This window comes from Dendropsophus ebraccatus, chromosome 9 (assembly GCF_027789765.1).
Source record: "Dendropsophus ebraccatus isolate aDenEbr1 chromosome 9, aDenEbr1.pat, whole genome shotgun sequence".
NCBI lineage: Eukaryota > Metazoa > Chordata > Amphibia > Anura > Hylidae > Dendropsophus > Dendropsophus ebraccatus.
Genome location: NC_091462.1, coordinates 55,165,591 through 55,237,679, shown reverse-complemented (window position 1 = coordinate 55,237,679; position 72,089 = coordinate 55,165,591). Strand labels below are relative to the sequence as shown.

The 72,089-nt window shown below is 44.3% G+C and overlaps 1 protein-coding gene across 1 annotated transcript; it reads right to left on the bottom strand.

The window, feature by feature from the left end:
• Positions 1 to 29,715: 29,715 nt before the first annotated feature.
• LOC138802106 (cytotoxic T-lymphocyte protein 4-like) lies at positions 29,716 to 48,241 on the bottom strand. Its single transcript, XM_069985253.1, has 5 exons — positions 48,158 to 48,241; positions 43,357 to 43,713; positions 39,273 to 39,397; positions 38,020 to 38,122; positions 29,716 to 30,093 (listed from the first exon to the last, which is right to left on the bottom strand). Exons 1-4 carry the CDS (start codon positions 48,207 to 48,209, stop codon positions 38,021 to 38,023), a joined length of 636 nt encoding a protein of 211 aa, XP_069841354.1. The 5' UTR covers positions 48,210 to 48,241; the 3' UTR covers positions 29,716 to 30,093; position 38,020.
• Positions 48,242 to 72,089: the final 23,848 nt, after the last annotated feature.

The window sequence follows — 72,089 nt, the reverse complement described above, 5'->3', positions numbered from 1 at the left end:
CCACATCGCTCTACCCCTAGCTCCACTTAGCCCCGCCCCCATCCATGACGTCATTGAAAGAGCCAGCCTAAAGCTCTAGGCCCCACTCCCCTAGATTGTCTCACACCAATGGCCGCTGAGGGGGTGGGGCCTATGCGGCGATGGCGTCACGGATGGCGTGGGGCTAAGTGGCGCTAGGGGCGGAGCTATGTGGCGCAAAGGCCGCGAGGCCTGATCATCGATAATCACGTAAGTGCGCCGCTGATCAGCAACTCCTCCTTTTTGGCGTAGGGTGTTTTTTTCCTATATCCTACAGCCACCGTCTGCTGATAAGTGCCGCACATAAGCGGCGATAGGGTGCGGAAAAAAAAAAAAAACTTTCTTCAACCCTATAGCTACTGATATGTGTATTATATACACTTATCAGCCGCTAGGGGGCAGTAGAACGCAAATTCCGGAAAAAGCCGAAGCTTAACGACGCTGGAGCCGATGATTACCGAAGGGGACCGCCAGAAAAAGCCGAAGACATGGACGAAGACGAGGACGCAATGGGAACCCGGAAGACGCGATCGGGACGCTGGATCAGGTGAGTATGGGTCAATACCTGCTCTGGACACCTCAGCTACCTAGCTGAGGTGTCCAAAGCAGGTATTTAACCCCTTCATGGGGTACTTATACCGCCGTGATCGGCTGGCCGGTCACGGCCGCCCGGTCACGGTGATCGGGACGTGGCACCGTGGCCACCATTACTTTTAACAGTAATGGCGGTCGGTGCCGTTCTCGGACAGCACAGACCGCCATTGCTTTCCGGGCCATTGGGTCACCGATGACCCGGAAAGCTGCAGATCGCCACCATTGGCTGATCTGAATTGATCAGCCAATAGCGGCGATCGTCAGCACGGGAGGGGTTAATCCCCCCCCCCCCCCCGTGCCAACAAGCAGGGATGGCCTGCTATATATTATAGCAGGCCATCTTCCCCGATCGCTGCGTGTGTACACGCAGCGATCGGGGAAACCGCGGGCGTAAATGTACGCCCGTTTGCGTTAAGGCACAGGTTTTCGGGGCGTACACTTACGCCCGTGGTCGTTAAGGGGTTAAATACAGATTTTAGTAAATGTAAACAAACAGTGCATAGAAGGCTTTGTGTCACCTTTTTACACTTTCTAGAATGCCAATCTTTTTGCTACTCAGCAAAATGAAATAATATTTTTTTGGCTTGTGAAAAGTTATTGCGTCTTTACGTTCGAGGTGCAAATCCTGTTGCTACTCTCAAAAAGATATAATTTTTGTACTGCTTGGAAATGGCCATTGCTTCTTCCAATCAACCATATGCAAATAATTTGCAAATTCATCTAATGCATTGTGTATTTACCCCTTCATGACCAAGGTCATTAGTGCTCGGATGTCCGGGTCAAATTAATGCAATGTACCTTCTGACCTTCTAAGAGCATCACATTGGTGTAAAAGAAAAATTTTGATCGCTTTTTGTTAATTTTTTTTAAATATATAATTCATTAAATTTTTTTCATCATGCGGGAACAATAATTGTCACATCTGCAGCCGCGGCAAATACAGTACCTCTCGCCGCGCCGCTGCTGCCCCATCTCCTGCTCTGTGCTGGGGTTCCTCCTCCTCCAGCTCTCTGTCAGCTCGACAGGGGCTCTGCTGTAACTTAAAGGGTCACTATGCCTTTAATTGACTGCTGCTCTACTTTGAGACTCTCCTATAAATTGCAGCCCTGCCCCACCACAGGTGTTGGAGCCTCTGCATGCTTTCCTTAGTGTGTAGTCCCAGCGCTCCTGTATCCAGCCTGTGTATCCTAGCTGTATACTCCTGCCTGTGTATCCTGCTCTTGTATCCTGTCAAGTGGTTCCAGCCTATCTGCCTACTTGTCTCCTGCTGCACCTTGCCACCACCACTAGCAAGCCAAGCCAGGGGTAGCGACCTGGGGGTCGCCTGCCACAGCAAATCCATCCTGCCTTGTGGCGGGCTCTGGTGAAGACCAGCGGCCCCTTAGACTCCACTCCCTGGTGCGGCTTAGGTCATCGCTAGTGGTGGCACAGGGGAACCACAACTCCCAGCGTTACAATAATGTAATATTTTAATAGATCGGACAATTCCGCAGACTTCAATATGTAATATGTTTATTTATTGTTTTTACATATTTTTATTTATTAATTTTAATTCTCTGACTTATTAAAGGACATGTTGTTTTCACAAACAGCTCAAGGCCTTAGTACCACAAAACCGTATCTGATTCAACTTTATAGGTGTGCCATGTTCTTTTTCTCTGTGTGGTACAGACAAGGTCTTATCTTTGCAATAGAGGACCTGAAACAAATCATTTTGGTTAGCCCTTTTTTTAAAGGAAGGAAACAGATGTAGCATAGTTAACCAACTTTAACGTTATTTTTATTTTGCACATAAATTCACATTCTGTGTGATGCATTCAGTGGCTATGTTCCCACACAGTATTTTGGCTCAGTATTGTGGTCAGTATTTTGTATCCAAACCAGGAGTGGATTGAAAACACAAAAAAAGGCTATGTTCACACATTGTTGAAGTTTATTGGATGCCTGTCCACTGCAGATAATTGCAGTTATTTCAAAACAACTGCTGTTATTATAAAATAATGTCCATCTTTTGCCATTAAATGGCGGCCATCCACTTAATTTCAACAGTGTGTGAACAGAGCCTTTCTGTGTTTTCAATCCACTTCTGGCTTTGGTTGCAAAATACTGACCAAAATATTGAGCAAAATACTGTGTGGGAACATAGCCTGTGGCTCTATAAGGATAGATGTGAAGTAAAAGTAAATGGAATTTTAAAACACTCCACTGAAGAAGAGATAAAGTATTGCTTTGCTCTATTAGTATTTCCACATTTTGGCCAATAGTGGTTTAACATAAGGCTTAGTAACTTATCAGATATTTATTGTATTTTATAGCACTGTTGTTTTTCCTGGTGATCATTGTTTTGTTATACGTAGTGGCGCCATCCTTGCAGTGCAAGTCACACAGTGGCAATAGAAGACTGGTATACAAGCAACAAATAACACCATAACTATAATATACTAAGACTTTTATCCTCCTCCTACAGTAAATATAGTCAGTCACTTATATTTCTTTTCCATCCAGCCCAAGCCACTACTCATTTCTGCAGAATTTATCAGAAAATTTTTTTTTAGGCTTCTTATTTCAACACATATAGTAGTTAGGCTGCCTCTATCTCCCTATTTAGAGTATTAAGGCCCCTCTGTGCCACCATATAGTTGTTAAACTCCAAAAATACTCCACCTGCAGCAGCCAACTACTCTGAACCCCCATATAGTAGTTAGGTCCCACCTGTGTCACCATATAGTAGTGAGACCCCTCTGTGCCCCATATAGCGCTTAGAGCCTTTTGTTCACCCATTAGTATTAGGCCTCTTGGCACCTCAACATTGTATTAGGATGCTCTGTGCTTCCATATAGTAGTTAGGTTCCCTCTGTGCCCTAATATAGCAGTTTGGTCCCTCTATGCGGAATAAAAATACGTAAACTCAACTCCCACACAGTACATGATATATCCCGTTCTTCCTCACTCTGAAAGTGACATCAGATAAGGGCCATAGTGCAGAAGAAAAGGGCAGACTCTTGTGACCACAGACCTAATGCTGCCTGTGGCCACAAGATTGATTGGCAGGATGAGGGAAAGGAGCCAATGATGTTTTGCTCTTTCAATGCGACTAAGAGGGCCACCCCAGGTTTTGTTGGAGGCTGAAGCTAGCCATGTCTATGTCTCCTCCCCTTCTGACACGGGACTGCATTCTACTCTGTTACCATTTTGGTTACTGATTTGGTTTACCCATAATCTCCTGGTTCTGGCCTTGGTTGATTTTTTCCTTGACCAATCTGAATCCTCTGGCTTTGTTTAACATCCAGGGCTTGCAGTTAATCCTTCTAACCAGACTGGTGTAGACTTTTGGTAGCTTTTTTGTGTCCTTAAGTCATCTATCATTCAAAGACCCTAGTTTTCATATATATTCCTGCAAGGTGTGACTAGACCAAAAAATCATGCATGTTCGATAGATTGTAAGCAATGATCTATAAAATGTATACAAGGACTTCCGGTTCCGGCGCACGCGCGAATGGCGGCTGAATAACGGAGCTCCGCCTGTAACCTGCGTCATACTAACTGCCCGGCCGTCATCCGTCATTTTCGGTACATACTGACAACTGCATAGTGCTCCGGAACCCCCCAGGGTCATGGAGAAATCATCCACAAAGGCCGGGAAGTCCGTTTTCATGTCGTCCTCCTCACTCTCTCAGCCCCCCAGGGAGAAAAGTAAATCCAAGATGGCGCCCGCGCCTCAGTACGCAGTTAAAAATAAAACAAATGCTGCAGCTGTGTCCAGCCCTCCTCCTCCTACATCACCAGGTCCGCCTCTTCTTACATCACCAGGCCTGCCTCCTCCAGCATCATCAGGCCCGCCTCCTCCAGCATCATCAGGTCCGCCTCCTCCAGCATCATCAGGCCCGCCTCCTCCAGCATCATCAGGCCTGCCTCCAGTCCCTCCTCCTCCTACATCATCAGTAATATCACAGTCTCCTCCTACTGACTCCATCCTCCCAGGCTTTAATGTCTCATGTAAAACACTGGCAGCCGAAGTGGCTAAGTTCATTCTCCCAGACATAAAAGCCTCCCTAGAGACAACCATCCTCTCCACCCTGTCATCCATACAGGCTGATGTCTCTACCCATGACACTCTTATTAAGGAGATGGAGGAGAGACTGAGCTTAGTGGAAGATGAATTACATGTCACTAAAACACAGCTGCATAAGACGTTAAAGATCACAGCTGCCCTGAGTGATAAAACTGATGATCTGGAAAACAGATCAAGGAGAAACAACCTGCGTATTATAGGACTGCCAGAGTCCATCCAGCCATCTCACCTGCATGCTATCTGCAGCTCAGACCTCCCTATTGCTTTAGGTCTCCAGGGGTCTCCCTGTGTGGAGAGAGCCCACTGTATTGGCCCCCCTCCTAATGTTTCAGCTTCTGCTAAGCCTAACATTACCCCTAAGCCCTGACAGGTTATTGTCAGATACCTGAACTATGCTGATAAAGCGGCTATACTACAAGCATACCGTAAGCAGAAAACAGATATCCTCATCAGAGGGTACTGCTATTCAATGACTACTCAGCCGTGGTAGTACAGAAAAGGAAAGCCTTCGCCCCCATCTGCACGGCCCTAGTACGGCGCCAGATCCGATTTTCTCTGATCTTCCCGGCCGTCCTTAAAGTCTTCAACAATGATGGATCCTCTACTATCTACAATACCCCAGTAGAAGCTTCATCACTAATGGGAGATCCTCCAGATACTGATCAGCATAAGAGACGCCGCCGTGACAGCCCTGTCCTGCCCTGTCCTGCCTTCCATAGATATAGACTGAAAATTTACATTATTATATATGAATATAGCTATAATTCATTTATAGGTGTATCTATTTCCTCTTATAACTCCCCCCCCCCCCTTCTTTTTCTCTCTCTTCCTTCCCTACCTTTTCTGTTATCTCCTATAGGATGACCTCTATATATTACATCTCTCTATTGTGAGGTTTAGACGTACTGATTCCTTTCACAGCAGGTTACACTTTCTTGGTGTATGAATCTTCTCTATGGTTTATACGCTATCTACTTATTCATTCTTTTATCTCATTTTCCTTCAGTCGCTCGGAGTTGGCGAAAACTCCGTCATATGTTGCGCGAAAAAAGTCCTGTTGACGCCTTCTTTAGCCAATTTCTTTCTCTCTCTTTTAATTCTCTCAGATGAGATTCCTGATTGTTATTGTTCTGTTATATTTTTGTTAAGTATTGTTACACTTACTCCACTATTGTATTTCTACAGACTATGTGCTTACTGCTTACAAACGGTTCTATATATATTCTCTAGGTGCCCCAGCCTCTTCTAGTTCTCTCCACCCTTGATTTTTATGAAGATAGTCTCATGGAATGTGAAGGGCCTGCGTTCTCCATCTAAGAGAGCGATGGTCCTTAGACACTTGAAGAAATTAAGAGTGGATGTAGCCCTTTTGCAGGAGACCCATCTGTCTGAAGCAGATTTTTTTAGGATGAAACGTTTCTGGGTAGGTTCGGTATATGGCTCTCCTGCAGATGGTAGAAAAGGCGGTGTCATTACTCTTATCCATAAAAACTTTAATCATACTGTTATTTCTCAACACTCTGATTCGGAGGGCAGACTCCACCATATGGTTCTTTCTACTATATCTGGTACCTTCAATGTGTATAATGTATATGGCCCTAACGATAGACGTGCACCCTTTTTCCGCAAATTAGAAACTGATATTTTACAGACTTCTGAACGCAATATCTTATAAGGTGGAGATTTTAATACGGTTACAAATACGATAGAAGATAGAAAAAGAACTACACCCCTCCTACATGACTCCTCACCCTCTGATACTATTTTACCTACCCTACTATCTAATGCTAATCTTATAGATTCCTGGAGACACCTTCACCCCGAGGATAGGGAATATACTTTTTTCTCCCATTCTCAGACAGCATGGTCTAGATTGGATTACTTTATCGTCTCGTCTGAGATCATGGCCCTGGTCGAAGATGCCACGATACACGACCTATTAATATCTGAACACGCTCCAATCTCTCTACTCCTTAGGGACTCTTACCCTAAGGGTACTGACATTATATGGAGATTCCCCACGGCCTTGACCTCAGACGACACGTTCAGAGACCTTCTCAGACAATGGTGGCAAGAATTCCTCGCAGATAATGCCCAACACGTAGATTCACCTATATTATTATGGGAAACTGTGAAAGCGGTACTTAGAGGTAATATTATTTCTTTTGTGTCTGCCCGGAAAAAGGCGGCTAAGATCTCCTTTGATTTCCTCACCAATACTCTACGTTCTGCTTACACAACCTTTTTATCCTACCCTACTCCTGAAAACAAACACAAATGGTGTGTTGCTAAAAAAGAATTTGAAATTTCCCAAGAACAACTAAACCTTCTATACAAAAATCAATATTTTTCTAAACTATATAGATTTGGTAATAAATCTGGTAAATTACTAGCAAATCTGGCTAAAGGTAGACGCCCAACTTGTCATATAACTTCACTGATAGACAAAAACGGCCTCTTACAGAGTGACCCTAAATCCATTTCCTCTGTATTACATCACTACTATAAGTCATTATACTCCCCTGATCCCATGGACCACCAAAAAGCCAAAGATTTCTTAGTGTCCTTAAATCTTCCTAAAATAGACCAAGACTATCTAGATCTCCTCAATGCCCCTGTCACCTCTGATGACATCTCACGTACTATCTCTTCCTTACACAATCACAAGACCCCCTGGCCCTGACGGCTTTAGCGCTGAATTCTATAAATGTCTGACTACTGAAGTTACACCAACACTCCAATCTGGATTCCACCACATGATCAATGGTAGCCATATGCTTTCCTCCGGTGATGTAGCCTATGTAAAAGTCATACACAAACTGGGCGAAGATCCCCATAACCCTGCCTCATACCGCCCGATCTCCTTGATCAATCCTGACGAAAATAATGGCTGATCGCCTTGCTACCTTTCTACCCAAAATCATAGGTATCCATCAGGCAGGATTCATCAAGGGCAGATCGGCTATAATAAATATACGCACCGTATTGGCCATCCAAGAAGCCGTCCATAAGAGACTTCACCCCACTCATTCACCTGGGCTGCTCACTATTGACGCCGAGAAGGCTTTCGACCACCTTAATTGGGAATGGTTGGACATGGCCTTAACCAGCTTCGGTATTGTGGGACCTTTCCGCACTCTACTTTCTAATATTTACAGACACCCTAAAGCCCGTATACACACTCCTGGCTTTCTATCCGATTTCTTCCCCATTAATAAAGGTACACGGCAGGGCTGCCCCATGTCCCCCCTCTTATTTAATCTAGCACTAGAACGCCTTATCCAATATCTTCTAACTTTTCCAGAATTCAATGGTATTAGAGTGGGAGATGTGGAACCAAAGGTATTATGTTTTGCTGATGACACTCTAATATTCTTAGAACATCCACATATAGACATTCCCAACATTTTTAATATTTTTCGATTCTTCAAATCATTCACTGGCTTTAGAATCAATGCTTCAAAATGTGAACTTTTGCCTCTGCTTCCACATCTAGCGCAAGACAACTCCCCTGAAGGAGTCACTGTAGCCAAACATTACCTCACCTATCTAGGCATTAAGATTGGCCATTCTTCCTCTTCTATCTATTCTCTTAACTACTTACCTCTCTTTAAAAAAATAGAAATAAAATAAAATATCCTAGGACGCATACAATTAATTAAGATGATGTCTTTTGCTAAACTGCTCTACCCAATGCAAATGATCCCACTCCTCATTGCACATAAAGACGTCACAAAACTCAGATCCCTCTTTACTAACTTCATCTGGAAATCTAAGAGGCCCCGTATAGCCTATGATACCTTATGTATGTCATCAATCAAGGGTGGCGCCCAATTACCTAATATACGTCTGTATAACCTAGCTGCCATGTGCAGACATATCAGAGACTGGCTCCATCAGACCTCCTATTTCTGTAACTACACCTTAGAATCCTCCCTGGTCCATCCCTGGTCCCTACCTGCTCTCTTACACTCTACAATCTCTGAGCTACCTCCTCTCCTGAAACAAAACATCCTCCTCCGAGACACTATAGCATCCTGGAAACATACGTAAATGATACAATCTGCCTTTCCGCTTATCTAAGTTCTTCCCCTTGTGGTCTTCCCCTTCTTTTCCACAAGGATCCATCACCTCTGACTTCTCCATATGGAAACATAAACAGATCCACCATCTCGGCCATTTATTAGACCTAGAAAACGGAACATTTCTGTCTTGGCCTGAGACCCAGGTAAAATACGACCTGCCCTCAAACCAACTTAGAAATTACACCCGAATACGAAAATTCATTTTGAATCGCGTTTCAATGTTAGCCCTTCAATGTTTATTAAACCATTGGCTACAGCCTAGCCTACCGACTATTTTGGAATTGACCTCTATTCTAAAGGAAACCTTGCACTGGGAGATGCTGGACACTGTACGCAATAAGGAGGCCTTTACAGCTTCCTTCTTTAAGAAATGGAAACTATTCCTTATCCATGGCTTCTCGCAGACAGAAAGACGTCCTATCATGTCTCACTTTACCTCAACCACCTGGTATTATAAGATGTCGGCTGCCGGCACCCTAGATCCATTCTTGTAAACTTTTCTTTGTATTTGTACACTATATTCTTGTGATAAATAGCACCATATATCTACTATCTATATTCTATGTATAAGTGGAGTAAGGTTTAGTTATTGTTGTCGGCCTTGTTTTATTAGTTATGTATATTTGTGAATTTATACTGCTACTGATACTTTTCTTCAGTACCAATGTTATATTATGTGAAACTCAATAAAATATTTGAACTATAAAATGTATACAAGAAAAATTAATGTCTATCTGTCCTCGCCTGAACCATTTGACCCCAGATTTTGGCACACAGATACATTGGGTACCCGGGAAGGTTAGAGCAAAGGTTCCATCCTTGCCAGATGTACAGGAGAGGTGGATGGGGAAGACTCTTTCATAGAAATGAATGGGAGAATCTCCACACTGCACACACAGGTGAGGAAAAAAGATTGCAAAGATTGGCCTCCTAGGCACCCTAATCTAATTACCACACTGAAACTTTATACACTGGCAGCAATGGGTACATTTTCTAGTCATACATATCAATTTTACTTGGGCACTGTAATACATGAATCAGGTTGTGTTTCACAAAATACAAGCCATGTAGCTATATTAGTGTCTATTATTATTCATAAGACAGTGTACAAGTAAAATATTCAATAATCTTTCCATTTGGAAAACAAAGGCAAGCAGTTTCTACATAACAAAAAACTGTACCGTTTAGCACCAACATACTGGCATATAGTCAGTTGCTAAATATTTCTAAGGGTGCATTCACACGTACAGGATCTGCAGCAGATTTGATGGTGCAGATTTGTTGCTGTGTTCAGTTATTTAGATGAAATAAGATCAAATAAGAAAATTCGCTGCGATGCGGTGTGTGTGAAGCTACCCTCACAATCAGTTACCTGCATTTGCTTATTTGCTAAGAAATCCAAAATTATTCTCTTTGCACCTATTCAGCTCAGAAGAAACAGTACACAAAACCTATAATCAGGACCTCTGACCAAAAGTAGAACCATACAAGGGCTTTACTCATCAAATTGAAAACCAACAATAACCCTAGTTAGTCAAATAAAGAAAGATATAACCACAACATTTTCGACCCAAACTGTTATCGCTTTATTAATCCATAAATCCCTAAAAACAACACTAAGGACACTTAAAAACAGGGTGCAGGGGACCATACCACAATACAAACCAGATCACATATCATTACTCACATGGAAACAATAAATACACAATAAGGGTGCGTTCACACCTACAGGATCCGCAGCAGATCTGCAGCAGATCCGCAGCAGATTTGATGTTGCAGATCTGATGCTGTGTTCAGTTATTTAAATAAAATCAGCTGCGGATCCAGTAAGTGTGAACGTACCCTAAATGGGATTCTAATATATATACAATAAAGTGCAATGTGCATCAAAAATGTGAAAACCGGAGGTACTGAGTGAATTGTAGTAAAATTAAGGGGCTAAATTGCCCTTCACTCAGACCAAGCTGTGCAAAAGAATCCTTTTCCCCCATACAACACATCCCACGCACCTCACCCTCCAACGCATTTCTTAGACCTTTATCAAGAAGTGGTGAGGTGTGCAGGACTGGGCATGCTTATAAATCTTGGTTCAGGGAAGAAAAAGAGTGCTGCACCTCACACCTATGGCTTATACTAATACCTCTCAGCTGCATAAAAAACATCAGAATTCTGTATGTGAATTGATCAAGCCACACTGCCCCATGTACCTCGTGCAGGTATCTGATACACATGGGTCCCTACACTAAGTCCACACTGTGCCGGTCAGCGAACACCCCGCCTCCCCCCCCCCCCCCCCCCCCGCAGGCGTGCACAGTCAGGGAAGGGAGGCCATGGAACGGCCCTGCAACCCCCATGCCACAGGACCAGAGCCAAAAATGCCACATCAAAACCCAGCCAGCACCACCGGCGGAGGAGGCTGCCCCCAAACAGCACAAGTCTGCATAAGGTATTGCACTCACCATAGCTATCAAAGATAGAATGGGACAGACAGGAGGGATTAAAACCATGAGCACTCAGGTGTCTCCTGCTAATTGCGGTCATGTGGGTCTCACCAGGAGGAGTGCAAAACATGGAGAAAAGAGAGAAACAAAATACGGTTCAGGGAAGAAAAAGAGTGCTGTACCTCACACCTATGGCTGATACTAGTACCTCTCGGCTGCATAAAAAACATCAGAATTCTGTATGTGAATTGATCAAGCCACACTGCCCCATGTACCTCGTGCAGGTATCTGATACACATGGGTCCCTACACTAAGTCCACACTGTGCCAGTCAGCAACCACCACCCCCGCAGGCGTGCACAGTCAGGGAAGGGAGGCCATGGAACGGCCATGCAACCCCCATGCCACAGGACCAGACCCAAAAATGCCACACCAAAACCCAGCCAGCACCACCGGCGGAGGAAGCTGCCCCCAAACAGCACAAGTCTGGATAAGGTGTTGCACTCACCATACCTATTAAAGATAGAATGGGACAGACAGGAGGGATTAAAACCATGAGCACTCAGGTGTCTCCTGCTAATTTCGGTCATGTGGGTCTCACCAGGAGGAGTGCAAAACACGGAGAAAAGAGAGAAACAAAATACGGTTCAGGGCTCAATCGTGGCGGCCATCTTGGAAAGGGGCAAGCTCTAGATTTAGCCCAAATATGCATAAAAATGAAAAATAATTAGCAGAGGAACAATGATTGTTAAGATATATTAAAATAATACTATATCGCCCTGTGAGTGATAATTCATGATGCAGAAAACATTATAAAAAAAAACAATTGATTGTATAATCCATATATGTGCACATAGTGTATAATTAAATCATGATCCTAGATTAACCACTGTATACTGTAATGATTATGTACTTTATAAGAATATCAATTTAATGAATTAGAAGAAACCAAATATATCAGTGTGAATTGTATGCATAATAAATAATTCTGATGCAAAAGTGAAGTGCATGCCATGTGATGATAAAAAGAATTGCATGTGTGCAACATAATATTAAAATGATGAGTGTAAATGCACTGAATGTATGGAATAACTGAATGAATAAACTGAATGAGTGAATGAATTGTAACCATTATAATATTATGAAAAAGATTAAAATAATGTGTTCACACGTACAGGATCCGCAGCAGATTTGATTGTGCAGATTTGATGCTGTGTTCAGTTACTCAGATGAAATCTGCAGCGGATCTGGTATGCGGAAACGTACCCTAAGGGTAGCTTCACACACACTGTATCACAGCGGATTTTCTGCTGCGGATCTGCAGATTTAATCTAAATAACTGAACACAGCATCAAATCTGCACCATCAAATCTGCTGCAGATTCGGTGTGTGTGTGTGAAGGCACCCTGAGGGGCAGCAAATTTGATGGTGCAGATTTGATACTGTGTTCAGTTAATTCGCTGCGATGCGGTGTGTGTGAAGCTACCCTCACAATCAGTTACCTGCATTTGCTTATTTGCTAAGAAATCCAAAATTATTCTCTTAGCACCCATTCAGCTCAGAAGATACAGTAGTCAGTTGACATTAATATGTTCACAGGAAACATAGTATTTACCACTGCAGCACAAAACTACAGCTATAGAGGAAAGCTGTTTCATGGCCCTTAACAATCATACACATGCAATAATGTGAACATTTATTATATTCATATTTTGTCATATTGTTAGTCATCACTTTTTTATACCATAAAGTTGTTAATGTTTATTATTGTTTATGTTTTACTCGTTGCAAAAATCTCAAAAGAGAAATGGTGGTTTAAAATGCAAAGAGTCTACTAAGCATTAAGGCCTCACCAAGGGAGACCACTGAGTGTATGAACCCAACATTAGAAAATTTTCATTTTGTCAAATGAACCATAGGTCATGGTAAGGCTGGGTTCACACTACGTATATTTCAGTCAGTATTGTGGTCCTCATATTGCAACCAAAACCAGGAGTGGATTAAAAACACAGAAAGGCTCTGTCTACACAATGGTGAAATTGAGTGAATGGCCGCCATATAACAGTAAATAATGGCCATTATTTCAATATAACAGCCGTTGTTTTAAAATAACAGAAAATATTTGCCATTAAATGGGGGCCATCCACTCAATTTCAACATTGTGTGAACAGAGCCTTTCTGTGTTTTCAATCCACTCCTGGTTTTGGTCGCAATATGAGGACCACAATACTGACTGAAATATACGTAGTGTGAACCCAGCCTAAATATGATGTACAATAATCTTTTCTGGATATTTTCTATATATAGAGGCAATATCCTTGTACAAACTTTAAAACACACACAGGACCAGTAAAGTAATTAGAGATGAGCGAAGCGAATCCAGCACAACAACATTTGTTGTGAATCGGGCTGTTAAATTTTTTTAGTTAAGGAAATTGCAGAAAAAGTCCCTCTGTGATGTCAGCACCTCACCCTCTATATAAGGCAGTTTGTTTACCTAGGTGGTTAGTCGGCTGGGTGTGGAGGAGAGAGAAGGATGGCAGCAGGCATTTAGAGCAGAGCAAGGTGGCTATAGGAATTCATTGGGTCAGTGAAGACACAGTCTATATTATTCACGCACTGGGCACTGTAAACTCTTATTGAGTTATACCAATTTACTGAGATCAGTAAATTGAGCATGCATCTTACATAATCAGTGGTCGCACTCCACTCCTACTGTGTTAAACAAATTTGGTTTCATTACTGAACTGTGTGCGCTGTACTTAATCAGTGCTTGCACTTTACTCCCGCTGTGTTATACAAATTGGGTTTCATTACTGAACTGAATGTGCATCTTACAGAATCAGTGCCAGAGCCGGGACAAGGAGTTTTTGTGCCCTAGACAGAAAAGGCAAATGGCGCCCCCCCCCCCCCCCAATCCAGCGTATAATTCCCCCCTGTGCGCTGCCCCCAGTAGTATATAGACCCCCTGTATGCTGCCACCACTAGTATATAGACCCCCTGTGTGCTGCCCCCTGTAGTATATAGACCCCCTGTGTGCTGCCCCCAGTAGTATATAGGCCCCTTGTGTGTTGCCCCCAATAGTATATAGACCTTCGTGTGTGGCCCCAGTTGTATAAAGACCCTCTGTGTGCTCCCCCAGTTGTATATAGACCCCCTGTTTGCTGCCCCCAGTAGTATATAGACCCCTGTGTGCTGCCCCCAGTACTATATAGACCCCCTGTGTGCTGCCCCAGTAGTATTTAGACCCCTGCGTGCTGCCCCCAGTTGTGTAAAGACCCCCTGTGTGCTCCCTAGTCGTATATAAACCCCTGTGTGCTGCCCCCCAGTAGTATATAAAACACTTGTGTGCTGCCCCCAGTAGCATATAGACACCCAGTGTGCTCCCCCAGTAGTATATAAATCCCCTGTGTGCTTCCCATTTGCACAAAGACCCCGTGTGCTGCCCCCAGTGGTATATACACCCCCTCCTGCACTGCTGACCTTCTCACAGAGCAGAAAGGGTTAACAGCAGAAGCATCTGGAGGTCTGTGCAGAAGCAGATAAGACATGAAAGATCCCTGCTGTTAACTCCTAAAGGTCTGCGGTGGGAGCAGGCACAGGTCAGAGGACTGGTCCACAGACTGAAGTAGCTGGAAAAGAAACAGCGTCAGGAGAGCTTGGTGTTAGGACACTGAAGAGGAAGCGGAGCATCCAGCATAACGGAGAGCGAATTGTTGCAGCGCTAAGCTTTCTGATGCAGGGCTATGTCATCCTCTCTTCCCTGGCCCCAACACCGGAGCCCCCCTGGTGGTTGTACAGCTTGTCACTTCTGGATCACTTCAGGGGTAGTGCTCGGTGGGCACCAGGCAGAGTAGGTAAAAAAGGTGAAAATAGCACCCCCTTGCCATGCACCAAAAGATGGCGCACATGGCCATCGTCTACCACTGCCTACCCTTTGTCCTGGCCCTGGTCAGTGCTTGCACTCCACTCCTACTGTGTTTTACGAATTGGAATTCACTACTGAACTCAGTGTGCACCTTACATAATCAGTGGTCGCACTCTACTCCTGTCCTGGGAAAAAATAGATGCTACACTGATAATCCACCAAGATCCACTACAGTCCCTGGCGGAAATTGGATGATTGACTGGCTGATTGACATTTTCAGATTTTTTACACTTTTACAACAACATGCTTTAAGAAATTTGCCTTCTATAATAGTGTCAGTATTGTAGCTTGTATAGTTTGGGCTGTTTTAATGAAGTTTGTTGAGATTTGCTTCCCGAATTTTGACCCAAAATTTGCAAAGCTTGCGTAACAAATTTCCAGCTACTGTACTCATTTCTAGAAGTAATATTACTGCCCTTAGGTATTTGTCATTCAGAGAATTTCTACCATTTTTGTGGGGATGTGTCACTTGATGAATTGGAAGGAAGCTGCGGAATTGAAGCCTCTGTTGAGATATTACAAGACAATTTACTGTTATGATTCAAGATGTAGGTCAATAAACAGATGTCTGGCATGATGGCCAAAGAAGTAATGAACTGAGACTTATTTCCAATGTAGGGTGAAAGACCCATTTTACCAAAGTGCATATTTTATTATTCTATGCATATAAAGCACCACATTAAGGTCAATAAGTGAGTGTCAATTGCATCCATGTATGTTCATAGAAATAGACATCCTGCTGATCTATTCTATTTCACCAAGGCAGTAAAACAGACATTTCAACCAGAATATAGTCACTAAAAACGACATTTCTGACTTAAAAATGTATCTCTCTATTTTTTAATGTTTTGTTTCTGAGCGGCCTGCAAAGGAGCTGCATACACTATAAGACTATCAATATCATCAGATATTCATTACACAAAAGTAAGTTCAATCATTGAATGTAAAATCTGTTGGCGCTATACAAAGAAATATTATTATTATTACCCTATTTTCTGGCGTATAAGACAACCCCCAACTTTTTCCCTTAAAATATAGAGTTTGGGATATACTCGCCGTATAGACTACCCCTCTTCCAATGCACACCAAATAAAAATTAATAAAAAATTAAAAAAAATCAGGCAGCAGCAAGATCTGAGAGGCAGAGAAGGAGGTAAAAAGCGTCCGCAGCTGCATCCCCTCTGTATGCGGTGACTGTATAAAGGGCAGAGCAAACTGCAGGCATCCGGGTTATGGAAAAAGGAGATATGATAGAGCGGCGCTGTGCCCAGAAAAACACACCTTTTTCACTCAACTGGCCCGCCCTTGTATCGTAACGGTATTCCTGTACCTTCTTCTCTACCTCTCAGATCTCGCACATGTGCTCCTGCGCTGCTTCACTGCAGTCCTCAGCAGCGAGATCTTAGAGGCAGAGAAGGAGGTACTGTACAGTGACACCGGTAGAATACAAGGGTCGGCCAGATGGGTGGAAGAGGTGTGTTTTTCTGGGCACAGCGCCACTCCTCTGCCCTCCATACAGTCACCACATATAGCGGAGATGCAGCAGTTTTTTAGCTCCCCCCACCGTATGCAGAAGCCGCAGATTCTACAGTCTGGTTCTGAAGTTTTTCACCACTAACTTTTTGCATCTTATACGCAGGAAAATACAGTATTATTATTATACCATGCTTCACATATCAAGTTTTACATCTTATTCATCCGGGAAGAAAAATTATTAAATGCAGTTATCAACAGAAATGTACAATTGCACGATAGGAATTACAGTTTAGGATAATGGCGGAAATGGCTGTGTCAGACTCACAAAAAAGTCAATATTTTTGTGCAACTAAGCTGCCCAGTCTGTACCTGGCTAGCCAGAAGTCACTGCATGGCATGAAGGGGTGTGACGCCCCCTGTGCCTGAATTTCCTACAATATACACCTCCATGCAGGCTGAAATTGTAGCTGAAATCAACACCAGCTCAGAGCTGCCATAGATTTCCGTAGGGGCGCATCGGCAGCTAAGATGCATACACATTTACATAGAGGTATGTGCACCTCTACATAAATCACGCATGCCTGTATGTTGGCTGGGGATTAATTAAGGTTGGTGAATGAGATGCTGATCCTAATTCCCCCTCCCATAATGTATAAAAGTTACAATCCAAATGTACCTCTTATTTCATTTATAAATTATGCTTTCAAATACTACAACATTTTCAATCTGGCTTGCTGTCATCTTCTAGGTGTATAGTAAAAAAAATAAAAAAAAAAAAAAATATATATATATATATATATATATATATATATATATATATATATATACAGTATATGTCAATTGAATTACGTAATGCCCCGAAAACAGAGGCAAGCATATTGGCTGTGTAGCCTGTTTAGCTGCATAGAGTGATGCTGAGATTGTACAATAAAAACTTTTTAAGACAACCACTACAAATGTCATAAAAATTGGCTAAATGGTTCTCAAAGGAAAAATGATACAGAATGCTTGTGAGAGTGTTTTAAGGGCTTGTGATTAATTTGGCTTACTTAGATGCTGGCCTGACCACTGGGTGGCAACAAGTGTTATATTATGCATGGCTACCTGGGTGCACTAGTGCTCTGGATGGTTCCCATTGCAGGGAGGCATTGCTAGCCGAATAAATCAAGGTAATCCACTCTCTTTGCCAATAAGCTGTTTCAATAATACAAAAGTCTGAAACTAGGATTTACTAAACTGAACTTTACTGAAAAGTATTTTTACGGAACAATAAAAATACAGATATTACAATTGCAAGTAAGAATATTTGGTCACCGCCCTTTCAGGAACAATACTAATAGCTTGGTTGCTATAGGTTACAAATCTACATAAAGGGAACAAAGCCCAGTTAGACTACACTGACAACTTTGCTGGGCTAAGTATAAATATTCTCTGACATAGAACCTAAAGTGTCTATCTTTACAGATCTTTTATTTGGGGACACAATTTTGCATTGTAGGAGACTGGGTCCAGTACACCGAGGTCCACAGAGACTCAATCTTAGAATGCCACATGGCTTCCATGGATTTTTACTACCGATAGGGAATCTGGACTTTCAACATGGTCGCCCTGATTGTATATTCACCCCCTGGCATGAAGAGGGCCTCCGACTTTTAACACACTTTGCTAATATGGACACCAAACAACGTTCATCCTGCAAACCTTAAAAGAGACCTACTCCAGGTCGGGGACAAAGGGTAGGCGATGGCCTAGGGCGCCATCTAGTGGTAAGTTGCAGGGGGCGCATTTTCAATCTCTTAAAAAAAAAAAAAAAAATATATATATATATATATATATATATATATATATATATTACAGGCTCCTGTACTCCTGGTGGCCTAGGAGCACTGCCCCTCCCTGCTCACATACCACCAGCACCCTCATGTCATCCCACTCTCTCCCCCTGCCTGCTCACATACCACCAGCACCCTCATGTCCTCCCACTCTCTCCCCCTCCCTGCTCACATACCACCAGCACCCTCATGTCCTCCCACTCTCTCCCCCTCCCGGACAGTGTAAATATCCCCTCACCCACAGGGGTAGGACCTACCTCTGGCAACTACATTCTAGCCTGCTGACACTGAATGGGCTAGATTCCGGACTCCAGAGGACAGATCTTGTATTAAAAGCAGCTATCCAAGCGTACAAGCAGTTTGTGGGGGGCAGACTACTGTGGGTACAGAGTCGCTTTAACCCCCTTAAGGACAGAGCCAATTTCGATTTTTGCGTTTTCGTTTTTTCCTCCTTGTGCATAAAAGGCCATAGCAGTTGCATTTTTCCACCTAGAAACCCACATGAGCCCTTATTTTTTGCGTCACTAATTGTACTTTGCAATGACAGGCTGAATTTTTGCATAAAGTACACTGCGAAACCAGAAAAAAATTCAAAGTGTGGTGAAATTGAAAAAAAAAAACGCATTTTGTCTATTAGGGGGAAATGTGTTTTTACGCCATTCGCCCTGGGGTAAAACTGACTTGTTATGCACGTTCCTCAAGTCGTTACGATTAAAACAATATGTAACATGTATAACTTATATTGTATCGGATGGCCTGTAAAGAATTCAAACCATTGTCAACAAATATACGTCACTTAAAACCGCTCCATTCCCAGGCTTATAGCGCTTTTATCCTTTGGTCTATGGGGCTGTGTCAGGTGTCATTCTTTGCGCCATGATGTGTTCTTTCTATCGGTACCTTGATTGCGCATATACAACTTTTTGATCGCTTTTTATTACAATTTTTCTGGATTTGATGCGACCAAAAATGCGCAATTTTGCAATTTGGGATTTTTTTACGCTTACGCCGTTTACCTATGAGATCAGGAACGTGATTCATTAATAGTTCGGGCAATTACGCACGCGGCGATAGCAAACATGTTTGTTTATTTATTTATTTATTTACTTTTATTTATAACCTGGGAAAAGGGGGGTGATTCAGACTTTTATTAGGGGAGGGGGCTTTTTATTCACAACAACACTTTTCTTATTTTTTTGACACATATACTAGAAGCCCCCCTGGGGGACTTCTAGTATATACACTTTGATCTCTCATTGAGATCTCTGCAGCATAGATATGCTGCAGAGATCGGCACTCGTTTGCTTTCGGCTGCTGCAGCCGGAAACAAACGAGTGCCGAGCCGGGGACGGCGCCATCTTGGAGCGGTCCCCGGCCGGCTTCAGAAACGGAGATCACTTCTCCGGGATAACATCCCGGAGGAGCGATCTCCGCCACTAGACACCAGGGAGATGCTGGATCCGGTAATCGGATGCAGCTGTCATGTTTGACAGCCGCATCTGATTACTGTATTAGCGGGCACGGCGATCGGGCACGCTAATACCTACGGTCCCAGGCTACACGCGGCACCCGGGACCGCCGCGGTTCAGAGCGGGGTCACCGCGCGGCCCCGCTCTGAACGCCCTTACCGGCAATAGGGCGTACCTATACGCCCTTTGTCGTTAAGGGGTTAACCGATCCTGGTGTGTTATCACCTGTGCACCCTAAAGCCCTCACAGAAATATCCAATTTACCTTGACATAGGTAAGGCTAGGGCCTTAAAGGGGGAAAAAAATTATACCGTTGTTTGTCATTCTGCTGTATGCCCTCAGTTTTCTACTGACTAGGAAATGGTTCTGTTTGTATTTTTATTTAACCCCTTCCCACATCAGAGCGTGACTGTACGTACTGATGCGGGAGGGGTGGTTCAGAGGGGGGCCGCACGGCAACTTTTCTCTGAACCGCCACGATCTTGGGTGCTATCTGTAGCCAAGGACTGCTGCTTTTAGCGGGGGCGGTCTGATCACTGCGCCTGCTAATTATACATTTATATGCAGCTGCAGCTGTCAAAACTGACAGCTGCATTTAAATGTACTATGTGCCCCTTTCCCTTGAGTCTAGTGGGGGGAATCTCCCTCTGCGATGCGATCCTTCTCCTTACCGGGGCTCAGCATTGCACTGATGCTGATCCCGACTCAGCAATCGATGTATCTTGTCTGCTGCAGACCAGAGTAATGGTGCGTTTACACAGGCAGATTTATCTGACAGATTTTTGAAACCAAACCCGTTAATGGATTTGAAAAAGGGAGAAATCTCAGTCTTTCCTTTATGACCCGTTCCCTGTTTATTGTCTGTTCCTGGCTTTGTGTAAATGGACCCTTATACAGCAATAATCTAATCAATGATTGTTGTATTAAGTATACTACAGTGATCTCTGTGGGAGATCACTGCAGTAATAACAAAAGTCCCCCAGGGGAACTAAAAGTTACAGTATACAGTGTAAAAAAAAAAAAAGTGTTTTTATTAATAAAAAATCCCCTCCCCTAATAAAAGTTTGAATCACCCCCCTTTTCCATTTTATAAATAAAAATAAATAAATAAACAAACACATTTAGTATCACCGCATGCATTATCGCCCAAACTATAACATTTTTCACATTCCTGATCTTGCACGGTAAACAGCGTAAGCGCTAAACCTTAATGTGCCAAATTGTGCATTTTTTGTCCCATTAAATCCAGACAAATTGTAATAAAAAAAGTGATCAAAAAGTTGCATATATGCAATCAAGGTACCATAGAAAGAACAAATCATGGCGCAGAAAATGACACCTCACACAGCCCCATAGACCAAAGTATAAAAGCGTTGTAAGAATGGGAATAGAACAATTTTAAACACATTTAGTTTTTAAAAGGTTTTCATTTTTTAAAAGCAGTCAGATGAAATAAAAGTTATATAAATTACATATCATTGTAATCGTACTGACTAGATAAACATAAATAACATGTCAGTTTTGCCATAGAACAAATGGCATAAACACGAAACCTCCCAAAAAAAAACAAATTTCTTTTTTTTTTCAATTTCACTGCACAAATATTTTTTTTCTGGTTTCACAGCATACTATATGGAAAAATTAAGTCGGCCATTGCAACGTACAATTAGTGGCGCAAAAATAAGGGATCAGGTGAGTCTGTAGGTGAAAACATGCAAGCGCTATGGCCTTTTAAATACAAGGAGGAAAAAACTAAAATTAGCCCGGTCCTGAAGGGGCAAAACAAGGACATGGTTGATCAGGTTTTTTTGTACTTTAAACATACTTAAAAGGATACAGTAAATGGTATGCAAAGATATAGTGTGGCTCTAGCCTCGCAGTGTGGATACGACTCCCCTACTACTCTATGGCTTGTCATTTCACCTAAGGCTATGTTAAGACAATGTCAAAAATAGAGAAAAGCCGTCCAATTTAGATTTTTTAAAAACAGTCAGTTTTTGCCATGATTTATCTAACTGCAATGGCAATGCATTGAATACTGTATATATTTTTTTTTATATTTAAGGTTTTTATTTTCAAAGACAAAAAGAGAAGGTTTACAATACAAATGGGAACTCGGGACGGCAAGTCCCTCTGGGGGGAAGGGGTAAACACAAAGAATAATGTAAATGCACAGAATGCTATCGTAATCGTGAACTGTAACAAAAAACAGTAGAAATATCAACATCCGTAACCGGACCAGAAAAACAGGAGCAGCATTCCGGTCGATCTCAGTGTAAGTCAATGCAAAGAACAGTATACTATTGTATGTGAATTGCACTGCAGAAGTAAGAGAGACAGAAGTAAGAAAACAACAAACAAGACAAACCAGACAAAATAGAACAAGACAACAGAGGGATCACAAAAGAGCGGTTGTCCCTGGTGGCGAGAGAGGGGGGGAGGGGGCACCCTCCAGGAGTCTAGATACAAGAGGGGGGTTCAAGCCGTGGCGGTTCTATAAGAATCAGAATCTATAAACGCAAGCCATTGACCCCAAGTGGCCGTATACCTCTTCACCGCCGCCGGGGTAATAGCAATGAGGTCCTCCATATGATGCGTCTGGGCTATTTCCGCAAACCATTCGCCAATGGTCGGGGGGGTCAACGGATTTCCATTTCGAGGGAGGACTGACTTGGCAGCTTGGAGCAGATGGCGTGCCAGAGATTTTTTAAAGCGCGACTGAGCTGTGGGGAACATGAAAAGCAGTGTCGCTTCAGGGGTATTAGGGATAGTGATACCGGTAATTTCCTTAATGAGGCGCAAGACCGTGTGCCAAAATGTCCGCAATTTGGGGCAACCCCACCAGATGTGTGTCATGGTGCCTCCCATGCCCCCACAACGCCAGCAAGTATCAGGGACCCGGGGATACCAGTTATGAAGGGCAGCCGGAACCCGGTACCAACGGGACAAAATTTTATAACTGGTCTCCTGTGTCTTACATGCCATAGTGGCTTTGTGAGAAAGATAAAAAGCCTTTGACCATTGTTGTGGCGTAAAAGTTTTCCCCAACTATGTCTCCCATGCTGAGCAAAAGGAGGGCAGATGATTCAATCTAGAGGAGAGCAACAATTGATAAGAGAGAGAAACAGCATGTGGGGGGCAGGAAGGCAACACACACAGCTTCTCAAAATCTGACAACGAAGCGTGGAGAGCGTGGGTACGCGAGGTAGTTGTTTAGAAGTGCCGTAATTGGACATACTCAAACAGGTGTCTGGACGAGGGGGGTGTGGAGGAGAGGATGTCGGAAAGGGGTAACAGTGCTCCCCGCTTGACTATGTGATAAAAGCGGAGAGGGGTGTCCCTAGGCAAGCCCAAGAAAGTCCGGGACATACCTGGTTGAAAATCAGGGTTATCTGTGACGGGGGTCATAGGACCACGACTAGCCAACAGAGCACAAGGAGACCCGGCGGCTGGCAAAGAGGCAAGGGTATGGCGAGTGGTGTAGGACAGGGGTGTACGGTCTGCCAAGGTAGGGGACCATGTCCATGGGAGCGTAGACAAAGGCCGAGGGCATTGGGCTTGTGCCAGCTGTACCCAAAGCTTGGAGGTAGAATGATGGCACATGTCCAAAACCCTCACGTGGACACAAGCTAAATAACAAAGGCGACAGTCTGGCAGACCAACCCCCCCCCCCTGCATCCTTGGGACGAGAAAGAACCTCACGTCTGACTCTGGGACGGCCAGGGGACCAGACGAAGGAAAAGCAATGCTGCACTTGTTTCCAAAAGGAAACAGGGATGCGGACTGGGATGGTCTGCAAGAGATAGAGCAATCGAGGAAGAAGGGTCATTTTCAGGATATTAATCCTCCCGAACCAAGAAAAATCTTTCTTGGTCCAGGCTGTCAGGTCCGTTCGGAAACGTCCTAAGAGAGGGAGAAAATTAACATCAAAGAGTTGGGACAATTTAGGAGGGATGCGTATGCCCAAGTATGTTATGCCTGCTGGGGGCCATGCAAATGGGAAATTCTCCTGAAGAGAGCGCACCGTGGCGCTGTCCAAGGAGACATTAAGGGCTTCAGATTTAGTAAGGTTAATTTTAAAATTAGACCACCCACCAAACTGGTCCAACCGAGACATAAGGGAAAGGAGGGAAAGACGTGGATTTGTGACATAGAGCAAGAGGTCATCCGCAAAAGCGGAGCATTTATACTCATGGGATCCAATGGTGACCCCCCTTATGTCTGGGTCAGAGCGGATGGTGGACATTAAAGTTTCCATGATAAGGACATAAAGGAGGGGGGACAGAGGGCACCCCTGTCTCGTTCCATTGGAAATAGAAAAGGGTGCCGACAAGGTGCCATTGATTTTTAACTGAGCAGAAGGGGCGTTGTAAAGGGCTAAAATTTTTGAAAGGAAAAACGGGCCAATACCCACACGTTGTAGGGTTTGTACCAGGGAGGACCACGAGACTCGATCAAAAGCCTTCTCGGCATCTAAAGAGAGGACCATCAGGGGTATGTTGTTAGATTGAGCGTAATGAATGATGTCTAATGTTTTGAGAGTATTATCGCGGGCTTCCCTCCCTGGTACAAAACCCACTTGGTCCGCATGGATGAGAGCCGGCAAGTGTGGGTTCAGCCTGTTGGCAAGTAGCTTGGCATAAAGTTTCAGGTCCACATTAAGAAAGGAAATGGGCCTGTAGCTCCCACAGGACTGTGGATCCTTCCCCGGTTTAGGAATAAGGGCGACATGGGCCATAGTAGTGTGTTGCGGAAAATGGACAGTGTCAGATATGGAGTTGAAGGCCGAGAGCATCATGGGGCCTAAGGATTCCTGAAGCACTTTGTAGAATTGGGCCGTCAGGCCATCTGGGCCCGGGCTCTTCCCTCCCGGGAGTTGTGCAATGGCACAGTTTAGTTCGTGCAGCGCGAACGGCTCCTCCAGGGTTACTGCCGCGTCGCCGGAGATCCGAGTAGCAATAGGAGGGGGAGAGAAGGGCTCGGGCACCGGGGCCGGGGGTTTAGGAAGATTATAAAGGGTAGTGTAGTAGGAATGAAATGTGGATGCTATTTCCGGCGTGACATGGGTAGTTACATTCGCAGTGGTCCGAATACAGGGGATATGCGATTGCGTCAATTTGTCCCTTAAAGCCCTTGCCAACATGCGGCCACACTTATTGCCATTTTCGTAAAATTTACTACGACAAGACTGCAGTAGACGGCCCCACGATGCCTCTAAGAGACGTTTAACCTCAGAGCGTGCAGTTTGTAAGTCCCTCAGAATCGGGAGAGACAGAGCATGTTTGTGGGCGAGCTCAAGGGAGGAAACCTTAGCAAGCGCTTTTGTCAGTGAAACCACCTTTTCTCTCTTGAGTCTGGAACCGTGTTTAATGAGGACACCTCGGAGGACACATTTGAGAGCTTCCCACTGAATAACAGGGGAGGTAGTATCCCCAGCATGATCAGAACAAAAGTGTGTGACCGATTGTTTAAGGTCAGCAACACAAACAATGTCCAAGAGGAGGGACTCATTCAAACGCCAGGTCCAATGAGGCTTGGACAGGAAAGGGAGCGTGAGGGAGCAGAAGACAGGGGCATGGTCTGACCATAAAATGTTGCCAATAGAGGTGGAGGAGAGCCACGCCAGGGCACTATGCTGTATGAGAATGTGGTCAATGCGACTATAAGTCCCATGGGGGTTAGAATAGAAACTATAGTCCCGGTCAGCCGAGTGCGACAGCCTCCAGGCATCATAAAGTTGCAGCAACAAAAAGGCTCGTTTGACCCTCTTTATGGCTGCATAGGAAATAGATGATCGACCCGAGGAGTTATCCATAGAGGGGTCCAAAGTTAAGTTAAGGTCACCGCATAGGATCACAGTCCCCTTGACCACAGGCAATGACAACTCAATCAAACGGGTGAGGAAGGAAACCTGGTCGTGATTCGGGGCATAGGCATTAATAATAGTGAAAACGTGACCACTAATGGATAAGGAGATGATAATGTACCTAGCCCCCGGGTCGGTAATGCAGTGAAGGATCTGGCATGGCAAATTCTTATGTATGGCAATAGCCACTCCCTTGGTTCTGGCCTCGGGGTTGTTAGCGAAAAACCACTGAGTGTAATGTCTATGACGGATAGTGGGGGCATGGTTGACCTTGAAATGTGTCTCCTGTAAACAGAGAACATGTACCTTTCTACGGTGAAAGTGATGTAGGATCTGCGACCGCTTCTCGGGTGTGTTCAGTCCCTGCGTGTTAAAAGAGGCAACATGAAGGTCCGCCATGGCGCGCGGGCTAAGGGCGTTACTGAGAGGACCGCGGGGTCCCTAAAGAAAAGGCCGTCAGGGGCAACCAGCTCTGGAAAAAAGTAGAGACAATTAGTAAAGGGACAAAAAGGGGATGGGGTGAGAGAGTAGGGAAACACAACACAAGTACAAATATACAAGCAGTAAGGAGTAAAACTGCAGCGTATTCTCAACAAAAAACACAGCTAAAGGGCTACCAGACCAGAGGAAACTCGGGTCCAGTGTCCCGCCTATGGGGGGAGAGAGGCAGACAAGTACCGTATACGCGGTGCAGAAGGCTCCTCGCAGACCTTGAGGAAAATCTGTCAAGGCAAACAGGCAAAACTATGGTTAATGATGAAACATGAATAGAATTATGAGGAATGTATCAGGCATGAAGCAGAACCTGCCCAGGGAAGGCCAAACAACAAAAAGGAAAAGGGGGGAAGGATGCAATGTAGACATGTATAGGGGGCAATACGAACAGAATGGCAATCAGCAGCAGTCCCTAGGTCAGAAATAAGAGCGCCGGAGAGCCCTCCCAAGGGAAGCCTCTGCGGCGTTCCACCTCAGGTGGTTCCGTCTCGATTCCGTGATGATTCTGAGGGTCGAGGTGCAGGAGGCGGAGATCCGCGGGGTCCGTGGTGACGTGGCGGCCTCGGAGGGAGTCCCTGAGTAGAAGATGCTGGGGCCCTCGGTGAGAGGGGTCTCTTGGCACCCCGGGCTGAGGAGAGGAGGGAGGGCCAGTCCGGGAGAGTGAGGCCAGTAATGTTGAGGTCTCTGAGGAAATCCGGAACATCAGCAGGGGCCCGTAGGGTAAGGGTGCGGCCATTCAGGCGGACAATCAGTGCAAAAGGATAACCCCAGCGGAAGGGTATATTGCGGTCTCTGAGGATGTCCAGCAGGGGGCGCAGGGCTGCTCTCTGAGCAAGTGTGTGTCGGGAAAGATCAGGCAGAATAAGGAGATGAGCCCCCCTATACACCACAGCACGTCGTTTACGGGCCCTCAGGAGAATTTCTTCCTTAGTAGAGTAGAAATGAACCCGACAGATGACATCCCTGGGGTTCTGATCATCTCGACTGGGGGGGCGTAGCGCCCTGTGCGCCCTATCCAGTTCAATATGTGTGTTAGGTGGCTGCTCTAGGAGATCGTTGAAAATATTGGAGAGAACAGCAAACAGGTCTGATGAAGCAATCGACTCAGGGAGCCCTCGGATACGCAAGTTGTTCCTCCGGTTGCGGTTCTCTATATCGTCCATGTGTTGCTGGAGGACAAACAGTTGGTCAGCATGCAAATTCACAGTGGACTGTAAGGCAGATAGGGAGGTGGATGTGGTCTCCTGAGATACCTCCAAGTTATCCACTCTGGTGGAGACCGCCGTTAGTTCAGTGCGAAACTGCGCAAACTCTTGCTTGCATTCGTCCACCAATTGTTTAGCTAAAATGGAGATGTCACTCCTAGCGGTTAAAGATTGAGTGAGGATCTTAAGATCCGCCAAGGATGCAGGTCTACTATCATCAAGGCCAGAAGTGCAGGAGGAGGACAAATGCAATGGTAATTCCTGGGTACAGAGAGAAGGATGCTGTGTGGCTTGTCTGAATATCGGTGGTGTGCCAGCCAGAGAAGGAGGAATGGAGGAATGAATGTCCAGCAACAGTCCCATGGATGGAGAGGAGCATGCCGGGGCATGTACGAGGGCCACTGTTTGACCAGGTGCGGCCTGGCTGCGTGCAGGAGAGCCCCCCCAAGAGGATCCTGAAGACCATGCCGGGGATAGGCCGCCTTGTGTGCCCACTGAAGCCAGGGCAAGTGGGGGTGCGGGGGCTCCCTGCTGGAGGTGGGGGGAGAGAACCATGCCAAGTCCTGGGCTGATTGCACCCATGAGGGTGCCGATGGGTTCAGTGCTGCAGCAGGTGGTGGAGTGACAGCCGCTTCTGGGGCAGTGAGGGGGGCGCCATCTTGGACCTGGGCCTTAACCTGCCGGGGGCTGTTGTGAGGAGAGGGGCAGGAGGATCATTATTTTCGGACGTCTTTTGCAAACAGCAGACGTTTTTTATTAGTTCATCCGCAAATTTTCTTTTGTCACCATTCTTTCTTCGTTTTTACTATTAAATTCAATGGACTTTTCAATTACGACACACCCAAAGGGCAATTAGTAATCCCAAACTAAAATAATATGCAAACACCAGTCATTGCAGGAAGGGGAGGCCAGACAGCTAAATGACGTCTGTTATTTTAGACTCAAAATAACGGGGGTTATTTTAAACGGAGCTGAAAAAACATTGTGTGAACATAGCCTAAAACTTTTTAAACAAACGCAGTTTAATCATGTGATATCAATGCACAGAATTCATTGCTGATTGAGTCTTTTTTTTATGAAGTCCAAAATGCACTGACCTCTCAGGGAATCGGTTCTAGCTACATTCAAAGTATATATAGTTAACAATGCATATAACTACTTTTAGCATCTGAATTCATATAATTCATAATATACATACAGTTCTTATACTCTAGGCACTTCGCCAAGGTCCTTAACTCCTGTGCCCCCTCCCCTGTGGGGAGTAAATATACATCTATTTTTCTATGCTAAGTAGAGAGTGGTAAAAAAAGGAGAAAAACAGACTTAATTTTATACAAATGATTGAGCCAAACAATTCGGGGGAATTCACATATTATGTTTAACATTAACTGCATGAAGTTCAAAGGAAAATAAATGAGTCAGCTATCTTTACCAGATAAAAGGGGATGTGCATAATCCTGTGGTTGTGTGTGGTGAACTAGACTCTGTGGCGTGACTATCTCTATTTACCAAATGTGCGGAAAACAACATGTTCTACCCAGAAGTAAACTAAAGAAAAGTAACTGTGAAATATACAGTCATATCAATGTCTTTAGAATTATTTGGCCCAAGTAGTCAATGATAAAACAAACACATTATTATCAACCCTAAAGGGGTAATGCGGCGCTAAGCAATTATTCACAAAATAACACACATTACAAAGTTATACAACTTTGTAATGTATGTTATGCATGTGAATGGCCCTCTTCACCGTGTTCTTCCCCCACCCACACTAAACCCGGAAATGTGGTTCATTATACTCACCTGATTCGTGTCGACCCCCGGCCGCCATCTTGTGACAATGATGGAATCTTCGGGAGGCCGTCCGACCAGCTGCAGCCGTCCGTTATGCCGGCCCCCCTCTGCTGCGTCATCAGCTGCTCAGCTGCAATTGGCTGAGCATAACTAAGCTCAGCCAATCAGGGCTGAGCAGCTGATGACGTGGCAGAGGGGGCCGGCATGAAGGAGGGCTGGTGCAGTCCGGTCGACCTCGTGAAGACTACGTCATTTGTCCCCAAGATGGCAGCCGGGGTCGACACGAATCAGCTTTGTATAGTGCACTACACTTCTGGGGGTAGGGGGGACATGGGGAAGGGGGCCATTCACTAACATAACATACATTACAAAGTTGTATAACTTTGTAATGTGTGTTATTTAGTGAAAAATGTTCTAATGTCGCACCGCACTACTACTAAAGCAACAGTAAGCCAAATTTTTAGCTAATGGAGGCAAAAATCACAATAAATTAGGCGCACAGGGAGGACATGCCAAATGAGCAAATAAGTTTGTATTGTCAGAGAGGGTGGATTTATATTTCAGAAAGAAGCCATACATGACCATACAACCAAGTCTGCAGAGGGTATTGTTCCATTAGTGAGATGCTGTATCACTCTCTGTGAGAGGGTCCATGTCCGATTTCCAAAATGCAACTGCTGCTGGAGGTAGTTTATTACATTCAGTATACTCGTATTATTCAGTTTCGTTAAACTGCATAAGTTTGTCTTTAGTAAACTTTCTCAGGATTCTATTATTTATCTCCATTGCTGTCATCTCGAAAGCACTAGACTTTAATACCTATAATGATATATTATGAAATAATTAAGGAAATGTAGAGCAATATAGATTACAAGTTATTTTTTCTCAGTGATAATATATCAGTGGCGCTTATATAAGGTAATGCAGCTATGTAGTGCTGGATCCCTCATGGTGTTACAAGAAGAATAAGGCTATGTTCCACACAGTATTTGTTAGGAATGTGACTTTGCGCTCCTCGGTCCATGCTGGGCGGCCGAGGAAGAATTTCTGTCTGTCTTTGCATAATGAATTGTGTCTGAACTGTGTTTTACTTTTCAGCCACACCTGCCTTGCCTGTCAAACTTCTGGCAGTGCAAGGGTTACTGCACTGCTAGGTCTGTTCAGCTGAGCTTGGTGCTGGGATCAGGGCTGCTCCAATCAGCTGCTGGACCCAGTCTCTGATCCTGGATAAAAAGCTCATTTCCTTGCTGGCTATTAGTTGTTACTAGTCCCAGCTCCCCTGCTCCTTTCCCAGCGTTCCCTGTCCTAATACCCTTGCTATTGCTCTACCCGTGTTCTGACCTCTTGCTTGACATCTGACTATCCGCTCCCTTTCTGATTTTGTACTGCGTTGTCCGTTTGGTTTTTGACTCTGTTAGCTGACTATCCTCCATTGTGTTTTGTTTGTCTGTCTTCGTTTGTGTGTTCACCTACTCAGTGTAGGGACCGACTCCGTGGTTGTCCGCGACCGTTTAGGGTCGTCCGTGGCAAGTAGGTAGGGGCATTGGTTGGGGCAAGTTCAGGGCTCACTGTCTTGTCCGTGTCTCCCCAGCCTGACAGTATTTTTGATCAATATTTTGTTCAGTATTTTGCTACCAAAACCAGGAGTGGATTAAAAACACAGAAATGCTATGTTCACACGCTGTTGAAATTGAGTGGATGGCCACCATTTAACAGCAATGGCTGTTGTTAATAGCAATCTAGAATAAAAAATTATTTGTCATTAAATGGCAGTCATCCACTCAATTTCAGCAGTGTGTGAACATAGCCTTTCTGGGTTTTTAATCCACCCTTTTTTTTTGTTGCAAAATACTGACCAAAAAACTGAGCAAAAATACTGTTTGGGTACATAGCCTAAGGCCCCATTTACACTACGTAATGGGCACCAAATTCTGCCTTCAGTCTCTTTGAATGGAGGGCTTGTGTGCCATCACTCTCCGCTCCTCTCCGCTCAAAAAGTCGACATGTTACGCAAGCCCTACCATTCAAAGAGATGGAAGGCAGGATTCGACGCCGAGTCCGCGTGGGGAGTTTCCACACGGAATCTTGGCGCTGATTCCGTAGTGTAAACGGGGCCTTAGGCTACATGTAGCACTGTTCTTACTGACAAACAAGACACAATCTCTTAATGAAAACAAATCCAAAATCAAAAGGTGACTGCTTGATAATGCAACATTCAAAAACCCATATAAACAATACACAAATTAATATAATAACTTCATTCTCATAACTAACACAGCATCCATTTCACTTTGGGAAAATCAAGCTACAAATCAGGGGTGTCAAACTTGCAGCCCTCCAGCTATTGCAAAATTATAGTCTGACACCTGTACTGTACATAGTAATGTGGTTTCCCTTCATAAAAGTCTGTACTCATTGTATACATGTGGTGATGAAGGTAATGATAAAGTTTCACCACTAGATGTCGCTGTATTAGATGTACAGTATGTACTTAGATGTTGCATGGCTGAATTTTGTAAAGGGTTATTGTTAGTGATGAGCGAGCATGCTCGTCCGAGCTTGCTCCTCGATCGAGTATAAGGGTACTCGATGGTACTCGTTACTCGGACGAGCATCTTGCGATACTCGAGAAAATCTCATCATCCGTTTCCTGTAAGTTTGCTCACTGCCATGCTAGGTCTGGTATAATTTTTAGAAGGCTGACTGGCTACCGCTTCTACCTTGTTCACTCTGTCCTCATCGCTATGCTGTTTCAGGCTGAATTTTTGGGTGGTTCATGATATGCTACCTCTGTTTTAATGGTTCCCTGTGTTCTCACTGCCATGCTGTGTCAGGCTGAGTTTTTGGGTGGTCCCTATGCCTACCTCTGTTTTAACCAGGCTGTTGCACAGAATTAGGCATAATGGCAGCCTCAGAGGCATGCACACATGCTGCCCCTGCTGTTTCCTGTCCATTTCCGTTGTGTTTCCATCAATTTCTGAGGTTGACAGGTTTTCACACGACCTTCTCTCTACTGAACTTGAGTCTCCTGCAAAAAAACTTGAGTCTCCCATTGACTTGATCAAAACGAGCAGGCTCGGACTGGGCCACCGGGGGACCGGGGAATTCCCCGGTGGGCCCCGAGCAGTTGTAGGCCCCGCCCCCCAGTAAGGGGACACAGGGCTGGAGACCACATCAATGTGGTCTCCACCCAGCAAGCCCAAGGGGGGCCCCCGTGCTCCTGGGGGGGCCACTCGGCCTCCGGGTGCCGCACCTTGCCTTTTAACTGGAAGGGATCGCATCAATCGCTTCCAGTTAAATGTAGCAGGGTTCCTATTGACAGCGCGAGAAGCCATAGGCTTCCCGCCCTGTCAATCACTCTTGTGACCGCAAGCAGCGTTCTGCTTGCGGTCACAAGCGTGCCGCCCCCGTCCCCGTCAGATGAGCAGCTCCCTGGTCCCGGGCTGCGCCACCACTGAGCTCCGTGTGCGTGCCGCGGCAGCTGGGACTTCCGGTACAGGGTGCGCATACCGGAAGTCCCAGCAGCCGCCGCAGCTCACATGGAGCTCAGTGGTGGCGCAGCCCGGGACCAGGGAGCTGCTCATCTGACAGGGAAGAGAGAAGAAGAGACACGAGGCCGACGGGGGAGCGTGTTGTAAGGTGAGTTGTTGTTGTTTTTTTTTTTTTTTATCAGAGGGGGACAGCACTGGGGGCTATAGAGGGGCTGGACAACATGAGGGGGGCTATGGGGGCCTGGACAACATGAGGGGGGCTATGGGGGGGATGAACAACACTGGGGGCTATAGAGGGGCTGGACAACATGAGGGGGGCTATGGGGGGAATGAACAACACTGGGGGCTATGGGGGCCTGGACAACATGAGGGGGGCTATGGGGGGAATGAACAACACTGGGGGCTATGGGGGCCTGGACAACATGAGGGGGGCTATGGGGGGAATGAACAACACTGGGGGCTATGGGGGCCTGGACAACATGAGGGGGGCTATGGGGGGGATGAACAACACTGGGGGCTATAGAGGGGCTGGACAACATAAGGGGGGCCTATAGGGGGGCTGGACAACATAAGGGGGGCCTATAGAGGGGCTGGACAACATAAGGGGGGCCTATAGAGGGGCTGGACAACATGAGGGGGGCTATGGGGGGAATGAACAACATGAGGGGGGCTATGGGGGGAATGAACAACATGAGGGGGGCTATGGGGGGATGAACAACACTGGGGGCTATAGAGGGGCTGGACAACATAAGGGGGGCCTATAGGGGGGCTGGACAACATGAGGGGGGCTATGGGGGGATGAACAACACTGGGGGCTATGGGGGGCTGGACAACATAAAGGGGGGCTATAGGGGAGATGGACAACATAAGGGGGGGCTATAGAGGGGCCGGACAACATGAGGGGGGCTATGGGGGATGAACAACACTGGGGGCTATGGGGGGCTGGACAACATGAGGGGGCTATAGAGGGGCTTGACAACATGAGGGGGGCTATGGGGGGGCTGGACAATATAAGGGGGGGCTATAGAGGGGCTGGACAACATAAGGTGGGGCTATAGAGGGGCTGGACAACATGAGGGGGGGGCTATAGAGGGGCTGGACAACATGAGGGGGGGCTATAGAGGGTCCGGACAACATAAGGGGGCTATAGAGGGGCTGGACAACATAAGGGGGCTATAGAGGGGCTGGACAACATAAGGGGGGGGGGGGCTATAGGGGGGTGGACAACATAAGGGGGCCTATAGAGGGGGTGGACAACATAAGGGGGGCTATAGGGGGATGGACAACATAAGGGGGGTTATGGGGGGATGGACAACATAAGGGGGGCTATGGGGTGATGGACAACATAAGGGGGCTATATGTGGGATGGAAAGGACTGGGGGCTATATGGGGGATGGAAAAGATTGGGGGCTATATGAGGGATAGACTACATAAGGGTCTATATGGGGGATGGACAACATAAGGGGGCTACCTATATGGAAATGGAAAACATAAGGGGGCTATATGGGGGATGGACAGCACTGAGGGCTATCTATATGGGGGATGGATAACATAAGGTGGCTACCTATATGGGGCATGGACAACTCTGGGGGCTATATATATGAGGGATGGACAATACGGGGTGCCATTTATAAGGGGGGCAACACAGGGGGACATCTATAAGGGGGACAATACAGGGGAGGCCATCTATAATGGGGAAAACAGAGGGAAGGCGATCTATAAGGGTCACTACACAGAGGGGGACAACAAAGGGGCCATCTATAAGGCGCATTACATGGGGGGGGCGTATACAATTGGGCATGCACAGGGGGGCATCTACTATTTTGGACTACACAGAGGACAGGGATAAAGAACCTTGGCTCTCCATATGTTGCAAAACTACAGCTTTTGCTTCGGCTGTCCAGGCATGATGGGAGTTTTGCAACAGCTGGAGAGCCGAGGTTCCCTACCCCTGATATAGGGGATGCACAGAGGTTGTCATCTACTATAAAGGGATTACACAGAGGGGGCTCTCTACCAGGGGCGGATTAACTTTACCATAGGCCCTGGGCTGCTCACCAAGCCTGGGCCCCCCCACCCCACTGTAACTATGGCAGCACTAGCCTGGCGTTCATAGTACAGGACAGATAATGTCATGATGTCCTGATTTGTGCAAAATTGCCATAAAAAAACAGTGATTTTTTGCAAATCATGGCGGAAGTGTAGCCAGGAGACAGTACACCATTGAAAGTATAAGTCTTTTTGGGTGGTCATGGGCCCCCCAGGAGCTCAGGGCCCCGGCTGCCGCCCAAAACGCCCCTATTATAATCCACTACTGCTCTCTACTATAGTAGATGCACATGGGGCCATCTACATGGAGGACTGAACAAGGGACCATCTATAAGGTGTCTACAGAGAGGGGGGCATATACTATAAGGGATATATATGTCAGCCTACCCACTAAATGAGGGTGTAAAGGGGCCAATACAGATGTGCAGTGTGTATAGAGATGAGGATGGTGCCAGAGTGAGGAGCCTAATATCTTTCTCTGGCAGATTCTGTGGATTCGTGGCTCGGAGAAGTTCTCATGATGGCCAAGAGCAGATGGAGAAGATAAAAAGGGAAGAACTCCGATCAGAGAAGACGTCCCCTGTGAGTCACCTGATATAACTGCAGTGTAATGTATATGGTGTATAGAGCCTGTGTAGGGCTGGGTCAGCCTCTATATGACTGTATGAGGTGATAGTGATCTGTGTACAGTGGATTATTTAGTAGCAGCGGTGGTGTTAGTATGTGGTGGTATTAGTCAGTATGTGGTGGTATTATTTGTTACTTTTTATGTGGTACTGTGTTTTATTGGATTTAGTATACTTTTGGTCAGTAACGATATGGTGGTTGTGGTGTAGCGGTAATATTTCCTTTCTATATACTGGTTATTGGTCATAGTACACAGGATTTGGTCAGTAACAGTATGGTGGTAATATGTGAGGTGATAATATTTCCCTCTTTTATACTGGTATTATTGGTAATATCAGTCTTGGTATACTGGATTTGGTCAGTAACAGTATGGCGGTAATATGTGTTATTGGTGGCTGTATCACTTTTGTATCTAAGTATACAGTGTTATCATGCAAAGAAAATTGTCTTATAGCGCGATTATACAGGCCAATAATTGGTAACAAGTGCTCCTTGGAAGCCCCATGTAAAAGTGCCAGAGATAAGCTGACAAGCAAATGTCCCATAGTCGGCTGATTTGATCTTTTGTGCATCTGTACAAATCATTGCTGGCGTCCGCACATCTCAGTATATTCCTGCCCTGCTGATTAGCAATGGTTTGCTGCTCTACACTGCCCCATATCACGCCGTGTAACTGGAGCCTTATTAATGTTACCATAGATAAGTATGGTGGCAGAAGGGTGGGCCCCAAGAATGATTTCCCCTGGTGGGCCCAAGGACTCCAGTCCGACACTGAAAACGAGCACTCGAGTATCGGGAAATACTCGTCTCGAGTAACGAGCACCCGAGCATTTTAGTACTCGCTCATCACTAGTTATTGTTTATTTGCGTGTCACATGGATCTGTGAACCTATGGGAATTCTCTCTTCTTCTCTCCTATCATTTTTCTCTTTACTTCTTCTGTTGAACTCTTCACCCACTCACAGTGCACTTTAGATACTCTGAGGAAGGAAGTCACATGGGTAGAGTAGGTGCATAGCTCTTTTTTATTGAAAATTGTAGAGAAAGGATGCAAGCAAGACAGCTCTCTACAGTAGTTCTCTGTAGGCCCTGGCCCTCTGCCAGGTCCCCCACCCTCAAGCATGTCAGTCTTAGCCAGAACCCTGTATGGGTAGGAAGCAAGACAAAACACAGATAACAGTTTCTACTCAGTAAGGCTACACAACACTATGCAGTGTTAAACCCCTTTCAAGAGAGGACAAGTCAGAGACAACCTCAACCCACACCGTGGACTAGGAGAGTCACAGAGCATGACAGTATCCACAGTCCAGAACCCCTATAAATTAAAAAAAAAAAAAAAAAAAGAATCTGAACTTATGTATATACATGTGGACTGCTCAGAATATAGGAAAGCTGTTGAGATTGTGGTTTTGGTAAATTGTATAGTTACAGTACATAACATTCACACTTTTTTTTAGGTTCTTGTGTTTTTCTGTTACCTTTCTATTGTAGTCATGCTATGAGCAACAAAGCAGGTTTGCAGAAAAACAAGCACAATTTGTTCATGAATCAAAAGGTTATTTGTTTCATTTTTGGTAATCTATTCCAACTCCTCACATTATTTCCATTTCAGGTATGAATATTTTTAAGAATTATGTGCACATATGAAAAAAAAGAAATCCGTCTTTTTAAAGTAGAAAGAAAAGCTTAGCATTTCAAATAAAAGCTATATTCACACACTGCTGTGAAAATGATGGGCGTTTTTATTCGATAGCTGCCATTTAACAACAAATAATGGCCTTTTTTTTTATAACAATGGCCATTATCCGTATAATATCCGAATATAACATAAGGGGCATTACATGTTACATGACGGCTGTTCAATAAAAATGGCCATCATTTCGATCGTGAACCGAGAACATAGCCATAAGCTCTGCTATAGCCATGAATATACCTATTCAAAATGTGCAAAATTGAAAATAAACTTTTTGAGAATTGTGATAAATGTATTAATCCGACAGTTAAGCAATATGGCTCATAGCCCTAAAACAGGAATCTTTGGAAGTTATTTATTGTATATTATCATTATATTTATTACTAAGCCTGTCCCATTGACTCAATTTTTAGTTCAATCCGCGATCTGCCCGAAGAATTGACACATCAATAGGTGTCTCATTTCTCTAAAATGTGCTGTCTTCTGCCTATTGTTAGGGGAATACTGCCTCAAGTAAGAACAACATCAGGATAAAATACTGGAAGTGGGGGCGGGGCTTGGCATGTGCTATCTGCAGAAGAGAGCGCGGGAGAAAGTCTTGGAGGGTCTAGGCTGTGTACCTGCAAGCTGAGCCCGCCCGCCTTTAGAAATGTGTGAAATTTAAATCAAGGCTTCCCTTTTATCTCTGTCCACCCATAAAGCTCAGGACAGCTATTCCTTGTGTAAATACCAATATACCAATCTTTTGCTGCATGTCCACACTGCGGCAGTATAATCTTTCTCCCTCCCTTTAGCACTTGTCAAAATGCTGAAGGAGTTAATCTAACAAAACCAGCAATGCTTTAAAGTTGCTTTATGATATATATTAGCAGATGTTCATTTTACCTTAGCGCACCCGGTGTCTTGCAAGTGGGACAGAAGCCATGTGCATATATTCGCTATTATACTCTGTTGTCTCCATATTTCTAGCAGCACATTCTCTGCAATGCTGTAAAAACAGGAATTGTTAATAAATACAGAAACTGCTCAAACATCCCTGCTGTGTATCCATCCATTGTCATTTCCTGCAGCCCGCCTTATTGTTTTCAGTAACACTGAGCCACCCATGTGGATAACTCCATACAGCTACAAAGAGAAGCCATAAGTAAGCTTCAGATGTCTGGTCCTGGCTTCAGTTTCAAAATAGTCGCAGGATGCAGTGGAGCAGGATGCCGGATCACACAGTAGTGCAGAAGGTATGTATGGTATCAAAATGTCCACCATACTTTCCTTATTGCAATAGTGTTAGATAAATAATTTTTTTAAACATATCAAAAGCTAAAGATTGCATTGGCTCTCACTCTTGAGACCTCCTGCAAACCCCAAGATATAGCAGGATGAAGAATGCAGCCCCGGCCAATAAAATCAGATTTATCTATAATTGAAATTTGGAGATCTACACGTTGTTGTAATGAGTAAGGATGTGGAACTGGTCTGAACCTACCCCACTGTGCCTATCTACTTGAATGATTTCCCTAACTGGCAACCCCCAGCTGGGCTAAAGCTTTAGCTGTCCATTGTACTGTAGTTTTGCATCAGCTGGAGGGCCTGAATTTTACACCCCTGGTCTACAGTATACAACCATTTAGTGGTAGTAATAGGGGTAATGCATGGCACCAGGTATATCGGTAATGTTATATGGCACTAGGTATATCAGGGGCAAAAGTGAATAGTATAGCAATAGTATAGCACATAGCTGAAAAAAGCGTAGGTAGCTGTTTTATCTTCCACTTGGAGATTGTCTGCAGTTGGTATAGGGCCCATGTTAGTTGAGAAGTCCTACTGGGTTAATGGTTCCATATCTTGGTTACCTTTAATATGACCCTTGGTGGAGGTTTGAGCAATATAAGTTTGTATAATAGACAGGGTATAGGAAACAGTTTTGTGTGGTTCCCTATGTGAGGCACTAGTTCTCACATTCTTTGCTATCTCATCTTAGTCCGACACATTACTTGTGGTTTAGCACCCCAAACCAGCATGACACATTACATAGCACACATCAGCCATTGGGGCCCAGGACCCCAGAGTAAAGTTTTTTAGTGCACTCCTGACTTTGTGTGCTTATTAAAATAAAAGTGTTACCTGTTGTTAATACTCACCCTTCTTTGGAAGTTTATGAATAATACCACTATAAAACATACAAGCAGGAAGAGAGAAGCTCCAATCAAAAACCATGTTTCCATAAATGACAGTATATGACAAGCTGGAGGTTGCACAGCAACATCTGCAAAATCTAAGATAAAAATTAAATATGGTCACTAAAGATTAATAATAGCAAATCATTGTATATTATATAGAATGTACCCATCTGAAATATCCATAAACAAGTTTTATTAATGCCGGACCATACCGGAATCGCAGTGGATTTCACTCTGACCGGTGAATACTTTCCCCGTCTGCACTCCAGCCTGCTTCTGTGGCTCCCGGTTCCCTGACATTGGGCTCAGCCAATCTGTGACTGCGGCCAGGGCCGTATTAACAGCTGCTGCTGCCCTAGGCACAAACCTGAGGACGCCCCATCCTGGGGAGCATGGGGGACTGTGGTTTCCCCTACATGCATTTCTCTGCATGTACAAACATTGTCTGAATAGAATTTTTCATTCACTAGCAGGTCTGAACGGGAAGGGGGAGACTAGGGGTTCCTAGTGGTAAATAAAGCCCTGACTGCGGTATGACAGCGCACTGATTAGCTTAGCAGGACATCAAGATGCCAGGAGCCACAGAAGCAGGGCAAAGCGTGGATAGTATTCACCGGTCAGCATTGGGTTAATGAGGATGAGGTTTACATACTCACAGTGGAAATCTGCTGTGATTCCAGTACGTGTGAACCCACCCTAAGGGTTAGTTCACACAGACAGAATCTGTGGCAGATTTGATGTTGCAGATTTGAAGCTGCAGATTTGATGCAGTGTAAATAAATGCAATAAACAGGTAGAAGAACCTTAGTATTAAAAAAAAAAATAAGGATGTCTGTGGAAGAACTATAGGTTTAGTAAAACTTAGCTTTTAGTATGTGCATAAAAACCAAACACATTACTAATCACAACCTTTGTGGTACCAGTAGAGCAACACAATCAGTGTACATAAATAAAGGGGTTATCCAGCACTACAGAAACATGACCACTTTCTTCCATAGACAACACCACTCTTGCCTCCAGGTTGGCTGGGTTTCTGTAACTCTGTTACATTGAAGTGAATGGAGCTTAAAGGGGTTATCCAGCGCTACAAAAACATGGCCACTTTCCCCCTACTATTGCCTCCAGTTTGGGTGGGGTTTTGAAACTCAGTTCCATTGAAGTAAATGGAGCTTAATTGCAAACCGCACCTAAACTGGAGACAACAGTAGGGGGAAAAGTGGCCATGTTTTTGTAGCGCTAGATAACCCCTTTAATTGCAAACCACACCTGAACTGGAGACAAGAGTGGTGCTGTCTTTGGAAGAAAGTAGCCATGTTTTTGTGGTGCTTTAAAGTCAAGCACCTATGTGGGCAAGAATACCACCCTGGAACACACTGTCTGTCAGCTAGGAAGCCCCTAGTTAGGGTGTTTCCAAGTGGGACTGTCCATGTTTTATGATATACTGTATTTTTCGCCTTATAAGATACACTTTTTTTAGCAGGAAAATCCTCCTGCATGTTATATTCAGAAGACAGGGCTTATTCCCTGCGCTATTACATGCAACAACAGTGAGCAGGTTAGAGCTGTGAAAGGGGCTGCCCGAACGATCTTTAGATTATCCAGGTAGCCCATAGAGCAGGGGTGGGGAACCTTTTCCATGTCGAGGGCCGGTCGGGCATTAATAAAATCATTCGAGGGCCCCATACCGTGCGCGGCAGTTAGTAGCGGGGGTTTGCAGCACCCAGGGCAAGGCAAGGTATTGTTCCCCTAGTGCCCCTGCTATTGTAGTTAACCCCCAGCCATGTCCCTGGTAGCCTAGTTAACCCCCATCAGTCATGTCCCTGGTAGCCTAGTTAACCCCCCCAGCCATGTCCCTGGTAGCCTAGTTATCCCCCCCATCAGTCATGTCCCTGGTGGCCTAGTTAACCGCCATCAGGCATGTCCCAGGTAGCCTAGTTAACCCCCATCAGGCATGTCCCTGGTAGCCTAGTTAACCCACATCAGTCATGTCCCTGGTAGCCTAGTTAACCCCCATCAGGCATGTCCCTGGTGGCCTATTTAACCCCCATCAGGCATGTCCCTGGTGGCCTATTTAACCCCCATCTGGCATGTCCCTGGTAGCCTAGTTAACCCCCCCAGCCATGTCCCTGGTAGCCTAGTTATCCCCCCCATCAGTCATGTCCCTGGTGGCCTAGTTAACCCCCATCAGGCCTGTCCCTGGTAGCCTAGTTAACCGCCATCAGGCATGTCCCAGGTAGCCTAGTTAACCGCCATCAGGCATGTCCCAGGTAGCCTAGTTAACCCCCATCAGGCATGTCCCTGGTAGCCTAGTTAACCCACATCAGTCATGTCCCTGGTAGCCTAGTTAACCCCCATCAGGCATGTCCCTGGTGGCCTATTTAACCCCCATCAGGCATATCCCTGATAGCCTAGTTAACCCACATCAGTCATGTCCCTGGTAGCCTAGTTAATCCCTCATTCATGTCCCTGGTAGCCTTGTTAACCCCCCCCATCAGGCATGTCCCTGGTAGCCTAGTTAACCCCCATCAGGCCTGTCCCTGGTAGCCTAGTTAACCCCCATTAGTCATGTCCCTGGTGGCCTAGTTAACCCCCATCAGGCCTGTCCCTGGTAGCCTAGTTAACCCCCATCAGGCATGTCCCTGGTGGACCAGTTAACCCCCAACAGTCATGTTCCTGGTAGCCTAGTTAACCCCTATCAGGCATGTCCCTGGTGGCCTAGTTATCCCCCCCATCAGGCATGTCCCTGGTAGCCTAGTTAACCCCCAACAGTCATGTCTCTGGTGGACCAGTTAACCCCCAACAGTCATGTCCCTGGTGGACCAGTAAACACCCAACAGTCATGTCCCTGGTGGACCAGTTAACCCCCAACAGTCTTGTCCCTGGTGGCCTAGTTATCCCCCCCCCAACAGTCATGTCCCTGGTAGCCTAGTTATCCCCCCCCCCATCAGTCATGTCCCTGGTGGACTAGTTAACCCCCATCAGGCATGTCCCTGGTAGCCTAGTTATCCCCCCCATCAGTCATGTCCCTGGTAGCCTATTTAACCCCCAAATAAAAAAAAATAAACATCCCACTCACCTTACCTCCGCTCCCACGCTGCCCAGGTCCTCTTCTCTCCCAGGTCCTCTGTGCCGGACTTCTCCTGCAGGCGGCGCGCGATAAAATGACGTCATCGCGCGCGGCCCGCAGGAGACTGAAGACACGCGCCGCTCTGGAGGAGGAAGGAGCCGACACAGACAGCACGGCAGCTGTCACAGACACCGGAGGATGCTGTGTGCGCCGGCTCCTTCCTCCTCCAGAGCAGCGCGTGTCACAGGGGAGCTGCGGGCCGCGGGCCGCATCGGGAGGTCTCAGGGGCCGGATGCGGCCCGCGGGCCGGAGGTTCCCCACCCCTGCCATAGAGGATAGTGCCAATCTGCTGCCACTGCTCCTGTTACATGGAGAAGCCGAACGTCGCTATCGTGATCTGTGCATGTTGGCCGATCGATTGCCTTTCTGCATGAGCTATTACACAAAACAATTATTGGCCAGTAATTGTCCAAGTACAGTCGATAATTCACATAGTTCACATATTGTGTAATTGTTAAAGAATTTCAGTTGCAGAGTTCAGAATAGACATGTTTTAAACTACCAAAGGACAAAAGTGATTGGCTGCTGAGTTAAAGCCTCACCTCCTTTTGCAGCATTCCCGAAATCTCCTGCTGGCTTCTTGGCTTTGATTGCACTGAACATTTGATAGTGTATGAACTGTTCAAACATAGACTAAAAATTGGGAACAATGGAAGCCTAAACCTTCCCCCTCTGTAGCAGTTCTTAAATGATGCCCATGATTCCTCTCTTTAATGTAGCCCTCTGGAAAGGGAGGCAACAGAAATAACCCCTAAGTGCACCTCAGGACATGTAAGTTTCTCTTTTCTATTTCTCTTTGTTAGACAAGCTCTTGGCTTTGGCAAAAAAAAAAGTAGCTGCACCAAGAATAGTATGTATGAATCTAGCCTTATAAAATCACGATTTATTAAATACGACATGAGAAAACTGAATACTTACCAGTGACATTGACATATAAAAGTGTCCTATTAAAAACAGAGTTAGTTAAAGGAGGTGGAAAAAAACTTTTCAGATGACAACTGTAGTTGCCAGCATGCTTTTCTTCAAGGTTTATAAGACTTAAAGAAAAAGTGCCATTGAATTTGAAAATACGACATTGTGCTTTGTCTATCCAGTTGTGTAATTTTAGTTCTGCACCCAAACTTTCTACCAAACATTCCATAGTTCCATCATTGCCTTTTTCTAGAGTCAAATTAAACACAGAGTCCTTTTTTGGACTATATCGGCAAAGTTCCACTTTTCCCATTCGGGAGGCAATCACTACATGTGGACCTGAGCTGGTCGAAGTAGTTTGAGCTGTAAAAAAAAATATATATTTTATTATAGTGTAATATATCGGTGGTACATCTACAATCATGTTGAATGACTTAAATAAAAATGATGAGACATACAAGTTTACTAGCAAACAATGTGCCAAAACTCCATATACATCTTTTTCCCTATGTTATATACTACCCAGGCTTAAAGAACTATTCCACGTTTTTTTTCTCTGCCCGCTGCAGACTGGCACATATACTTACCATTGATGATTGGTGTCCCACAGCACGGCTTCATTCCTGTACTATGGCACCATTCAGAAACCAACTGGTAGTGATGTCCATTTCTTCTGACCCCTTGGGTCTCCAATGCATCTCTATCAAAGCACTTTCACATAGAGACATTGGAGACCTTGGCTTCCGGCCTCCTTAGCTGCAGGTCAGTCGGCAAAGAGGTGCCTGTGTGATTTGAACTGCACCATAGAACCGTAATGACGCCGTGCAATGGGACACCGATCATCAATAAGTATATGTGTTAGCCTGGAGAAATTTGAAAAACGCATGAAATGCTTCTTTAAAGGGATGTTCCCATCTGGAGTAGTTATACCCTCCTGTTCACAGTATGTACAGGATAGGGCATAACTACAAGAACAGGACCCCAATATCCCTTCTAAACAGATCTACGGGCCACGCTTGTGAAGCACAGATTCATTCATTATCTACAGAGCTGCTGAGGAGAGCCGAATGCAGCTTTCAGCTCTCCTATTTGGCTCCAGAATTCTTTAGGGGGAAAAAAGACAGCTTTATTTAGCTTTCTATAAAAGACATCACATGATAAACTTAGAAAGCAAGTTTGTAAGAAATCACATAAAGTTATATTTTTAGACCGATGGATGCTACAGGGCCCATCCTTTGATCTTTTGATGCATTCTAATATGAAGCTAATGAGAAGCTGATTTTATTATCTTTTTACCCCCTCCATTTTAGATCTGCGAGGCTTAAAGAGGTATTAAATAAGACCATCACCCCAAGATACATAACTTACTACAGTAATATAGTGTTATCACAGCACTCGCTTCAGTATGCTTTTGCATGATTCAACCCTGACAGGAACTTGCATAATTCTTTTACTTTCAATGTGGTATTATCCAGGAACCTGGAAAACATGGATACAGCCAAAGGCTGGTAGCTCTAGGGCTCTAGTTCTTATTATTTTAATGATGGTGTGCTGCTTGTTGCTCTAAGTAATAAGAGTGGCGGCAGCAGACCACCGCTGACTTCAATGGGTAGCCCAGGAATGGAATGCCCCTCCCGCTGCTCCCCACAGCCCCTTCCACTGCTGCCCCCTTAGATGACAGAGCATGGAGGAGCATGTGACCATGTCCCGCCATCTTTGTCCACCATAGGCATATACAGGCTCAGTGGAGGACACAGAGGGTGGGTCATGGTCACATGCTTGTCCATGTTGACAATCTTAGAATCACCACAAATCAGGACAGCAGAGCTTGGAGGAGGGATTTTTGATTTGGGCTCTATGAGATTCACAGAGAGCTGCTGTCAATATGAACTGAATATGTCAAATGAACTATAAAGAGGCCAATCCCTTTAAAAAAAAAGCACTTTTCATATATGAGTGTTCAGATCCTGACAAATGAGTAGAACAAGTGGGAAGACAACCACGCTGGCACGTGCTCTTCTACCCACTCTGTGTCTGAGACCTAGATGGCGCCTTGCATTAAAAGTCCATCTAGGTCACGTGACACATAGCTGGACATGTGGACTTCTCTTGGCTCATTCTCCTGATCGGTTGCAGCCTGAACAATCAGACCCTGACTAGTCAAAATTTTTCATATGTTTCTCTGACATCAAAAAATTTTTTAATGGCAGTGCCTATTTAAAGCCAACCTGTCGTCACTTTCATGTTGCCTGAACCTTGAATCATCAGAGCGGTCACAGGTGGCTGGTGCACACACTGACAGCCTTGATTGATATATACCTCCCTATATCCAGAGTGAGATATATCAAGCAAGTCTGGTGGGGTGGGAAGAAGCCACCATGGACCACCCCAATGACTTATGGTTTGGGCAGCATGGAAATGATGACAGGTTCTCTTTAAAGCATGTGAACAGTAGTCCTCTCACTACATAAGTTTGTAATAGTGATTTGCACTTGAGAAAAAGCTAATTTTTCCATGAGTTTCTGGACTCTGATCAAATGTACCATACAGTAGATTATTGTTTAGTGCTGGATTCACACCAAAATGTCCTACATTGAATGTAAAATGAAAGGGTTCTCTTCTAGAAGCATTATTTTTAACTATGGGTGAAGAGCCAAAGGCTTGTTTCTGGATGGGGGTGGGGGATTGCTGCAATAAAATGTCATAGAAGATTGTCAGCAGAAAAAGACCACATGGTCCATCTAGCCTGCATTTTCTTTTTTATTATCTAAGGATAAATATTATATGTTGATGCCTATTGATAATATATTAAAGACAAAAAATGTAATCTGTGAAAGCACAACCTTAAAGAGAAGTATGTTTTTGTAAAGCGATCTACTCTACTCCCTCTATAATGGCACATTTCAAAACCATGCTGCTGAACTTTTAGGGGGAGATTTATCAAAGGGTGTAAAATTTAGACTGGTGCAAACTGCCTACAGCAAGCAATCACAACTCCTATTTCCTTTCAGCACTGCCTAAAGCTGAGCTGTGATTGGTTGCTGTGGGCAGTTTGCACCAGTCTAAATTTTACACCCTTTGATAAATCTCCCCCTTAGTGACTGACTAGATAGGCAAGTAAATGGGGAAACACTGAAAGTGCATTAGACTATGCAAAGCCACAATGAATAACAAGGTTTAGACCAATGGCCCTATTAAATTGAATTTTTCTTATAAATCAAGATCCTTTTCTTCTTCCAACCACCGATGAAAATTTACTTCAACCTTTTATATTTCTTATATGTAATGAAATAACATTTGCCATATATTTATATATCTATATAAGCTTTGTACGAAGAATGACATCTACTTATGTCTTACATTAAGTCATTATGTAGAACAGAGGTACTTCACTGGAATTCCAGGGGGGTTGAAATCATGGCAGTAATATTTTATCTGTGGTCATCTAGACATTATTAGCAATTATTAACCAGGAATAGATTTAGTCAGTCCAACTGCAATAAATGTAGATCAAAGTACTGAAACTTCCTAAAATAATTTACATCAATACAAGAACCATACTACTACATCATGTAACACCAACGGCAATGAAACAGGTAGCAAATAAACATGTTGTGAATTGTGCGGTGAAATTTAAATTTTATCAGTCTTTCTGACAACCTGAGTGCATTTTTCGTGACAAAAAGATTTCGGCTGCCTGTGCTAATCCATTAGTATCCTTCTCCACCCGAAGGGGGGTAAAACAGGTGCAGGTCCTAGAGGAAGTCGTGATATAAAATATCATAAAATTTATTAAAAGAATTTTGCCAGCGACACAACATGTTTCGAGACCGGTCTGGTCTCTTTATGAAGTGTCTGATGCTAATGTCTGTGCTAATCCAGAAGCAGTAGTTTTAAAGCTGAGTTCACATACATCAGGTAGTCTGGCATCCTTCTTTTACCAGAAACTGATGACACCTGATCCCACTTAAACATATCAGTTGTCATCAGGAGTTCTATCCTTTTTTTCATTAACTATCCGATATTGGAGATAAAGCGCACAAAAGAGTTGTATGATGCGTTCCTGCGTCCTTCCTGACAGGCGATCTGGCGTCCAGATTGAAGGGCGACATAGTTTGAACTGTCCTATTCAAACAAATAGTATCAGTTCAAACATTAGTTTCCCTCTGGTGCAGTAGCAAAGCAAACTGAGCCAGAAAACTCGATGAATGTAAAGGAGGCCTTATTCTTTTAATTTAGCTTTACATACATTTCTGGTATTATGATGTGTCTAAACCTCATCAGGCTTTTCATTATTTAGGCCGATATTTTCATCAAAATACTTTTTCTGTGTTGCTTGTTCCAACACCACATAAAGTATTTGCTGTATGTAAACAGTGTGTATATTAATGACATTATATCTTTCAGCTTATAGAATAGAATAAAACGTTTACATAAAAATGCACATCAAGCAATGAAAATAAAAGCGACTAAACGTAAATTGAACAATTTTTATATTGGTCTAAGAAGTGGGTTGAAAATCTTTGAAATATTAAAAATTTTTCAAAGGCATGTTTATGTATTTAGATGGTTAATAAACTAAGTAATACCGACCAGAAGATACAATTTTAGTAGCGTTACGAAGCATATCTGGTACAAATACTGTGGCACAGAAAACATACTTTATATGTGAAACAAAATGCCAACACACATTCATTGGTAACAGATGTATTTATATATTTCTGCATGTTTTGTTGAAAATTATATTTTAATATATTACAATATAATTAAAATTTTTCATTCAATATAAAAAAAAGTAAAAACTCACCAGAAAGCTGCAATAAGCTCAGCAGAAGGAAGCCAACAAGATAAGCGTTCATTACAAAGACTGTTTCGTAACATGTACTGAATCTTTTTTAACCTTGGATTGTTACAAGTGATAAAAGCAGAAGCTTCAGGTTTTCTCTAGCTTGAATTGAGGCAAGAGACTTGATCTGTGTGGAACATATTTTCAGCGGAAGAGTTTAGCTAGCGTGTACGTCTTTTTACGTGCCTCTTGATGTGGTTTCACAAAAACAATGTGATTTTGGTGGCAAAGATATTTTCCATTGCAGATTTTCCCTGGGTTGACTTATTATAAATCAGTCCAATGCCTACAGAGTGCTACTGTGTTGTAACATAAAAAACCAGCCTGTAATAATCTAACCTACATTGATGCTCAGAACATGGAGATACAGTTGTGCTCAAACGTTTACATACCTCGGCAGACTTTTTGCTTTTTTGTCCTTTTTCCAGAGAATATGAATGATAACACAAAAACCTTTTTTCCACTCATGGCTAGTGGTTGGGTGAAGCCATTTATAATCAAACTACTGTGTTTTCAAAAACATCCAAAAACATCTGAATGACCTTGATCAAAAGTTTACATACCCCAGTTCTTAACACAGTGTATTGCCCCCTCTAACATCAATGACAGCTGTAATGGTAGTTGTGGATGAGGCTCTTTGTTTTCTCATATGGTAAATCTGCCCATTCTTCTTGGCAAAAAGCCTCCAGTTCCTGTAAATTCCTGGGCTGTCTTGCATGAACTACATGCTTGAGATCTCCCCAGAGTGGCTCAATGATATTGAGGTCAGGAGACTTAAACGGCTACTCCAGAACCTTCACTTTGTTCTGCTGTAGCCAATGACAGGTCGACTTGGCCTTGTGTTTTGGACCGGTTTCATGTTGGAATGTCTGAGTACATCCCATGTGCAGCTTTCAGGCTGATGAGTGCAAATTTGCCTCCAATATTTGCTGATAATGTGTGACATTCATCTTTCCTTCAACTTTGACCAAGTTTTCTGTGCCTTTGTTTCCACATCCTTAACCCCTAGACGACCCTGGATGTACAGTTACGCAAAGAGAGTCTGTCACCAGACGACCCTGGGCGTAACTGTACGTCCAGGGGTTTTATCCCACCATAGCAAGTGTGGGCCGGCTGCAGTGAGTAGCTGGACCCTCACCATTAATGATCACGCTGCAGCCTGCCACTAAACCCTTGGCGCGATCGCAGTGTTTAAGTGTAAGTGACAAGGGCAGCCCCTTTCACCTACCGATCGGGACCCCCGCAGTGTAACTGCAGTGGTCCCGATCATTTTTATGGACCGCCGGAGGTCTCTTACCTTCCTCCATGCTGTCCGAACGGCAGGCAGGCTCAATCACCAGAGCACCTATAACACTGGTCAATGCTATGCCTATGGCATAGCATTGTACAGTGTATGCAAACTATTGATTGCAGGTAAAAGTCCCCCAGGGTTACTTAAAATGTGTAAAAATAAAGTAAAGAATTGCAGATTTTTTGGTACATTATATATAAAAAAATTAATAAAAAGTCATCAAAACGTGCGGGCTACACAAATATGGTATTAATAAAAAGAAGAGATCAAGGCACAAAAAATTACACCCCTTACAGCCCCTTAGGTGAAAAAAACGTTATAAGTATCAGGAACATTATATTATTAATTAATTCCAAAAAAAAGGATTTAATAAAAAAACAAATATACATCTATATCATAAAAATCAAAGTCTGTCTGTCTGTCTGTCCTTCTGTCTGTCTGTCTGTCTGTCCTCTATAGACTTCCAAACGCCTGAACCGTTTGACCCCAAATTTGGCACACAGATACATTGGGTGCCCGGGAAGGTTATTGCGAAGGTCCCGTCCCCGCCAGATGTACAGGAGGGGAGGGGGAGGGGAAAGAGAGGCGCCCCATAGAGATGAATGGGAAAATCTCCTCACTGCAAACACAGGTGATATAATTAGCTGCAGCAGACACGGCAGTTGGAGCCTTAGCAATCAATAGGATTACTGCTTTCATTTTCACAGGGAGCAATGGTTGCTAGGGAAGCTGCCTCACAACATCCACAGTAATAACTGGTAGACCCCCTACTCCATCTATACAGTACATGTATATACAGGACCCCCTACTCCATCTATACAGTACATGTATATACAGCACCCCCTACTCCATCTATACAGTACATATATATACAGGACCCCCTACTCCATCTATACAGTACATGTATATACAGGGCCCCCTACTCCATCTATACAGTACATGTATATACAGGACCCCCTACTCCATCTGTACAGTACATATATATACAGGACCCCCTACTCCATCCATACAGTACATGTATATACAGGACCCCCTACTCCATCTATACAGTACATGTATATACAGGACCCCCTACTCCATCTATACAGTACATGTATATACAGGACCCCTACTCCATCTATACAGTACATGTATATACAGGACCCCCTACACCATCTATACAGTACATGTATATACAGGGCCCCCTACTCAATCTATACAGTACATGTATATACAGGACCCCCTACTCCATCTATACAGTACATGTATATACAGGACCCCCTACTCCATCCATACAGTACATGTATATACAGGGCCCCCTACTCCATCCATACAGTACATGTATATACAGGGCACAACAGGTATACCAAACTGTGACTGGATAACACTGCTACACCAGACCTGACCAATACCGCCATACTGTGCTGGATAACACTGTCATACCAGACCTGACCAATACCGCCATACTGTGACTGGATAACACTGCCAGACCTGACCAATACCGCCATACTGTGACTGGGTAACACCGCCACACCAGACCTGACCAATACCGCCATACTGTGACTGGATAACAGTGCCACACCAGACCTGACCAATACCGCCATACTGTGACTGGATAACACTGCCACATCAGACCTGACCAATACCGCTATACTGTGCTGGATAACACTGTCATACCAGACCTGACCAATACCGCCATACTGTGACTGGATAACACTGCCATACCAGACCTGACCAATACCGCCATACTGTGCTGGATAACACTGTCATACCAGACCTGACCAATACCGCCATACTGTGACTGGATAACACTGCCATACCAGACCTGACCAATACCGCCATACTGTGACTGGATAACACCCCCATACCAGACATGACCAATACCGAAACACTGTGACTGAATAACACTGCCATACGGGTAAATACATCCCTGCAGGTATACAGGACACTACAGGTATACAGGACCCCAAGACTATACACTACAAGTGCACGGGACCTCCACAAAACTATATACTACAGGTATACAGGACCCCAAAACTATATACTACAGGTATACAGGACCTCCACCAACTATATACTTCAGGTATGCAGGACCTCCACCAATGATATACTACAGGTATACAGGACCCCAAACTATACACTACAGGTATACAGGACCCCAAAACTATACACTACAGGTATACAGGAACTCCACCAACTATATACTACAGGTATATAGGACCCCAAACTATACACTACAGGTATACAGGACCTCAAAACCATACACTACAGGTATAAAGGACCTACACCAACTCTATAATACTGGTATACAGCACCTTCACCAACTCTATACTACAAGTATACAGGACCCCAAATATACTACAGGTATACAGGAACTCCACCAGCTATATACTACAGGTATATAGGACCACAAACTATACACTACAGGTATACAGGACCTCCACCAACTCTATACTATAGTTATACAGGACCCTCAAACTATTTACTACAGGTATACAGGACCCCCGAACTATATACTACAGGTATACAAGACCTCCACCAATTATACACTACAGGTATCCAGGACCCTCAAACTATAAACTACAGGTATACAAGACCTCCACCAACTATACATTACAGGTATACAGCACTAACTATATACTACAGGTATACAGGACCCCCAAACTATACAGTACAGGTATACAGAACCTTCACCAACTGTACACTGCAGGCATACAGGACCTCCCTCAACTATACACTATAGGTATACAGCCCCCCAACTATGCACTACAGATATGCGAGACCCCTAAAAACTATACATTGTGGGTATACAGAACCCCTCCAACTATGCACTACAGGTATACACTAATTCCACTGTTTAACTCAGATGAAACAATACCTTTAGCTTGGCCTCCTGGGCACCTTAGAACAAATCTAATTAACACACTGACACTTTATACCCGGGCAGCGCCGGTTACATTTTCTAGTATATATATATATATATATATATATATATATATACATCATAAGAGAATCTGTGTAAACCTGCATATAATTGTGTTCAGACTGACCTATAGAATAATGGTATCATGTCACTTTTATCTTATAGTACATTACGTAGACACAGGAACCCCCCAAAAGTTACCATATTTTATTCTTTTTTATTATTTCACCAATTTATATTTTTTTAAATTATATATTTGGGGTTTCATGATACATGTTATAGTAGAATGAAAGATGCCATTACAAAGTACATATATTCTTGAAAAAAACAAGCCCTTTCATGGCCCTGTAGATAGAAAAATTAGAGTGCTAGAGCTCTTAGAAGGGGAGGAGAAAAAAACAAAAACGCAAAAATGAAAATTTGTGCAGTCCACTGGGTCATTTTGGGCCTGGTGTTCGAAGGGTTGAAACATCAGAGATCCACCTGCTTTACAGTAGGAATGGTGTTTCTTTTATCATACGCCTTGTTGACACCTCTCCAAATGTATTGTTTATGGTTGTGGCCAAAAAGTTAGATGTTGGTCTCCTCACTCCAATTTACCTTTTCGAGAAGTTTTAAGGCTTGTCTCTGTGCTGGTTGGTGTATTGTAGGTGAGATACTTTGTGGCACTTGTGCAGTAATGGCTTTCTTCTGGCAACTCGACAATGCAGCCCATTTTCTTCAAATGCCTCTTTATTGTGCATCTTGAAGCGGCCACACAGCTAGTTTTCAGACAGTCCCGCTTTTCAGCTTATGTTATTTGTGAGTTTTTCTTAGCATCATGAAAAATGATCCTGGCAGTTATGGCTGAAATTTCTGTTGGTCTACCTGACTGTGGTTTGGTTTTTACAGAGCCTCTTATTTTCCATTTGTTAATCACAGTTTGAACACTGCTGAATGACATTATCAATTCCTTAGATATCAGAACAAAGTGGAGGTTCTGGAATTGCTATCTCCGTCTCCTGACCTCATTATCATTGAGCCACTCTGGTGAAATCTTAAGAGTACCATCTGAGAAAATAAAGAGCCTCATCCACAACTACCACAAAAGACTTCAAGCTGTCATTGATGTTAGAGGGGGCAATACACTATATTAAGAACTGTGGTATGTAAACTTTTGATGAGGATCATTTGGATGTTTTTAGTTGTCATTATGATTTAAAAGGAGAAGACACAGTAGTTTGACAATAAATCGCTTCACCCAACCAATAACCATGAATGGAGAAAAAGGTTTTTTGTTGACGTTCATATTCTCTGAAAACAAGAGACAAGAAAGCAAAAATTCTGCTAGGGTATGTAAACTTTTGAGCACAACAGTAGATTAATCGATGAAAATCCTCTAAAAAAGAATCAACAAAGCACTCACTAATTGGTACCACCTTCTTTTTTAAAACAAACGGCCTGTGGTTCAGAGCAGGGTGACAGCCTAGTTTATGTTCTTACACATGCTCTTTCTTATAGCAAGTCTAAGAATGCAAAACAGGCTCTGTACCCCAGACTGTATGTTTAAATAAAGAAGATTTATGCCAAGTGCTTAGGACCACACTGATTCTTTTTGTAAGGATTTATATGGACTGGGATGCAGGCATATTAAAAGTTTAATAAACATGCATGTCTGCACCCCAGTCACTTAATACCTCTTAGCCAATCTTTTTCACTTGACTCAAGAATTTTTGCTCTGACTACTTCTTTGCATCATCTGTGGACTTAGATGGCTTATGAACCGTTTTGGCTTTTATTATCATGCTACATCAGCACATCATTTTCTTTATTATATATTATTGTTGGAGTTGTGTAAGTAGCAAAAACACACTAGAACACTGCTGCCCTCTACAGTCACACATGCACACATACGTGATTATAAGGAACAGACCACGGCTATGTTCACACAATGTTTTTTCCTCTCTGTTTAAAAAAAAATGATATCTGTCATTTTGAGTTTTAAATTATGTCCATCATTTCTCTGTTTGGCTGCCTGACAGTGTATTAACAGCTGTTGGTACATTATTCTAGTTTAGGTGGACTAACTGCCCTTTGGGTGTGTGTTTAATTGAAAAGTCCATTGAATTTAATAGTAAAAACAATGAAAGGATAGAGAAAAACTGTGTATGAACAATAGAGATGAGCGAACCAGGTTCGGGTTCGAGTCGATCCGAACCCGAACGTTCGGTATCTGATTAGCGGGGGCTGCAGAACTTGGATAGAGCTCTAAGGTTGTCTGGAAAACATGGATATAGTCAATGACTATATCCATGATTTCCACATAGCCTTAGGGCTTTATCCAAGTTCAGCAGCCACCGCTAATCAAATGCCGAAAGTTCGGGTTCGGATCGACTCGAGCATGCTCAAGGTTCGCTCATCTCTAATGAACAACTAAAAAAATAACGTCCAGTGTTTGCAAAAGACGTCCGAAAATAATTGTCAGGCTATGGACATGGAGAGAAAGGAACTGCTGCACCTCACACCTATGGCTGACACTAATTATATACCAACATCCAGGTGTTGGTTTTTAAAAGTAGCCGAGGCATTAGTGTCAGCCATAGGTGTGAGGTTCAGCAGCTCCTTTCTCTTTCTGTCCGTATTTTATTTCTTTCTTTTCTGAGTGGCTAGCACTCCTCCTTGTAAGACCCATGTGACCACAATTAGCAGGAAGCACCTGTGCACACATGGCAAGTACCTTCTATTCTTCCCATTCTACCTGCAGGAGCAATGGTGAGCAGTTAGACCTTGTTCACACTTGTGTTGCTTGGTGGCCCCTTTCTCCGCCGGCGGCACCTGCTGGGTTTGGGGGGGCCCTTGGGGTTTGGTCCTGTGACATTGGGGTTGCAGGGCCATACCATGGCCTCCCTTCCCTGCTTGCGCTCATTCTGCGGGGTTGGCGGTCGCTGACCTACACAGTGTGGAGTTAGTGTAGGGACTCATGTGAACCAGGGGACCTGCACATGGTACATGAGGCAATATGGTTTGATTAAATTATATACTAACATCCTGGTGTTGTCTTTTAAATGTAGCCAAGAGGCATAAGTGTCAGCCATAGGTGTGAGGTGCAGCAGCTCCTGTCTCTTTTTGTCCTTAATTGTCTGGCTATGTTCCCACAATGTTTTTTCTTGTCCGTTTATCATAAGATGACGTCCATGATTTTGAGTCCAAAATTATGTCCATTATTGTGAGGATTGGCCGTCAGTGCAATAACAGCTGCTGGTATATTATTCTAGTTTAAGGTACATTTACACAGAAAGATTATCTGACAGATTATCTGCCAAAGATTTGAAGCCAAAGCCAGGAATGGATTTAAAAGAGGAGAAATCTCAGTCATTCCTTTATGACCTGATCTCTGCTTACAGTTTGTTTCTTTCTGTGTAAATGGACCCTTAGGAGGACTTATTGGCCTTTGTGTGTCTTAAAGTCTTTAATTGAAAAGTCCATTAAATGTAATAGTAAAAACCAAAAAAGGACAGTGAAAAAAGAAAAACTGTGTGTGAACAACTAAAAAATAACGTCCGCTGTTTACAAAATACGTCCAAAAATTGACATGATCATTATTTTGACGCACAGATAACAGCTGTCATTTTATACACTGTGTGCATTGGACGTCTGTCATTCCAATCCCTTCAATGCACTGCATTGCTTTCAGTTAAATTGCTGCAATGACGAACATCTTTTTAAATAGAAAAGGCTGACACCTTTTCTGTTTTTGCAGCGAGTTTGCAGCGAAATCAGCTGCGGATCCTGTACTGTGAAGCTCAATGGGTCCCATACACGCAGCGGATCCGCTGCCTGCATGGGACCCGGCCCCTTTAACCCCTGCACCGCCGCCGGCCGCCCGCAGCTTCACAGTACAGCTTCACAGTACAGGATCCACAGCTGATTTAGCTGCAAACTCGCAGCATGAAAATCCGCTGCGGATCTGGTAGCTGTGAACGCACCCTTAGGGTAGCTTCACACGTACCGTATTTTCTGCTGCGGATCCGCAGCAGATCCGCAGCAGATTTGACTAAATGAATGAACACAGCATTAAATCTGCACTGTAACATCCGCTGCGGATTTTACAGTGCGGATTTAAAGAGTCACTGTCGTATTTTTTTTTTTTTGCAGAAATCAATAGTCCAGGCGATTTTAAGAAACTTTGTAATTGGGTTTATTAGCCAAATCTGCCATTATCTGCATGTAAAAAGCCTTTTCCCAGGTCCCCCCCCCCTCCTTCCTCTTTTTCATCCACTCTGAAAAATCTGAAAATTGTGACCTGTTGCAGGAGACGTACCCTGTCTGCTCTAGGGAGAGGGGAGGGGGGAGGAGGAAGGAGGGAGTTAGCCGGCAGCAGAAAGCAGATAACAGAGGATTACAGGCACGGAGCTGGGTGACAGCTGTAATCCGAGCTCAGACAGGTCACTGGTGATGGTCAGAACAGATAACGGGTGAGGGATTTGTAGATTAACTCTTTGTTGTCCTGTTTTGGTCTTTTCTTTAGCTCTCTCCATAGGAGAACAATGAAGACAGGGGGGAGAGCTTCAAACAGCTTTTTCATGATAAAAAAGCATTTTTCAGATAATAAACCCAATTACAAAGTTTCTTAAAATCGCCTGGACTATTGATTTCTGCAAAAAAAAAAATTCACGACAGTGACACTTTAACCCTTAGGGGACACAGCCAGTTTTCATTTTTGCGTTTTCGTTTTTCCCTCCTCGTGTATATAAGGCCATAGCGCCTGCATTTTTCCACCTAGAGACCCAAATGAGCCCTTATTTTTTGCGCAACTAATTGTACTTTGCTAAGGCAGATGTAATTTTTGCCTAAAATGTGCCGGGAAACCAGAAAAAAATTATATGTGTGGTGAAATTGAAAAAAAAAACGCATTTCTTTTATTTGGGGGAAATGTGTTTTTACGCCATTCGCCCTGGGGTAAAACTGACTTGTTATGCATGTTCCTCAAGTCGTTACGATTAAAACGATATGTAACATGTATAACTTATATTGTATCTGATGGCCTGTATAAAATTCAAACCGTTGTTAACCAATATACGTTCCTTAAAATCGCTCCATTCCCGGGCTTATAGCGCTTTTATCCTTTGGTCTATGGGTCTGTGTGAGGTGTCATTTTTTGCGCCATGATGTGATCTTTCTATCGGTACCTTGATTGCGCATATATGACTTTTTGATCGCTTTTTATTACAATTATTCTGGATTTGATGCGACCAAAAATGCGCAATTTTGCACTTTGGGATTTTTTTGTGCTGACGCCGTTTACCGTGTGAGATCAGGAATGTGATTAATTAATAGTTCGGGCGATTACGCACGCGGCGATAGCAAACATGTTTGTTTATTAATTTATTTATTTATTTTTATTTATAAAATGGGGAAAGGGGGGTGATTCAGACTTTTATTAGGGGAGGGGGTTTTGTGTTATTAAAAATACTTTTTTCTTTTACTTTAGACATATACTAGAAGCCCCCCTGGGGGGCTTCTAGTATATGCACTCTGATCTCTCATAGAGATCCATGCAGTATAGTTATACTGCATGAATCCATGAGATCGGTGTTCTATTACTTTTGGCTGCTGCAGCCAAAAGCAATAGAATGCCGAGCCGGGATCAGCGCCATTACGGAGCAGACCCCGGCCCGGTATGGATGCAGGGATCGCCCCCCCGCAATCGCGCCGCAGGGGGGCGATCCCCCCACTAGACCACCAGGGATGTGTAACCGCAAGTATTTAGAAGCAGCTGTCAACTTTGACAGCTGCTTCTAAGTACTTAATTAGCGGGCACGGCGATCGGACCGTGCCCGCTAATAGCCGCGAGCCCGGGCTACTCGCGGCACCCGGGATCGCGGCAGTTCAGAGGGTGGTCGCCGCGCGACCCCCCTCTGAACTCCCATAGCGGCACGAGGACGTTAAATAACGTCCTGGTGCAGCTATGGGTTAATACTGTGTTCATTCATATAGTCAAATCTGCTGCGGATCCGCAGCAGAAAATCAGCTGCGATGCGGTACTTGCGAAGCTAATAAGAATTAGAGATCATGGAGCAAAAAATTACACCCCATACAGCCCCGTGGGTGAAAAACCCAAAAAGACTATTTTATTATTAATTAATTGCAAAAAAAAAGGATTTCATAAAAAAAAAATTAAACATTAGAAAATCTTTGTAAACCTACATATGGTCATGTTCAGCCCTATAGAATAATGGTATCATATCGCTTTTACTGTATAGTGCATTACGTAGACACAGGAACCCCCCAAAAGTTACCATATTGCATTTTTTTTGCAATTTCACCCCATAAATAATAATTTTGGGGTTCCATCATACATATTATGGTAGAATGAAAGACGTCATTACAAAGTACACCTGTTCCTAATAAAAAAAAGGCCTTACAATGCCCTGTAGATAGAAAAATTAAAGTGCTAGAGCTCTTAGAAGGGGAGGAGGAAAAAACGAAACCGGAAAAAGGAAAATTGGTGCAGTCCACTGTGTCATTTTGGGCTTGGTCCTCAAAGGGTTGTTGCACATTTTACAGCTTTTTGGTGTTTTTTTCTGGCACTTTTTCTGTCATTTTCTCATTTTAGTGTAAATTACCATTGGCGTTTTATCCCCTGTGCTTTTTTTTTTAGTACAAGTCATGTGATTCTTTATCATGTGATAGCAGGGTTTCATGACAATATTCCCCCCTATAGAAGTCCGTGGCACAACACCAAACACATAGCCTGCTATGATTATACAAAAAAAAAAAAAAAATAGCAGAAAAACGTCCTATGGTTATTGCGTTTTACTTTTCCCCATTGACTGTCAGCTAACATCTGGTCACAGCGTTTTTAACCCCAAAAAACGCTGCCATATAATACATGAGAACATACAGTACCCCTCTCCCAAAGTTATTCACAAGATAAGGGATAACAAGACTTAATGGAGCACTGTCCCCACTGTTTATTTGAAGGGGACACGTACCCCACATTCGCGTGACCACTAGGACCCCTACCAATCAGATTAATATCACCTATCCTGTGGATTTGAGGGGGCAGCTGTTTATGCCACATTTGGATGTATGTGTGTGGGGGTACAATACTTTGTCATGCTTCTGATGCTGCCCGCAAACAAAATATTAATGTATATTGATGGTGGTGTCCATGTTGCTTTGATTGGTGTGACCCTGTGACTTTTTAAGAAACCTTGCAGATGTAGGTGTAAACCTTGCGCTGCTTTGCTTTCTTCACGATTTGCATGTCCCTTCAATCCAGGGATTCACACATACATGCAGGAGTTCTACTATCCACTGCTCCATCCTACTTGCTCTCATTGTGCAGGTGATAGATCTGTGTAGTAGGCAGATGTCCGGCTTTATGACTCTGTAATATGTGATGGATCCCCAACTCCCAAGCATAATAGGTTAAATCAAAGAACACAAAATAAAGACACAACACATTGTAATCAGGTGTCAAAGGGTCCCAATTTTATTTAAAATTACATGACACCTACAAATGGCAGACTCCCAACTCACGGAGAGTCACTCTCCAGCACTCAGGCGAGGAAAAAACCCCTGTGGGGGAAACCTCGAGGGAGCCATGGCTGGAGAGTTGCCCCTCCCCTGGGCCTAGAGGGTAATACCATATTTTAAATATTATTAACTGTGAGAGAAATCTGGCTGCAATATCGTTCATCTTATTGATGGCTAGGCGGATGTTTCTCTTCTCTCTCACAGATCCAGATCCACTTCTCAGGAAGGTGGAGAGTCGATGAAGGGGTAGTCTAAAGCAGACCACCCCTTTTCCCCTGCTAGAACCTCCAAATTACATTAAGGGTAGGGGGAGTGAAATAGTCAAGCTCAGGGTCCTCTGGCGCATCCAAGATGGCACTGATCAGGGCGCGGTGCATTGCTTTATGGAACCTTCTTTATGACATAAGCGCTTGTCATCACAGTACACGGTTGCCATGGTTGCTGCAGGCAAGCACAACTGAGGCATTAACCCATTTATAACTGGCAATGCGCTTTACTGCAGAGGTCACTAAACACACTTAATAATATGGTTTGATGTGGCCCATAGCAACCAATCACTGCTTAGCCTTAATTTCTTCAAATTACTCTGGTAAAATAAAAGCTAAACTGTGATTGGTTGCCATGCACAAATTAGACAGTCTAAGGGCCCTTTTACACAGAAAGATTATCTGACAGATTATCTGCCAAAGATTTTAAGCCAAAACCAGGAACAGACTACAAACAGAGATCGGGTCATACATGAAAGCCTGAGATTTCTCCTCTTTTCAAATCCAGTCCTGGCTTTGGCTTTAAATCTTTGGCAGATAATCTGTCAGATAATCTTTCTGCGTAAAAGGGCCCAAAGGGTTCATTTACACAGAAAGATTATCTGAAAAAGATCTGAAGCCAAAGCCAGAAACAGACTATAAACAGAGATCAGGTCATAAAGGAAAGCCTGAGGTTTTTCTTTTAAAATACATTCCTGGCTTTGGCATCAAATCTTTGGCAGATAATCTTTCTGTGTAAATGGACCCTAACTTGCCCATAGCAACCAATCAAAGCTGAGCTTTAATTTTAGAACAGCTCGTCAAGATGCTAGTTAAGAAGGTGAGCTGTGATTGATTGCTATGGGCAAATCAGGCCGTGTTTTGTCTCTGGCAGACTGATAAAGCTGCTTCATTACTGTAAAGCTTATGATGATGATGACTGAAAACACAGGACATCAAGCTTACCCATAATGCTTTGCGGTCAGCCCTTCCTCCATACCTCCCAACTAGAGATGAGCGAACCTCGAGCATGCTCGAGTCCATCCGAACCCGAACTTTCGGCATTTGATTAGCGGTGGCTGCTGAAGTTGGATAAAGCCCTAAGGCTATGTGGAAAACAAGTCATTGGCTGTATCCATGTTTTCCAGACAACCTTAGAGCTTTATCCAAGTTCAGCAGCCCCAGCTAATCAAATGCCGAACGTTCGGGTTCGGGTTCGCTCATCTCTACTTCCAACTTTTTGGAGGGACACTTGTGTTTCACAGACATTTCTATACACTACAATTCCCAGCATTTCCTGTCACTCAGTTTAGCATCCACTGGTATACAGTTATATATGGCAGATTTGGTAACATGAAGCAGACTGCTGACAATCTGATTTGATTGTTTATTGAAAGGGCGGCCAAAGAGTGTTATAAATAAAGCTGTTGAAATGAATAGAGAAGGAGGGGATCCCTACCTGGAAATCCTCAAGAGTAAACATAAGCAGTATGGGTGGCATGTAAAACTACATTGCCTAGGCTTACATAGAAATCGGTGGTCACCCGATTAGTTGATCAGTAGAGAAACTGCATTCACTCTAAAAAAAAAAAAAAAAGGGGAGGGGGGGAGGTTGTCCAGTTGTTTAAAAAATGTTCCCAAGTATTAAAAGAGTACTCAAGCAAAAAAAAAAAAACAAATCTTTCAAATCTACTGGTGTCAAAAAATTGTAATTTACTTCTATTAAAAAATCTCCATTCTTCCTGTACTTATCAGCTGCTGTATGTCTTGCAGGAAGTGGTGTACTCTTTCCAGTCTGACACAGTGATCTCTGCTGCCACCTCTGTCCATGTCAGGAACTGTCAAAAGCAAGATCCTGACATGGACAGAGGTGGCAGCATAGAGCACTGTGTCAGACTAAAAAGAATACACCAATTCCTGCAGGACATACAGCAGACGATAAGTACTGAAAGGCTTGAGAGTTTTTAATAGAAGTAGATTAGAAATCTTTATAACTTTCTGGCACCAGTTGATTTGAAAAAAATAATAAAAAATGTTTTCGCTGGAGTACTCTTTTAAGCTTTAAAGGAATTCTGTACAAATAAAATAAAAACTGTAAAGAGTTACAGTTGCAAATGTTATAAAATATACCGTATTTTCCGGTGTATAAGACGACTTTTTAACCCCGAAAAATCTTGTCATAATTCGGGGGTCGTCTTTTACACCGGGTATGGTCGCCCCATACGGTGGGGGCTCAAAAATGGCCAGCATCCCCACCGTATGGGGCGACCATTTGAAAAAAACAAACAGTTAACTCACCTGGGTCCGTTCACGGCCTCCGCCCGTCTTCTTCTCCGGTCCTGTTTCCCGGCACAGGCAGTGTGACATAGACTGGCTGCGCCGGGGATGCCCGAAGCCCTCCCGATCAGCCGAGGGTCTAATCGGAGACGCTCGGCTGCTTGGGAAAGCTTCCGAAGAATGGCAGAGGCTTCGGGAGGCTCTGGAAGTACCCGAAGCCCCTGTCATTCTTCCGAAGCTCTCTCCGATTAGACGCTCGGCTGCTCAGGAGAGCTTAGGGCCTCCCTGGCGCAGTCAGTGTACGTCACACTGCCTGCGCCGGGGAACGGGACTGGAGAAGAAGACGAGCGGAGGCCGGGAACGGGCCCTGGTGAGTTAACTGTTTGTTATTTTGACAATCTGATTGAAAGTCAGGGGTCGTCTTATACGCCCAGTCGCCTTATACGACGGAAAATACGGTATATATTAGAAAAAACCACTTCTCAACTATTAAACACCAAAATATGCACTGAAAAAATTTATGCAATGTCTACAAGACACGCCACAGCTCACACTGTGTATTTTTATATACATAATATAAGGAAGCTGAAATGTCACATATTCCAAGCGTGTTGCTGAATTGTGTTGAGCGAATCTGTCAAAATATTTAGTAACGTTATCCAAATCCAAACACTCGGTGTCACCCAACACTTTGACTCCCCGCGGCTACATGATTAGACTTGGCCGCATTTCAGCTGGGGTCACACTGTGCGTTTATAATGCGATTTGGTTCGTGAACTCCCAAGTCTCTCAATAAGTTCACCAATCAAAATGTTTGATTGGTTTTTGGGGTGTTTGGCATGTTTGGAACGCATCAGACTATATGGGGAGGTATCTGTAAAGAAGCAAAAAGAGTAAAAACTGGTGTGAATGGGACCTAAATATGGCACATTTTCAGACTGTCTAGTTTAAGTTTTCTTTATTTTCTTTCATTTAAAAAGGTCCTCCAGCAAAAAATTATTTTTCTTCTTATAGGTTTGTAAATTACTTCTTTTTAAAAGTCTTCCCATATTTATCAGCTGCTGTATGTCCTGCAGGAGGTGCTGTATTTTTCCAGACTGACACAGTGCTCTCTGCTGCCACCTCTGTCCATGTCAGTAACTGTCCAAAGCAGTAGCAAATCCCCAAAGAAAACTTCTCCTGCTTTGAACAGTTCATGTCATGGACAGAGGTGGCACAGAGAGCATTGTTTCATACTGGAGAGCATACACCACTTACTGCAGGACATACAGCAGCTGATAAGTATTGGAAGACTGGAGATTTTTTTTAAAGAAGTGAAATACAAATTTGTATAACCAGAAGTGCTGTGGTAACCATTTAATTCTACAAAATCCACTGCAGCAAATTCACTACAAATCTGAACCAAGATTGTTGAACATAGTTCTGCTTTTTGGTGTTTTTCTGCTGTTTTCTTATTTTTGTGTAACTTACTATTGGTGTTTTATCGCATGTTTTGTTTTTATTCAGTCATGTGATTCTTTATCATGTGAATCTAGGTTGTCTATTGAAGAATTGAAAAAAACACAAATTTGCATATAGACATGAAATTCTTTTCCCCCTATAGAAGTCTATGGTAAAACATCAAATGCATAGCCTGCCACAAATATGAAAAAAATGCAGAGAAAACTGTCTTATAAGTATTGTGTTTCCCCCTTGACTTTCAGCTACCATCAAAGTGTTTTTGACCCCCCTAAAAAATGGCATATGCCAGATTGCAATAGTACATTAGAAAATACCTTTCACTCTAAGTTACATATCATAACAAGCCCTATAGAGAAGTAATGGAGCACCGTCCCCTCTGTTTATTTGAGGGGGGCACTTTCCCCACATTCTCATGACCACTAGGACCCTTACAAAATAGATTTATATCCCCTATCCTATCAATTTTAGGGGGAGCACCAGTCTGACCAATGTCAGATTGGGGTACTTGGACCCGTCCATAATATACATATGTCATGTCCACACACACACACACACACACACACACACACACACAGATTTACCTCTGTTACAGAAAAGTGCCAGGTACAGCTCACATGCTGTCAGATTTGCAGCTCTAGGGCCACTCTGTACAGGCCCCAGGGGAGAGGAGAGGGGCTGCGTTAAGTCTGCACACTTCATGCTGCTGCCTGTCATCACAGTCCCTCCCTACCTCTATATCAGAGGTCCTCAACTGGTGGACCGCAATCCGAACCCGGAACGTGGTGGCCAGCTGTCCGGACCCCAGCTGGGGCCCTGCTCCCTGCACAGTAACTATTTATGAGCGCTCATAACGAGCGCTCATAGATACCGAGCAGCAGCAGCACTGACAGAGAGGAAGCCATTGGCTCCCTCCCTGGCAAGCACCTCTCACTGGCAGCAGCGGTCACAAGAGGCCGCGCTCCCCCTCTGGTGTCATCGCTCAAGTGACGTTCCTGCGCAGGCGCCAGGACAAGGGGCCACAGGAGGAAGAGAAGAGGACGTGCCGGACTCAGATGAGTATAAAGGGGGGCTATATACTACAGGGGAAGAGCACGGGGGGGGGCTAAATATTACAGGGGGAGAGCGCACAGGGGGCTATATACTACTGGGGGAGAGCGCACAGAGGGGCTAAATACTGGGGGAGAGCACACAGAGGGGCTATATACTACAGGAGGAGAGCACACAGAGGGGCTATATACAGGGGGAGAGCACACAGAGGGGCTATATACTGGGGGAGAGCGCACAGAGGGACTATATACTGAGGGAGAGTGCACAGAGGGGCTATATACTGAGGGAGAGCACACAGAGGGGCTATATACTGGGGGAGAGCACACAGAGGGGCTATATACTGGGGGAGAGCACACAGGGGGTCTATATACTGGGGGAGAGCCCAAAAAGGGGCTATATACAGGGGGAGAGCACACAGAGAAGGTACTGTATATACTACAGGGGGAGAGCACACAGAGGGGCTATATACTACAGGGGGAGAGCATACAGAGGGGCTATATACTGGGGGAGAGCACACAGAGGGGCTATATGGGAGGGGGAGAGAACAGGGGGCTATATACTACAGGGGGAGAGATAACAGAAGGGCTATATATTGGGGGAGAGTGCACAGAGGGGCTATATACTGCGGGAGAGCACACAGAGGGGCTATATACTACTGGGGTAGAGCGCACAGGGGCCTATATACTACTGGGTAGAGCACACAGGGGGGTTATATACTACAGGGGGAGAGCGCACAGGGGGCTATATACTACAGGGGGAGAGCACACAAGGGGCTATATCCTACAGGGGGAGAGCGCACAGGGGGATATATACTACTGGGGGAGAGCGCACAGAGGGGCTACATACTACTGGGGAGAGCGCACAGGGGAACTATACACTACTGGGGGAGCACAAAGGGGGGCTATATACTACTGGGGGAGCACACAGGGGGGCTATATACTACTGGGGCAGTCACCCCCTGTGTACCTAATTTTAAAGGGCTGCTGAGAGAGAGAGAAAATGGCAATTTTTCTGCTAATAAGAATCAATTCTGTATGTAAATAGTTCAACACCCTTTGTGAAAAGTAACAAAACATGTTTCCTACTGATGTTCAGTTCGGACCTTCACCTGACAAAAGACCCTGGTAAGTGGACCTTCACTAAAAGTTGTTGAGTACCCCTGATCTATATAATATGATGAAACCCCAGGTTACTAGACAGAGGCAGTGAGTGACCGGGTGAAAAGCATCTGCAGCAGTGCTGGGGGATAATATGTCATCCTGGAGCTACTAGACAGTGAGGCCACCCTCCTGCTCAGGGGCCCACCAAGTGGTAGGGCCCATCGGGGGAATCCCCTGATCCCCTGTGGGCCAATCTGAGCCTGGTCTAGTCCATTCTAATCTGCATGTCTTGTCACTAGACAAGGATTAGCGCTTTAATCATGTGTGGGGGGAAAGTAGTCAGTGATTGAGGATGATTGTGGTACTCAACCGGTGATGTGCTATGAGATGTCACTAGTGACGCCACTTCTATGGTGGGTGGTCGATTGTGTTGTACACCTCAGCCGGGGGTGGTATTATCATGACGCCAGTGCTTGTACAGCACACAGGTGTGATGTTGGTACCTACTTTGTAGAGTGGGGCTGTACTCCCAAAAATGGTCAGTGACCTGTCGGGCTATGATGGGTCCCTTGGGCTCTTATCAGGGTAGTTCAGAGTGGCAATTGACCCAGAATATTGGTTTCGCCACCCAGAGAAAGGTGATAAATGACCCAAGGTGTAAATCGGATGTGTATAGGTGCTGGTGTAGAGGAGATAACTGAGTCCCAGTGAATAAATAGAACAGCTTTACTCTGCAGTCTCTGAATAATGCAGAACACTTTGGCAGCAAATAGATAATCTTTGTACAGGTAATAGTGCTTAACTGGGTCTGTGCTGCAGAGATACTTGAAAGTGCTGAAGATAGTAGAGGTAGTTGTAGCGGTACTTAGAGAGTTTAGAGTAGAGTAGAGCAGCTTAGTGGAGATGAGTTTGTCAAGGGAGTTCCAACCCAAAGTAGTACTGTGCTCTGCTGGAACTTTAGAGAAATACTTGAGACTTCAAAGTGAGCAGTTAACTTGTACCTGTGTTTAGACTAGTGTCTGACCACCTTCTGCCCTACAGTGTCGCGTTTCCCGTCCTAATAGGGTGATACAAGCCCCATCCGTTGTTACCTGGGTGAAGCTAAGTGTCCGAAGGTTGTCCCGGTGTCACTTGCACTGTAAGATAGAATACGTAGACCTTCTGGTATCTTTGTTTTATCCAGGCTAGTTACTTTATAGATCAGAAATACTGTCCTGCACTTTGTAGAGTGGTTCTCGGCGTGGGCTGTTTTTATCCCCGACTTTTCTCCCTCTTGGTAGTGTCTAGCCCTGCATTATAGTTATAGTGGATAGACTGGAGAAACTGAGTGTCTCTGGTTGCTTCTGCATACATGTGTAGACTGCACTCACTAACACACTCAACTGGACACTGAACTTGTCCCAGACAAGGGCCCTGGCAGAGCCAGGCCCTGGCTTGGCTACAGCAGGGATGTCTGCTCTGTGTGTCCTGTTCCCACAAGAATCTGAGGACAACTGATGCTACACTTCCTCCCACCCAGTGACTATTCCTACAGGGATATGTTAAGAGACCCTGTGAGTGGTTGAAAGGAATGTGTGCAAAAAAAGGTAGAAAACTAAATAAGCCTGAGCCAGGAAGAATGGACAGCGGAGTGTTTAGCACTGTTGCCTTGTATGTTCTCCCTATATTTGAGTGGAGACCATGTAATGCTTGATTTCCCTTCTGGAGGCACTGTGGGAAAACTGATTGCTTGCAGCTGGGTTCCCCCACACATTACAGCAGATTGTCAGTGCTCTCAGTGTGATCAGCTGATTGTCAGAGACCCCTCCTACAAAAACCCAACAAACCCTTCATGCCCTGCTCACACCAGGCTTTACATCTGACACCTATGATGGCATGCGTAAACCTGAAGAAAAAGACAACGGCCTATACAACATTTAATTCATGGTCCTCCAGCCTAAAGATAGACAAGTACAAAGATGTTGGGGTCAAAAGGAAGATCAGGGGGACAAAATTCCTTACTGATGCCAAATATGGCAATCGGATGAAATTCCAGGATTTTTTTCCCACAAAAATATTGTAGTTATAAATAAAATTATTTAAATTAAAATATTTTTCTTCCAAAAATATATAAAAAGTTACTAATGCAGTAACCCAGGGCAACCAGGTGGTATGAGCTATATATTACATTATATTATATTATATATTACATTAAGCACCCCACTGATTGTGTACTGTAAAGTGTGTTATACAATGTGGCCACTAGATGTCATATGTATCCATGCAGAGTGCATTACAAAATTGTCATAATAAAAGATTTCAATACTCTCTATGGGAGATGTGTATTCAAATTCTGTTGCAATGAATCCTTATGAAGATGGTATTCCACAACCTTCCAGAGATCTGTTTGGCCGACAGCACCGCTTCTAACACCACACAATGTCCGTTCCGAACAGTTAGTGATGTCACTAGATTGGGCTACAGAGGTTCGTGTGGGTCAGAAAGCTGATCCTATGCGTTTCTGCAATCACTATTGCCTTCATTAGGGATACTTACTAGTGACCAGTGTCCTCCTTTTGTGCTTTCCTCTAAATGTCCATACTATTCATCTGGGTGTGTCCACAGGTGTGTACCATCTCCAATGAAGGTGTTGAACATCCTCCCAGGTTTCCACCTTTGTTCTTGTTCACAGCTGAATTTTGGTTACAATTACATCGGCTACTGATTTTGTCATGCTTCCTGTGTATATATGCTATCTGCTTGTTCTTGATTTACTGACACATTGCAATTATATTGTTAGAGGGCATTGAATGAAATATATTAACCACTTAAGTACCGGCCGGATGATCTGTCCGGCCCCATAGCTCTGATGCGGGCGCATCAGCGTGCGCCCGCATCAGAGATTGCCACTTCAATTCCGGCCGCAGAAAACTGACCTGTCAGTTATTTGCGGGGCCGCACAGATCCCAGCTGGAGCGTATACGATGTGTGTACGCTCCGGCCGGCATCCCATTGCTTATTAGGCTGTGTTCCGCTGCGCAAAAACTACGGCCGTTGTTGCCATCGGCAACAACGGCTGTAGTTTTACGTAATGTGAACATAGCCTTAGTGAGTAGTCTTCAGCTTCTTATTACTAACACCCATATAGGGTCCAGCATGTGAATTATTAAGGACAGTAGTGGTGTGTGGTGTTAGACCACAGTCATACTTTATTTTTACTATCCAAGCCAATAAAAGATACATTTTAAATTCATTGGGAACTCACCCAGTTGTACTTTGGGCTTGCGACTTACGGCTTAGCTAATGTCTCTTGGTCCCTGGTGCAAGAGGTCAACTTGGGCCTCCCCTTCCTCAACCAAGCGATGCTATTGTTATATCTCAAGACCGATATTACAAATAATACCAGTATATTGGAAATATTATTACCATACATATTACCACCATACTGTTACTAACAAATCCTGTACACTGAGACCAATATTGCCAATAATACCAGTATACAAGGGGCAAATATTATCACCACACCACAACCACTACCATCACCACCATATTGTTACTGACCAAATACAGTATACTAAATCCAACTAAAAATACAGTATACTAAATCCAACTAAATCACCTCATCCAGTCATAAAAAGGTGGACGCAGCTCTACACAGGGTGTGTACACTATATACATTACAGTACAGTTATATCCAGTGACTCACAGGGGACGTCTTCTCTGATGGTAGTTCTTCCCTTTTCATCTTCTTCTTCTGTCCTGGGCCGTTATGAGAACTTCTCCGAGCCACGAATACACAGAATCTGCTAGACAGACATATTAGGCTCCTCACTCTGGCACAATCCTCATCTCTCTACAAACTGCACATCTGTATTGGCCCCTTTACACCCTCATTTAGTGGATAGCCCTGACACTATGTGATCCCCTTATAGTACATGCATCCCTCTGTGCATGCCCTATTGTATACGCCCCCCTCTCCGTGTAGTCCACCTTATAGATGGCCCACAATGTTTCCCCCTTATAGATGGCCCCCCTGTGTTGTCCCCCTTATAGATGGCCCCCCCTGTGTTTTCCCTCTTATAGATGGCCCCCCTGTTTTGTCACCCTTATAGATGCCCCCCATGTATTGTCCCCTTATAGATTCCCCCATGTGTTGTCCCCTTATAGATGCCCACCTGTTATACCCCCATGTTAGCCCCCTTATGTTGTCCCCATGTTAGCCCACTTATGTTGCCCCCCATGTTATCCTCCTTATGTTGCCCCCCCATGTTATCCCCCTTATGTTGCCCCCCATGTTAGCCCCCTTTTGTTGTCCCCCATGTTAGCCCCCTTTTGTTGTCCCCATGTTAGCCCTCTTATGTTGCCCCCTTATGTTGCCCCCCCATTTTAGCCCCCCTTTGTTTCCTCCCCCCCATGTTAGCCCCCTTTTGTTGTACTCTCCATGTTAGCCCCCTTATGTTGCAAAGCAGATAAGAAAAGAAACACACAACTCACCTGACAACTCGCTCCCCCATCATGGCTCTTCTCTTCTGCAGTCCGGTCTGGCCCCCGGCTGACGTGCGGCTCCCCGACTCTGTCCCAACCCATCCCAGGCAGCACACGCACCAGTGAGCTTAGTGTGCGCCAGGGATGTTACTTCCAGCACAGGGGGCGCTTGTTATAGACGCTCCCTGTGCTGGAAGTACTTCCCTAACGCACACTGAGCTCAGTGTGTGCTGCCGGGGATGGGACAGAGACGGGGAGCTGCACATTAGCCGGGGGCCAGCCTCTTGTGATCACACGCAAAACACTGCTTGCGGTCACAACAGGAAGGCAGTGCAGTGGCAAGGGGGGGCCTCGCAGGCCCCCCTTTGGTCACTACGCCGCTGCTTACAACCCTTCTGAATTTTGATTGCATTAGGTCCACCTAAATGGGCTCCTTATAGGCACAATTAGGTAGGATATGCAGTCTTTTCTCTGTTCAAAAAAGACCAAATACAGGAAGTCCCAGTCCTTTGTGCTTTCACACAAGGAAAGACACCTGTTCATTGTGTAGGTTGTATATCAACTGAGGGCAATAAACTTAGGGTCCATTTACACTGAAAGATTATCTGACAGATTATCTGACAAAGATTTGAAGCCAAAGCCAGGAACAGACTATAAACAGAGATCAGGTCATAAAGGAAAGCCTGAGAATTCTCCTCTTTCCAAATCCACTCCTAGCTTTGGCTTCAAATCTTTGGCAGATAATCTGTCAGATAATCTTTCTGTGTAAATGGACCCTTAGGCTGAATATATCATTAATTTCTGTTAATTATATTATCAACTCTGCATGCTTACCATGAGACAATGCTCTTTGTTATGTAACAATTCAGTCAGTATAATTCCACTGTGTGGTTAAAGACAGGGGCGTAGCTAGACGCCCCCCCCCCCCCCCATACAACTTCACCATGGTCATCTGTGATTTTCAGCTGAATCTCTGCATATTGGTAATATACCTTCAAAAAATGCAAGTACCAGGTCTACAACGTTAAGAGTACAAAAGGTACATTTATTAATGCAGTTGTAAAAAAAAAAATGAAATTGAGGCCACGTTCACACAAAGTATTTTTTTTTAATAAATTACTGTCGTTGTTGCAGCTTGCAACACTGGCCGCTGTTTATTGAAAATGTCAAATGATATTGTTTCCTATGGAATCCCAGCCGGAGTGTATGCAGTCTGTATACACTCCGGTTGGGATTTCAAGCGGCCGCACTGCAAAACTGACATGTCTATTTTGTGCAGCTGATATTCATTGGATAGCAGCCGCACAAAATTAACAGTGCAGACAATGTAAAGTGCGACTCCGGCCACAGTTTACATTGTCTGCAATGGTTAATTGGGACTTGGTAAACTCGAATGTGCCCACACTCCAATTCAAAAGAAATTAAGTTCATCCAGCCGGTACTGCAGTATCGACTGGGGTGAACTTCACAGACAGTGACCGATCTGTGACATGGCCGTGTCACAGAACGACTGCTGTCTTACAACATGTGAACCCAGCCTTAATGTCTACGATTGTTGCCATAGTTGTAATTGAAAAACGGAAAA

What these genes read in the sequence shown, in the direction of transcription:
- LOC138802106 (XM_069985253.1), bottom strand. Translation starts at nt 48,209, where the DNA reads ATGAACGCTTATCTTGTTGGCTTCCTTCTGCTGAGCTTATTGCAGCTT. An exon ending in GAGCTTATTGCAGCTTTCTG is followed by an intron (nt 43,714 to 48,157) that starts GTGAGTTTTTAC and finishes TTTTTTTTACAG; the next exon opens with CTCAAACTACTTCGACCAGC. An exon ending in TTTATATGTCAATGTCACTG is followed by an intron (nt 39,398 to 43,356) that starts GTAAGTATTCAG and finishes TAGATTTTGCAG; the next exon opens with ATGTTGCTGTGCAACCTCCA.